The following is a 72089-nucleotide window of genomic DNA, read 5'->3' on the forward strand; positions in this document are numbered from 1 at the left end:
AGACTTGGGCATGTGTAGTTGCTAGCATTTTTTAATTTTGCCACCACCACATCAAGATCCCTTAAATAGGTTCTTGCTGTAGTCCATTGGCGTTGGTTCTCTTCCTTACGTAGTTCCTTATATCCCCATACTTTGGCTGTGTTTTATAGAAATCTTAAAATTTCATCCTCTAAAATTTCTTTCAGATCTCTATATCCAATCTTGCTTGTGCTAACTTGACGAATTTAGTTTCTAAAAGCGGCACATGGTACCTGCTCCTCAGTCATTTGAACCTTATCAAGTATTAGTCCACCATCTCTCCAGCTCGTTGGGTGAGCTTATAGAGTTCTGCTATGCTGACCTCTAGCTCTGCCTTATAGAATTGGATATGGAACTTCTGTTCCATTTCCATCCTTCCATTTCCATCTAATTGATGATTGAGTTACAGGGCTGCGAAGTATACCATTTGAACGTCAGACTTGTGAGAGTGTTCAGGAACAAAATTAACTTTAAGTTGGTGAAGTTCTCATAGTTGGCAATCTTTCACCACATTAGATTGTAAACCTCCCAATGTGCCCCAGTGTCAATTGTGTTCTGTCCCCTGAGAATAGCGTGAAGTTAGGGATCTTGTATCCTTGAGAGTACAAGTTGTCCTTGTCTATGTACTTTAGATATGGCTTTGAGAAGGTGGGGTAGTCAATTAGCCTTAGCCCTAATTTGTAAATATCTTGGATAGCATCCCTCAGGGCCTTCATGTTCACCAGTTGATTCTAAGGCTCATTGTGACGCTTTGGGATCACTGTCGTGCCCCCCGGGCCACTCGTGTCAGGCTCCTGCAAAATAATACAAAGGATTATTCAGAGGATTAGTGTGAGCAAATACTTAAGGGTTAGGAATGTCCCTTATAAGTGGGTGGCCCCAAGGGCTAGTGCCTATATTGATTCTTGCTTATTACCCTTTAAGTGACCCTAAACTTGAACCTGCTTTTATAGGAGTGCTTCTTAATGATGAGGCTATGTTCTTCATGCCGTCATGCAGAGCTTGCACCATGATTTGCTATCGTTCCTTCTCCTTACATTTTGACATTTCCAGGGATAGTGCAAAGAATCTTTAGTTCTCTTTCGGCTGCTTATCCATCTCGTCTTAAATCCCCTGCAGCACTTCTGCCACAAGACCGTTGGATATGATTAGTGGGTTAGCTTGTCCACTTCCTAGCTTTAAGCCAAGGCTTATGCTGCTGCTACCTATCAATATTGACACAATGTGCTCACGATGGTCAGCCGCTTTAGCATTAGGCATTAAGTGTTTTGACCCTGTGTGTGTAGAGGTCCCTTCTGATTCGTGAGAACCAGCACTTGCTTCATCAATCCTTTTGTCTTTTCACGTCCTTGCCATCTTTGTTACACAGGTCCCATTGGGCATGCTAAAAATTGTTCGTGGTGAACAATAAATACCAGGCATGCCAGAGACACTAAGTCTCAATTGATAGTAAAAAAGGTCTCGAGCTCCCTTACCATAATTTACTCGAATGTAAAAAGATACAAGGCTTTGGTAGAACAAGTGTTTGTTTTTATTGAAATGCAAAAAAGTTACAAGTATAAACTGAAAGATTAATTGATAAACTAAAAGGCTAAAAAGTGTAAAATGCGAGTCTTTAGTTGAGTGTTGACTAGTTTCTTCTATGTCTTCATCTTCTATTTATAGTGTTAGAGTGGTGATAGCCTCTTCCTTAAGACCTAGCACGTTTTACCAAAGAATCAAGGATCTCACGAAACTCATGGCATAGTCTTCATTCCATACGCTCTATTTTGGCAATCAACCCATTTCATCGAGATACTTGGACATGAAGTCTGTATATTTTGGCATTACTTGAGATCGTGTCTTTCATGCCAATGGTCCAATGTTTGCAGTTGACAAAATTTTGACATATTTATTTATTGTGGCCTTTATCGTGCATCAGCGCCTGCACCTTTTATTTATGTTGGGTTTGACACTTCAGTTATTCAACCCAACTAGCCTTGTGACCTATTTGAGTGACGTTTCATATTTTAACCCAAACACAATACATAAGATTTTATTTGATTGGACTAATATAATCTTATTAGATAGAGCATAAATATCAGAGTACACCTTATAGCCTTTGCATTCCCACATCAACAATATCTTATTATCTTGCAATGCCACATCAATAATCATACATAGTCTCTATAATTATACAAGAACCTGAAGTTATTGATAATTAGATATTCCCTTGCAATTCAATTGCTTGTGTTATGAAAATGAAATGGTAGAACTTTTTTGGGAGCCCCCTCAAGTATAATGTAGTTACGTGACGTACTTGGCTTCTCTCCCTTAACCTTCCCCTTCATTTTCTCTCCACAAACTTGAAATAACATCTGAATCATTCAGATTTGGTGGGGATTAAATCTAATGGTCCACATTTTATTTTTTATTTATATTTTTATTTTACACTTAGTAAAATAAAAATTAAAATTTTAATAAATTCACTTTATTACCAATCTGGACAATCTAGATTTAATATGTCTAATTCAATTTAATTTTTAAATTTTTTATAATTTTTATAAATTGATCATCCAGATTTACTCTAAAAATTTCATATTTAATATAAATTTTTTATCATTTTTATAAATTTTTATTTTGATAAACATAAAATTAAAACTGAAGACAATCTCCTAGTTGACACTTTCTAAAAAAATTATAAGTTAAAAAATTTAAATATAAACCATTCAAAATAAATCTAGATAATCAATTTTTAAAAATTTAATATTAATTTTTGAACCATTCAAATTAAATATAAATTATTTTCATAGGTGATAAAATAAATTTATTAAAAATTTTAATTTTAAATTTAATAAGTATAAAGTATAAACATAAATAAAAAAAATAAAAACTTTATATTTAAATCATCTAAATTTAATTTATATCAAATTTAAATGATACAAATTGTATTTTAGGTAAGGGGAAATGGAGGGAAAGGTAAGCAGAGGCAAGCCAAGTCCTTAAATGACCAAATGACTAAATTATTATCATCAAATTCTCTCCCGTTCCTCCCCAGCTCCCGTTTATGCAATTTCTCCTGGCGATGTCCCAGCCATGATTCCGATGGCGAGTAAGTTGAGGTCGGCAACGATTGGCGACTCTCACCTTGCCCTCCCTCTTCAACTCTTATTTCAATCGTATACCGCGTGCTCTGAATTCTGAACCTTAAAATCATGGTTTGGGGGTTTGTTTGGTGGGGACAAGAAGGATGAACCCAGCACGAGTGGGGAAAGCGTAACCAATGTTTTGTAGAGTTTTGATGCTCCGTCAATCCTAAATTTTGAATACAAGAGAGCTGGGGTTTGAAGCAATATTTGTGTTTTATGAGTAATCAAATCTTACAGGTTTATTTAATTTTTACGCAATACATGTGTTGGCTTTGGGTTCTTGTTTCTGTCCATCCTTCTCAATTTTGGAATTACAAGAATTTAATTATTGGTAAGAGATGAATTTTCCATCAACAGGGGTCTTGTTTTGTGCATTTTTCGATTACATATGCAAGCAACATAATTGCTCTTTGTGATACTGATTGGTCTTTATTTTGATAAGGTTTGCCTTTGATTAGTTGATTCTATCCACTGATTTTAGCTTGATTAGTCTAGAATGGAACTAGTTTTTATTTTTGTTTATATTATCTGAAGATTTTTCCGTTGTCACTCACGTATATACTATCTATTTGTATTGATTTTTTATGAACGCAATCAGTCTCTACTCTATCATATATTTTGCAACAACTCTTCTCTATCTTTGTGCTTATCGTTTTGATATCATATGATTCTATACAAATATATCTTATATCATGAAATAAACATGTCCATCTTTATTTAAGTGGGGAATTTAGACATGTCTTTTTCCCTCTTTCAACTAATTGTCCCTGGTTGTTTTAGACTCTCTGTTGAAGGGATTTCAATCTAAATGAGGGCCCAAAAGTCATCAAGGAAACCTGGGATAAATCACTTAGAAATTGCCAAATTGGCTGGATTCCTAATGTCATAGACAAGGATTTTGAAGAGTTGAAGGTCTTACTAGATGTGGATAGATATTTGCAACAGAGAGTGCGAAGGCCTATTGGAAAGGATTCTTCCAAGCACACTGTAATTAGTAAAAGGATTTTGTATAAGTTTTGTAAATTGTGTGAACTATAATTTGCAAACTCGACTAATTTTTCCATAGAACTACTTGCACCTAAACTTCAAGTTTGATTCTTCATTTAATTTTTTTTCATAGAACTACTTGCACCATATTATATTCAAGCTACCTGCCTTGTAAGAATATTTGAATAACTTTATTGGTACATGATAGTTAATAGTTTCATTAATGCAGTTCTTGTGGTACACAAGGGAATTATTGGCTTGTTCTACTTCATTTTTGTTTCTTGGTGGTTAAAAGTCTTTGCTTTATTTGTATTGGTATAAGTTTTTTATTCACCAAATATTACTTTGTATCAAGATTGAACTTAATTGTGTTAGGGAAGAATAATGAAGATGGCCTCTTCTTGATGAAGAAGATGGATCATTTGAGGAACTAGAAGAAGATATGTAATTTCTAGGCAAGGATGAGAAAGAGATGTAATTGAGCATGGACCTCTCAAACAAAAGCAAGTTACAAAAGAGAACTTTTACAAGATATAATTTGTTACTCTATAATTGTAGTAGCTTGTAGGGATGAATTGTATATGAAAATAATCTATGAGATGTTATAGCTTGTATTAGATGGAAACTTATGTTTTGTTTCGATATTTTGAGAGTTGGAATTGATAAATTATAATTGTTACAAAACCATATGAGATGTGAAAGTCTGTATTAATTCAATGTTAATAAACTTATTAATCAATTTATAGTTTGTATTCCTCTTCAATATTTTTCCATGCTTAATCTTCAAAGGATGTATATTTTTTCAAAATATTCATTTATATTTTTAGAATATTCATAAGTGTTTTCATGAAAAATAAAAAAAAATTTTAAAATATTCACAGGTGTTTTCAAAACATCTATTGATATTTTCATGAAAAATAATACAATTTTCATAATATGCAAAAGCATATTTGAATATCCTATATGTTTTTGTGAAAAATGAAAAAAAAAATTAAAATATCCATTTATGTTTACATAAAAATGATGATATATTCAAATATTTGTTCACATTTTCAAAATATTTATATGTATTTTCATGAAAAATGAAAAAAATTTTAAAATATCTATTAGCCTTTTTAGAATATCCTTTGATATTTTTATAAAAATGAAAAAATTTTCAAAATATACATTTGTGATATCCTAAAAATGAAACATTGGTGTAATATTCAAACCTTAAGTTTTAAATCATATTTGAATATGAATTTGTGATATCATGAAAAACAATATTGATGCAATATTCAAACTTTAAGTTCTAAGCCATATTTAAATATGCATTTTGAATATCTTGAAAATATAATTTTTTTTTCATTTATTCAAATAACCATTTTGAATATTCTATAAATTTTACACCTAGTATCATGTTTTATGACCATATATAGGTATCTTCAACCATATGCGACTTTTCTTTCATGATATGCAACCACCTTTCAAGGAAATGTAATTTTTTCATTTAGTCAACTATGCATTTGTAATATTTAAATATATGTAAGAAAATTATATTTTATTGAAGAGCAGTCACACATTGTGGAAGAAACATTGTATATACATCTAAAGGTATCCACATGGGATTTTAACATTAGATATTTGAATATAGAAAAGTAACATTTGAATATATGAAAGAAATTTTCATTTCTTTGGAGAGCTGTTGCATATTGTTGAAAAAACATTGCATACACATCAAAAGGTGTCTGTAAGGAATTTTTAACAAAACATATTCGAATATGCAAAAGTGATATTTAAACATGTGGAAGAAACATCACATATTAGAAGAGTAGTCACACATTGTGAAAGAAACATTGCATATGCATCAAAAGGTGTTCTTAAGGAATTTTAATAAGGGATATTCAAATACAAAAAAAATGATGTTTGAATATATGAAAAAAAACATTGCTTATGCTAAAAAGTAGTTGTATATCATGGAAGAAATATCGCATATGCATATAAAGGTGCGCTTGAGGGATTTTGACAAAGAATATTCAAATATACAAAAGTGATATTCAAATATATGGAAGAAATATCACATATGCTTCAAATGTGCTTCAAGGCTCAATAAATTGCCATTGAAGGAACTTGTTTGACATATTGATATCGAAGGATCTTGTAATAAGTATTGACATGAAATTATTTATAGCAAAAGACCTTGAACTTTTGTTTCTGTATTAGCAAGGGCATCTATGTCATTTAACCCTTAACAATTATTGATAGCGAAAGACCTTTTTTGAAATATGTTCGAAGTCCTTCTGAGCAAATTATTTTCTAGTCGGGCTTTTTGTGTATGGCAATTTTCCCTTAATTTTATTGCATATCTAAGACCTATATATTATTTTTGCCATGAATCTTACATCCACCGCTACTGTTTACTATGAATCCTATATAGTCTTTTAAAGTATACAAATTTTATTATTTTTTACATATTATCTAAATTTTTAAAATTTACAAACGAAAATATATATGGAAAAATTTTTTGTCTATGTGTAAATAAATTTTATTAGTTAAATTATGAGTGTAACATCTTAAAGATTAACTCCTTGATTAATTAAGTGAATGAAGGGTAATTAGGGAAATTCAATCATGAATGGGTTTAAAGATTATTAGAGAGGACTAACATTTGGATCAAGTCTAGATTAGGCCATTTGGCTCAATTGGAGACTTAAATTTAGGCAGCCTTCTCTATATCATATGGGAAAGTTAATGTTTTTTTTTATGAATGTAAGGATTTTGAACAAGAATATGTGATATTATTATAATGATTTCTTTGAGATATGTACCATGTTATGAAATAATAAATGTAATAATAAATGCATGCTATGTGTGATAATCATGTGTGTATTATATGATCATGATTGGTGGGAGTTCACCTTTAGAGAGGAGTAGTGATAAATTCATACAGTATGGCCATCATTTGGTAACCGATGGCTAGCCCCTAGTCCTATTGTTTGTCAAGGGAGTTAAATTTAGCTTGTATCCACTTGTTTTCTGAGGAGACTAGCTTAGGGTTAACAACACCCCATAGATTGTACATGAAAAAAATCATGGTCTAAAAGTGAGTATAGTAACCTTTAGCTGGGTAACTCCTTATGATTGACAAGCTTAATATCACAAGACTAGTCTTTCAACCAGCGTGGCACTTAGACACTCTTCATTGAAAGATGTTAAGTAAGCCTGATTTGTAGAAAAGGAAGATGCATGACTAAGTTGAGGAAAGAGAAAGCTTGAAAGCAAAGAATAGTTGAAAGAGTTTGGGAAATGTGAGAGTTGTATTGCTTGAGAACTCAAGGATGTTTACAAATGAAGATCATGAATCATGACATTAGGTTAGTCCATTCATACGGTCATAGCCCTACTTGACTTAATATCCCATAGTTTTAGGAGGTTATGATTATGTATGACATTGAAAAATTGTCACATGATTGTTAAGTTTTTGATTGGATTATGTTTCCCATGATTGAAAAGTATATATGTGAATGGATATAGTTATGTAATTTAAAAATGTGAATATATTGTAAATGCTCACTTTGCATCACTATGATTGATTGACTTACATGTGTATAGATTAAATTACATTGATTATTGAGTAGTTATACTTATAATATCATCCTTATTACCTCAACACTTAAACAAAACCACTATGATAATTAAGGATTGACCCAACTAATTATCATAACATAGTTAAAACAAACTCAACTGCAGTTAAAGTTTTCAATAGTAGAAAAGATAAAAATCAAAATTATTAAATCCATCAGCAAACCAAATATTATAAATCACCTTTAAAACATCAGACAAATAAGGGATTTCAATTTTGGTACTTCAAACCACTTTAAATGAAAACATAAACAAGTTTAAATCAAAGTAATATGCATACAGAAGTATGGAATTCCAATTAATACATAAAAACATTGAAAATTAAGTTGAAACATCAAGGAAACACAAAATAAAGGAATGTGCCATGGCATAAGGACTTGTGTCATGATATGTCCTTTATGTATTATGCATCGCGGCACATTACACAGTGAATGACAGTAGAAGCTTTAGTTTGATAGCTCTAGAGACAAACTTTTGATATGTCCCAAATCTCCATTTGAAGTCCAATTGAGGTATCTAAGTGTCCATATAAAGCTCTTTCAATAAACTAGCTAATCGCACTAGTTTACTTTCCCAACTATTTTATACTAAAAAGTTGGACACCTAAACACAATTAAAACACAATTTCACACTTACCAACAAGTGTGTCCAAAATTTAATCAATGTGCCAAAAGCTTAATTGAACACCTAGATCATACTTAACAAACTCATGACAACTTGTGCAACATACCACAGCATTCATATCACACATATGTCTCATTTTTAGCCCTTAACCCCTTGCTATAAAAAACAATAAGTGGAGGCATTCAATAGAAAATATTAACACAATCTATTGCAATTCTTTATGTAATTCCTATCATACTTGTATAAGTATTTTAGGCCTAAACATATATCACAATTGCATCACATATAACTTAGGCCCCAAAATATAACTAACTTTTACATCACAATAATGGTGCAACTACCAAATCAAAATATGCATCTAGTTGGAATTATCACATTTAATTACACATCTAAATTGAAACAAAAGAGGCCTACAAGAAGAAACCGTGTTCCTAAGCCTTTGGTGCTTTCCCTTTATCTTGTCTTGAGTTAGTGCCTTTAAAATGTTAATGAGAGGGTGGATACAACTATTTAATAACTATGATAGTTTGATAAATGTACATGTAAGTTAATTAATTATAAATATACAAAGTGGGAATTTAACTATATAGAAAACCATATTCACATAGCACAAGCTAACATAGTAAAAAAATTTAGCAACCATGTGACTAATAACAATGATTTTCATGATCAAGGACCTCCTTTATCACTTTCTAATACCCTCAATTGAAACTGTGGGTTATTAAATCAAACAGGTTTCCTTCTATGAGAATGGATTGCCCAAGGTGATTGTGAGGAGTAATCTGGTCAAAAGTCACTACACTCACTCTTCAACCATAGTTTCCTATATTCTCAAATCCTAAGGGTGTTGTTAACCTTAAGCTAGCCTTCTCAGGGAACAAGTAGAGTCAAACTAGGTTCAAGTCTCTCAAAAAATAGTGAGACAATCCTTCAACAAATAGTAGGACAAAGGCTAGCCTTTAGTTACCTAAGGCAATCACACTATGTGGATTTATAACTACTTCTCTCTCTAGGCAAACCCTCTAATTATGATCATGTAATAATACATTCTTACTCACACACCAAGCATGTTAATAATCATTTATTCAGCTCAAAGCATTTTATTACATTCCATAACTCTATCATTTATGCCATAACCATACCGCAACATCATAATCACCTCACATTATCATACTTTTACATAATCACATTTTCATGTCATAAATTCAACAAGGATCATTCTTTCGTATGGATTTCCACATAATTATATAATAATCAAGACTTTTATATTTATTTACATACAACTCATTTAATCACACTTTATAAAAATCACTTCAATTGTCAATTTCAAGCCACACTTGCATCAAAAACTTTTCCAAAGGCATAGCTTATGACATAATAATTAGAAGGAACAAATTTCACAAAAACAAGACAATTGTCTAAAATTCTACAATCAATTAACAATCAAATGCATAACTAGATCTCTCCCTATTACCTCAAAACTTTAAGAGGGAAAATGTTTACCCATTAATACTAACTCACTTCCAAAGCTTTAAACAAGATCCAATGGTGTACAAGATGATTAATTTATAATTGATCATGTCAATCACTATTAACATCATCATTAACATACTTCTAGTTTTCCATTCCAATACTTTAACTACTCAAAATTCTCAACCTCTTTTATTTACTCACACCTATTAGGTATATTAGGTTGCATTAGTTAATTCATCTAATTTCATTACACATAATGGCTACCATTAATGATTGTCAACAACCTTCAAGGAGTTCTAACCCTTATTGCAAATGTTTTCAAGTTTAACTTATGTCTCATGCTTTCACATATTTTGTACTTTTGATGTAAGCTTGTTTTGGCTAGATTTAATATGTTTAAATTATCTAAATTTAGGATCCCATCTATGTTGCTTTTAGGTTTAAAGTTGAATTTGGTTATTTGGATTTTCAAGGAGTTTAAATTACTTGGTTTTGAATTATTCTACATTCTACTATAGGAGTGGGTATTTAAGTTAGCAATTGTTGGTTTTAAACATTTTAACCTTGATAGACCTTTAAATTGGTCTTCTCCTTTTTCCTATGGTTAGTTTCCTTATAATTCTAATTACAAGTATTTGACTATGGTATGATAATTAATGTGGGGTTAATCCTATGTTACCATAAAGGTTTTGATTATGTGTTGGGGTAATAATGATGGCATTAAAATGAGTTCTAAATTCATCCCATATTTTCTTTAGGGGGAATCACACTAAGGGCACTAAAAACACACATAATTGCACTTTGGGGTTGAAAAAGTTTGATATTGCATTGCAGGCCTTGAGGCCTTTATTGGAATTTTTCTTGAGACCAAAAGTATATGTTTTTTCCCTTTATTTGATTTGAATTCAGAAAATCTACGTGAAACCATGCATAACACAACATCTACTATGCACAAAACAATGTTCACGTATGCTTAACTGGAAGTCCATGCCTTTTCAGTATTTCAGTAGTCTAGGCTCAATAAAATAGACAAGTTAGTCAGACCATGCACAATAAAACATCCACTATACACAAGACAATATTCACATATATTCAACTAAAAGTCTATGCCTTTCCAATATTTTAATAGTCGAGACTCAACAACATGGACAAGTTATCCAAACCATGCACAACACAACATTTACTATGCATGGATAAAAATATGATATATCAGTTTCATGTCTGTTCAAAAATTAGAGAAGAGGAAAGAAAGAAAATGAAGAGAACGACTTTAGCTTTATTAGGGCTTTTTGTTGGAGCACATTGGTAATAGATTGAAACTCTCAAACATTTAAGGTAAGTAATTCATGCCCTCTTCTTCTTTTCTCTCCCTCATTTATAAAGATTTATGATAGAGTTTGAGTGTAAAGTTAATTTTTAATTCATAAGAGTTATGAATTTGATTCCATTGAATAAAATGGATATAATGGTAGTTATTTATAATAGATAAACCTTATATTAATGATTTTATTAAGAGTTTGTTGAGTGGATCATTAATGTCCAAAAATTATCATTAAATAAGTAGTTAGGAGAGTTTTATGTCCATTAATGGTAGTTTGAAGATTTATAAATGATAATGTACATTAATGGAGCCTAATGGATCCATTGGATATCAATGGATAGTGATTTATAAGATTGATATAATAGATATGTGGATATTAGTATTGGTAAATCCTTAAGATTGAGATAATGATGGTATCCTTGTGTTGTGAATGTAGTGAGGTTTGATTTGACACCATTTAAGCTTGTGAGAAGCTTTGGAAGTGTTTTGTGTGAGGGGTAACATTTTGATCTCTTAAAGGTTTGAGGTAACTAGGGGAAACCTAATTTTTATAGTTGAATGTTAATTGTGTTTGTGAAATGTGGTTGATGTTTAAATTAATGATGCAAATTGGCAATGTTTTTAACTTGTGAAATGGTTTTGAAAAAGAAAACCTTTATCATACCACCCATTGTGATTGATGAATTTAATTATGGCATGTTATTGTGGGTCAAAATTTGTGATGTGTAATGTGTTGAGAATGTGGAGTATGTGAGTGTGAGTATGTTGGATTATTTGCCATGAATTGGTTATTTGAAATGCATATTATGTGAGAAATGTCATAGCATGATCATTGACAGCAGTTCGCCTAGGAAAAAGAGTAGTTGGTTAAAATTCACGTGGTATTGGCAGTAATTGTTGGAATCAGAAACTTACCTTAGTATCGACCGTTGGAATCAGGAGGTAGCTTATGTCCTATGGTTAATTCAAGAATGTCTTACTTATTCTATGAGGAACTCAAACCTAACTAGTCTCTATTAGTTCATGAGGAGGCTAGATTAAGGATACGACACCCCATGGTTGTTTGTATTGGGAAAAACTAGATTTTCTAAGGGAGCTAACTTTGGCCTGGTAGCTCCTCACAAGTGAAAGGCTAAGTTAGCCCATGAAGGATGTAGCCACGTGATAGCCACCAGTTTTGTGTCAGAGGTAATTAGAGGATATAAGGTTGGCATTTGATCATGCATATAAGTGCAGCCATATAGTTATTAGTATTGTGGTCTAGCGTGTGTTAGGGACGCATGGTTGATATTATTGCGACCCCATGATTTGCATTGTAAATCAATATGAATATATGGGTTTTTAAGCCTGATCATATAATTGTTAGTATAATGAACCGCAGCTAAGTTCATTGTATGTGTTGAAATGCTATATTTTTACCTATTTGCATTTGTTTATAATTGATATGCAACTATATAGATTAGGTAAAACTTGGTTACTGAGTGGTTGTACTCACCCCTCAATTTTCAATATTTTTCAAGGCCTAACTCATCAGATTCGAGTTGGGGGAAACACACAGAGGCATAAGAATGTAGAGTAATCCTTTTTGTATGTCTCTCTTTGTTGTTTTATGTGTAAATGTCAACACAAATGTCAACTAGAATTATACGTCATCAATTTGTATTACTTTCATTAGCTTAGTGTACAACTTGTGTATTTTATGCTATGAGTTAGTAAGTTTGGGTTGTAAACCCGTGAATAAGGCCAAAATACTTGTGTAAGTAGCAATATGTGTATTTTGAAAGATTTGGAATGAAAATGATGATTTTATGCATGAATTTCCTCACCCTTGTGTTTTGTAAAAATTAGGTTTGAGTGGTAATTTTAAAAAATATGTGTTTTTGGTTGGGTATGGTACATTGCATGAATCCGCTAAAATCTATGGAGTGTGGTTGGATGGTCATTGTAGGCTTTTGACACATCAGGTTGAGTTGGGACACCATACTTGTAAAAATTTATGAAAAAAATGGTAAAATGGGTTTTGATGTCTAACTTTTTATAGAAAAAGAATTTAAGTGTGAAACTAGTGCCATTAGCTAGAGCTAGGAGAAAGCTCCATGTAGATATCAAAACCATCTCAATCAGATGCCGGATGGAGATTTAAGACGTGTTAGAAGCTCACTCCCACTACTGTCAAATGACAGCAGCTGTTGTTGTCAAAATCGTGTAATGCATCGTGGTGTATGGTGCCTCACACCATGGCATATGGCATAGAGAAAGACGAGCCAAGGCGCATATGTCACAAGCCACGGCACACGTCACACTTTTTGCACAAAATCTAGTTTTGAATTTTAAAACTCATTGTTTTGGGTTTCATTTGTTTTCCAAGTTTTCGTACTACTTTCAAACTCTGATTTGAGCATATTAAATGTATTTGAGATTGAAAGTATTGAATTTGGGGTCCAATTATATATGATTGGAAAAATTTTCTCTTTTTTACAATTTTACAACTTTAGTAATCCTTAAGGGTTGATACTTTGATTACCTTAATTATGGAGTCAAATATGATTAAGTAAGGGAGACATTATAATGCATAAACAACATCTAATATACACAAGACAATGATCACGTATGCTTGACTGAAAGTCCATACCTTTCCATTATTAATCAAGACAATTACATCAAATATGCATAATTTTATATTGGTACTGGCCTAGCTACTAAAACAAGTACCCATATGAAATTTGACATGATATTTCAAGTCTGATATATACAAAAAGTTAGCAACTATATTCAAAACATCGAACAGTTGCTTTTCTATATACAAAAAAAATATCTGTGATTTACAATTGCCCAAAAAATATTACTTAGGAATGCTTCTATATACATAATTATAATTGCCTATGTATACCAAAAGAGCACAATGTGATTACTTCTCATGTTGGGTTAGGATTCTTGTATGTCTTTGGACACTAATTGGCCTCTCCACATCTTGAACAATGATAAATTTTCTTACTTTAAAATTGAGACTTTGTCTTTCTTATTTGTGGCCTCCTAAAAGGACAACTAGTTAAATGTGGTAGCAAGAACATTTGTGATAAGTTATTTGTCAATGTTGCTGTATCAATAGGCTAGGTATAACAAAATGCACAAGTAGAAAAATAATGTATAACACAATATTCACTATGCATAACACAATGTTTATATATTCTCAACTGAAAGTCCTTGTGATTTTAGTTTATCAGTAGGCTAGGCTTAACAAAATGCTCAATTTAGGCAAACAATATACAATACAATATTTACTATGCACGACACTAGGTTCATATATTCTTAACTAAAAGTGTATGCGATTATAGTTTATTAATAAGCTAAGCTTAACAAAATACTCAAATTATGCAAACAATGTACAACACAATATCCATTATACAAAGCACAAGGTTCATATACTCTCAATTTAAATTTCATGTGATTCTAGTTTATTATTAGGTCAGGCTTAACAAATGCACAACTTAACATTCAACAACAATAACTTAAAGTTAATTTTTACACAACAAATACTCTAACATTTCTTACAAGGAATTTTCTTCATATGGGGGCATATTTTATTCAATTCACATGTCAAAGTCCAATATAAATAAGTTAACCATCATTATTGTACAATAACTAATCCACTCTAAAGCTTTCATAGCTGACTTAATGGTTTAGCAACCTTTAGCTTATATCAGCAGTAAAATTATAATTAAAATTTCAATTTCAACAATATCACAATGCAATTTGTATAGCAAAAAGTCTATCACATATGCACCCTATAAGTTAAAAATCAACTAAGCAGCATCATAATATAATAATTTGAATGCTTTGATTGCATATTCTTAACAGAGAATCTATTGATTTATCATCATATAACAAGGAAGAGGAAGAAGATGAGTAATGGCTAGCATTGTGCAAAATAGGGGAAAATGAGGGAGAGAACCCACAAGAATGCATAACAGGGGAGGAACAAGGAAAAAGAATGAACGAAGAGGAAAATCCCCATTAACACAGTCCTCCTTCGATAGCACCAACAAGTTGTGGCAAGGCTTAGACCTTTAAAGGTGACTTCACCAAACTTTGAAGACGACCTACCTTCTCCTTCGAGTGCAGAAACCTTTGAAGACAACTATTACTCATACCTTTGAGTGTAGTAAGGGTCGCATAGCTTTCTCCATCCCCTTTCTTTTTGTTATTCCTCCAAAGACAACCTTTGAAGATGAAATTAGAAAGCAAAAGGAAGAAGATAGAGAGCTTCGAGGTTTTATGCAAGTTTTGTTTTCAAATCATAAGGGAAAAATTGTATTTCTGATCTTAAGAAAAATTGCAACAAGGACCCCTAGGTCTGTAGTGCAATATTAGAATTTTTCAGGCCTAAAATGCAATAATTTATCTTTTTAAGGCTTTTAGTGTGATTTTCCTTTTCTTTAATGGTATGTCCCACATCCACTTTTCATTACTATAGGTCCCTTAGGTATATTTACTTTTCTTTAAAATTTAAGAAATAATTTCTATTTTGCATTTTGTTACTCTTATACATATTAAAAAATATTAATATTTTTTTAAAATTTCTCACATCCTACAACTCAAAATATAATATATTTTTTTAAATTTCACTGCCTTATGTATTTACATAGGTTGAATGATAACTTGTTTTATTCTTATACAAATTATTTTATGATTTGTTATCTCATGCTAATAACAAATATATGAAAAATTTGTTATTCCAAACTGTGTTATCCTCATGTAAATTTGAATTTAAACATGTTTTATTTTATAATTCTTTATTTCAAAATAAAATTTTGATTTTATAAATAACAACTTGCTTTATTTTAGAATTTTTGTTATCCTTATGCATAGTAAAACACAAATAACATACTCTTATATATTAAGAATATACAGCAAACTGTTTTATTTTTTAAAAAATAACTTAAAAATTTATTGCTCTATGAATTTTAAAGGGTCAATGAGTATTTTAAACCTTAAACTATTCTTCTAGAATGTGTGTTATCCCTAAATTTAAACAATAAAGTATTTTATTTTATAATTTGTCTCTTACCTTTATATTTTATTCCACATTTTATTATTTTTTACATAAAATTAAGAAGGAACAAATTATTTCATTCAAAATTTTTTATCTTGAGTAAATTAAATTTTAAAATAAAAACTCATCACGTCTAAATTTTGCTTCATTGTATGTCTAACACATATCATTTTTAACTAAAAAATCTTAAATTTACATTAATTTTTACTATGAATCTTGCAGATTTTCCAAAATATAAAAATCATATTATTTTTTTATATATTGTCTAAATTTTTAACATTTAAAAGGAAAATCTATGTGGCAAAAATTTTTTTACTTCATGTAAATAAATTTTATTAATTAAATTATAGATCTCGAATTTACCTTGCATTTTTTTTTTTTGGAATGGTTGGTCCCGTCCCATCTTTTTTTAACTATGAATCCCACATCTACAATTTTTTTGGTAAATATTATCAATTATTATTTTTAAAAAAATTTAACTAAAGTAAAAAGAAGTATAATATTCAAATCATGTATTTAAATTTGTTATATAGGGGCATATTTAAAATTTTACAGACATTTATTTCTTTAATTTTTTTTTGTATTGATATTGATGATATTAGTAGAAAGGACTTATAAAAAAAAATTGGAGGAGTATGATTTTCAATGTGTCAGATGATCACAAGAAAACCTACCACTTGAATGTGACATCGACAGGGTTCCTTTTATTTTTTTGATAAAAATATCAATAAAATAAAATAAAGGCAGCTTACATAACATAAGTCTATGGAATCATAAAGTTAAAAAGGGAAAGAAAATAAGATTTGTCTTGGAAAATATTAAAGTAAATAGCACTAAAATTCTCAAGCAATAAACTAACATCAATCACTAAAAACTGGATAGAATGATGTTTTTGCAAGAAAACAATTATAAAGCTTCTTTTTGTAGCACACTAAAGAAAAACCATAGTGATTAGTGAACCTTTGACATGTCTTATGCTTAATCCATATCAATAAGGCTCTAAGATAGACCAAAAAAAAGGAGTTGGATTCAATAGATAAAGAGCATTTTCAAGTAAAGCTCGTGATAGGTTCTAAATTGATATATAAGAAATCATTAGAGCAAACACTACTTCCTCTCTCAACCTTGATAGCCCTGACATTTCAATTTCAAAGTAGAGGTACAGTTGGATGATGATTCCAAACATAATTAAAAAGATTGAAAACACATGATAAACTACTTTTAGTACTTGTAGCATACTAATGACATATGTCAAAAAGATAGTGACATGGACATAGTTCATTATCAAAACATTGTTTTTGCCTTGGTCATGACATATTATAATAATATTACTAATCTTTATCTCATTTTACATAAGAACTAAATTTTAGACCCCTGCAATACGTAGAAACACTATTAATTCAAGCCATTTTTTTAAGTGAGTAAGGTGGAAGTTAAATTTTATTAATTTTTTTAAAAGAACTGACAAAAATAACTATTTTTTTAATTTCTTTAGTGATTGTAATAATAAATTATATTTTTTATTTCTAGTATGATATGAGAAGTTTTTTTAGTTATGATAATATAGAAATAAAAGTACCTGTTTAAAAACTATAAACAATTTATTTTATTTTAAAATTTGTAATTATACTCAAATATATACAATAATTTATTTTGTTCTATACATTAGACCCAAGAAAATTTAAATTTTAAGACATAGATTTTATTTTAGAGTTCCATTCTTTCCCACTATATAAACAACTAGTTTTATTTTATCCATTACAAATATTTTACTTCATGCAAGTTAAAATCTAGATAACAATTTCTTAAATTGTCCACACACTCTATGTATTATAACTTATTTGAATATTAAAATTTAATGTAGAAAGAACACGAATAAAAAATTTTAAAATGATGTCATAAAATCAATTCAAAAATATAATTTATTTTATTAATTTTTTACCAGTTTATATTAAAATATTTAAAAAATATTTTATTGTGAAATTAATTACTCAAAGCATGTTAAAAAAAAAGGGATGAACAATGTTGCATTCTTGTTTAAATTTTTCTGCGAAAATTAAATTAAAAATAAATTAATTTATTTTATAATTTTTATTTATAATTCACACTGAAAATATACATAAAATTTTATTTTTCAATTTTAAAAAATAAAATGTAATATTTACACAATTTTAAAAAAAGTTATAAAAAAGGAGAGAAGGCATACAGTCCAATTCAATAATCCAAGAACAGAAAAAATTTAATAAATATTCCCTTCAATAAGATATTTTTGGAAAAATTAAATATTAAAAATATAAGATATTTTAAATTTTTTAAAAATGTAATCTTTATTTTTTTTAAAGTATCTTTATTGAATAAATATTTTATATTTATTTTAAAATGAAACACTCTATTAAATAAAAATAATATAAAAGGATAAATTTAATTAAAAGATAAATAATTAATATTTTATTAAGTTAAATTTAATTAAAATATCTTATATTTTTTAATAGAAATAATAAAACGAAATCAAATAAAAATGCACGGATCCCGCACAGCCGCACAGACACTTCCCCATGTCAAATCCAGCTACTAACTGAATTAAAAAAAAAAAAAAACAGAAACATTACCAGTGGGCCCCACCACCCGGATATTTAATCAATGTAGTTTTACAGTGACTACGGATGCCATAAAGGAAGATTGTTTGATGGGAGAATGACAAGCAGGTGCCCTTAATTCAAAATAAATTCTAAAGTGTTAAATTTTATAAATTTATAAATTTAGTTATTAATTTTGTAATTTTTTTATAAAAAATTTATAATTTATTTTATAAATTTTAATATAGCTAAAAAATAAATAAATTTTTAAAATTTAACACTTTAAAATTTAATTAATATTAATTAATTCACTTATAATATATATTCCTTTGGTTAAAAAATATAAGGCATTTTTAATTGAATCTCACCTCCAATAAAGTAGTTATCTATTTTCAAACTAATCACTTTTTTCTACATTTATTTCTATCAAATACCCTATAATAAATATAAAGTTATTTATTAACGGTAACAATTTTAGAAAAAAAAAATAATGATTACACCTTGAAAGATTAAAAATATCTTATATTTTTTAACATTTAATTTTTTAAAAAATACTTTATATTTTAAATGAGAGGTGTATGTTATTTTTTATTGTTTTTTTTGTTTGATTCGAAGGATAATCGAAGCACATCCTGTCAATATTAGTTTGGTTGGATATACGTAGGAAGGGAAGTTAAACTTCCCACGATAGAAATTTCTCTCGATTAGTTCTCTAAAATTGTCAACTGTTCACTAAGCTGAACTTAAAGCTTACATTTTTCATATGACTCCAAAACTAACTTGCGGAGAAAAACCTATTAACTTCTACCCCAATATACTTGTTCTAGTATTTTATTTATTAAATGAAAAATAATATACATATATTAAAAGAAAAAACATAACTAGGTTCCTGTACTTTATTTATATTTTACTGTTAGTTCCTATATTTTTTTAATATTTTAGACTCATACACTTTTATTTTTTAATATTTTAAATTCCTCCATAAACAATGTGTTAGGAATCTTAGAGGGATTTAAAATAACAAAAAAACAAAACCATAAAGATTTAAAATATAAAAAAAATATAGGAATTAATAATAAAATGCAAGTAAAGTATTGAGATCAAAATTTATATTAATTTTTATTTTAAAAATTATAACTTCCCGAAAAAGGAAGTAATCAAGCAACTTATATGTCACTGGCCAGAGATATCTTTCTGAGAAGTTAACTTCCAATCAATGAACCCATCTAACAAAGTTGTAGATAGTGAGTGAAGTGATGGAAAATTACATCCGAATTCACAGGGCAACCCAACCAAAATAAAATGCAGCGAAGTAAAAAATTATTTACCAGTCATTTGTAGGAATATCAAATACTAGCATTAAATTTACAACAAATTAGATTAGATTACTTAAGAAATCATGAATAGTTATAATCTGTGTATGATTTAATTTTTATTAGACAAAATAGAGTGATGTTGTTTACATACTTATACTCCCTTGTACTCAAAATTAATAATTAGTAGAAAAATAAAGAAGTTGGGAGGAAACAAAATTGAGAGAGGATGCGTTTGAGGCTGAGAGCTTGTTTGTTTAAAATAAAAAAAAAAGTTTTAGATAGTTTAAACATTTTACAAAAAAGATATTTATTTTGTAGAAATTTTATAAAAAGCAAAAATTATATTATATTTAGTTAAAACATAATCTCTCATATATCATACTCTTATCAGATTATTTACAGAAGCTACTTAAAATAATTTTTTTAAATAATTAAAAATTTATTTTTTTGAATTTTAATTTTTTAAAATTAAAAAATATAATAAAATTTCAAAAATAATAATTTTTTATAAAATCAGTTGCAACAAATGGACCACTTGCCGTTAAATTGATTGGAATAGCTTAGGAAAAAAAAAGTCAAAAACAAGGGTTAGTGGACTTTTAATTTGATAAGTTGGTTTGTAATACTCTCTCTACTCTCTAGTTTACTTTATTGGTCATTTTTTAGAAAAGTAAAGTAATTCATTTTATAAATTATTATATTGATAGTGATATTTTATTTTAAATGAAATATCTAAACTACTTTAAAAAGTAAGAAAGAAAAAAATAAAAATAATATTCTATAATTTATTTATTTTTTGCGAGTTATATTTATAATTTTATTAAAATTTTATTTTTTATATTTTTATAATATTAATATTAATAATATTAATATAAATAATTTATAAATAAAATTAGATGAATATATTAGGAGGCAAAAAGATTGGGGTTCAATTATTGGGTTCGACTATGGTGGAATTTTACTTTTTTGGATGTCCCTCTTTATGCACGTCCTCTTTGCCCTTTACCTCTTGAGAGTCGAGGCTATCATTTGGCTTTTGTCTCCATTTGAGTGCGTTTTGTCTCCATTTTGCCATGATTCACATTGCATACGCATGGGCACGGCTCTTCGATGTCAACTAAATTCAGTGGGCCCCGCTCCTTCCCTTGACCCTCTTCCTTCCCATTTTGTTCTCTCCATTGTCTCTACCCTTTACCATCATCACGTGATCCACCCCTCCCTTGTATTTTTCTGATTTATAATACGCCACTGGAGGATGACAAAGTGCTCCCTAATTAATTAAATTTAAATTCTAAATATTAAATTTTAGGAATTTATCAATTTAACTTTTAATTTAATAATTTCATTATATTATATTTATAATTAGTATTTTAAATTTTAACAAAAAAATAAATCATTTATTCTTCAACAAATAAGTTAAATTTATCACAATTAATTCATAAAATTAAAAGATGAATTTATAAATTTATAAAATTTAACACTTGAGGCTTAACACCTATATTCTTCTATCTCCTCCAAACTTCACCCAAAAACATCAAGTCAACTCTACCCAAAACTAATTCATCTCATCTCACACAGGCATGTTTGAAACTGTGGTCCGTCTCAGTCAGCCTTACATATTGATTCAAAAGTTGGATCAAGTTCAATTGCAGGTTCCCATTTAGGTAAGCTGGTAAATCAGTGAATACATGAAATATGCCTGTTGATAAATAGGTAATAAATACTCCCTCCAAATTTTATTTATAAAATACGTTTTAGAAGGTTAATTAAATTTTATTTAAAAATCACGATATAACTTTTTAAATAATATTTAAAAAATATTTTTAAAATTATTTTGAAAAAATTAATCTTTTAGTCCTCTAACTTTTAAATTACTTATAATTCAATCCCTCAACTATAACTCGCCTATGACTCAATTCCTCAATTTTTGAATCACTTATAAATTAATTTCTTAATTTTTGTTAATTTTTTTCATATTAGTTATATCTCACATTAATGAATAAGAAGAGGGTATTTTAAAATAATATATGAGCATTTTTTTATCCTTCTTATTTGATAAAAATTTTTAAAAAAATTAAAAAATAAGGACCAAGTTATAGGTAAATCAAAAGTTGAGAGACTGAGTTGCAGCAAGTTATAATTAAAGGATTGAATTGCAGCGAGCCATAGTTGAGAGACTGAATTATAAGTGAGTTAAAAGTTGAAGGACTAAAAGATTAATTTTCTCAATTATTTTTTATAAAAAATAATAATATGACATTATTTTTTAAATTTATTATATAAAAATATATTTAAAATTTTATATATTTTTATTTATTTTATTTTAATCAGGATAAAGTTAATCAAATAATTTATAAAAAAACATGGAGGATTACTTCAAGACAAACATGTAAGTAAAATCCAATATTCTCGTTTGGATATTCGAGGACGAGGACGGTTACGATTTGAGAATGTACCCTCACTATCGCACTGTGCTGGCTATCTCTACTTTCCATTCGCCCACAGCTAAAACGAACTGTGAAAATACTTTGAAACCAAAAGAAGCATGCTAAAGCTTCTGTCTCCGTCTCCAGCCCCTCTGCTTTTTCTTCCCTCTTATTCATTCCCTCTCCTCCTGTCGCCCTGCAACCTACATTTCTCTTCCGATCTCTCTTCATCTTCATGTCATTTTCTTCAGGTAATCCTCCCTTCCTCTTCTTTTACTTTCTCCAAATTCCATGTCTTTCTCCATTTCCTCCGGCTTCTGGGTTTCTCCGGTCAAGTTTCTTACTTTATAACCATGTCAAATACTTTGGTCCCAGAACCACGAACCTTTCGCTTCTGTTGCCGTCCGCATCGTTTCATATCCTTTTTGTTATATAGATGGTTTTGTTTTCTTCTTCTTTTTCCAAGCACGTTCTTTTATTTTATTTTATTTTTCCCTGTTGGCCTTTCTGAGATTGAACCTGTGAATTGTGATAACAAAACATTTTGTCTTTCCTCTGTTCAAATTAAGGTGTTTCATGTTCAATTGTTCTTGATCTTATCGTACAAATGGGGGAAACAAGCTCCTTTACCCAGCCTTCCGATACAGAATTGTGACATTTTTCTTCCCCTCTGTGCTCTGTGTCATGTTGGTGTAAACTCTGCTCAATGTTTGCGTCTTTGGATCTGTTTTGCCATCCTTCCAATATCGGACCTGTTAATTGCTTCTACTGTATTGACTCTTGAGTACTTGTAGCCAGGAGGTCTCGAGTTATTCATAACCTGATTCTTCTTTCTTTGTCTTTATCCAGATTTTCATGGCAGAAAGGCTCGTGATTCTTACCTGACATTTTCTGCCTCACTGCTTACACTATTCATGACCTTGCCCTGAATTGAGAGGGGCCGCGTGATATAATTCAATTGTTGAACAAGATGGATGAAAAAAGATTGAATATTGAAGCCCCTCTTCTGTCAGTGAGACGTTCTGCCGCATCGCAGAAAACATCGGACCAAAAACACATTCTTCTGTACCCTAAATCAGACTCGACTATGCATCAACGAACAGAACCTGTTGCTGTTCCCTTCAATTGGGAAAACATCCTCGGAAGATCCAAGTCGAAGGAGCCTCCTGTCACTCCAACTCCAACGTTTAACAAAGAAACAGAAGATGAGAGAAGAGGGTCCAAGGGGAATGATATTGATAATGCTTATTCTGATGCCCTTGATACAATGTCGCCTCCAGAATCCGTCTTAATGAGCTGTGGTGTAAGCGGGATGAGTGGGTTAGAATTAGACAATTCGAATGCGAACAAGTCTGGAACATTTCATACGGATCAGAAAAATAGAGACTTCATGATGAACCGGTTCTTGCCTGCAGCTAAAGCAATGACTTTGCAGGTTCCAGAATTTGCTTCAAGGATGCAATCTGTGGTGATGGAACAGGCTAGAGAAGTTAACAGGTCGTTTCGTGAGCAAAAGAAGCTGCTGCTTAAGAATTATATCTCTGATATTATACAAAGTTCTAACCAGTGTGAAACTGAAGAAGAAAGTGAAGATGATAAACATGACTCTGCAAATGCTTCAGCCAAAGGTTGCGGGCTACTTCCCCAATTACACATTAAGAATTCTCTGTGCTTGCTAAATCCTGTGCCTGGCATGAAATTGAGGAACATAGTTCCCATGTCTTCTTCTGCCTATGAGGTTGCTAAACCAAACAAAGGCTCTCATGTTCGATCTTATAGCCCAGCTCCTGTAGTTAAAAAGGTAACAACGCGCGCAAAATTTGAGACATCCATGTCTAAGTTATTATGTTATATCTATTGTGTCAGATAAATGCATCTTCTAAGTGTCTGACAGACTTTTTCCCTAGTGTTTTGTGTTTCAATACATTTACCCGCAAGGATGCATGATTCTGCAGGCCATTGATGCCATTTATAAGAACAAGTCGAGCTCTGAAGCTGCATCAATGGACATAAGGGAGGTGAGGAAGAAGTGGATGAGTCAATCATGTAGGTTCACTTATAACTCAGGAGAATCGCAGCAGCAAGAAAGGTTGTCTCCATTCCGGCGTTCAAGAGCCGCTGCTGCTGGCGTGTCTCCTTGTCGAAGTAGACCTCAATATCTACTTCGTGGAGCAAAGGTGCTTTCTGATTTTAGAGAAGCTGAGAATATAAGTCGGTCTAACAGATATTTGAATTTCCAGAGCAGAAGTCATGGAATTGGAAACAATCAAGAAAATAATTCAACAGTTGAGAAGACATTGTATATAGATTCTGCAAGTACGGTAAAATTAAAACAGTCATCTTCTTCACATTCATTTTCTCCAGAATCTTGTCCACATGGAAGACAACTTCAAGGTTTGGAAGAAAAGAACATGTTGGATTCAGATATCACCAACAAGCAAATTGTAATAGCTGATGGTTATTCAGAAAATGATGTTGGTGAGTCTGTCTTGTGTCCTCTTCCACCACCGTTACCAAAATCGCCCTCTGAGTCATGGCTCTGGCGCGCCCTGCCTTTAGTTTCAGTAAGGAACCCATTGCACCATTCAAATTTAAGCACTCATTCCCAATCTATAAGCCAGGATTCTCATACAACACCCGGTAATAATACCAAGTGGGAGACAATAGTAAAAACCTCGAAGTTGCATGATGATCATGTGCGCTATTCTCAGGTGTAGTCTCATTTTTCATGTTTGTGTCTTCCCTATTGTCCATGCAGTGAGAAAGATGAAAGCTCACATGTATTTTTTTCCGTACAGGAAATAATAACCACCCACAGATCTCAGCGTTTAAAATCTTAAGAGATGGAACTCTGGCTTGTTCATCATGATTGGTGCGAGCTCATGCGGATTATTCCACATGATACTATAGGTGAGTACACCACTTGGAGTAAATTGATTGTTACTTTATTTCTAGGTATAGTTTGGACTCTTTCCAATCTGTTTTTGATAATCTTGATTTGTGTATTCGCTAGAGAGCAGCCAAAGTCCTATGGTGATTTAAAAAAAAAAAAAAAGCAAAGCTTCTGTCAAGCTGCCAATGGACAAGTGCGAGCGAGCCAGCTAGCTTGTGAACTCTCGTGTTCTATGTATTGTGTTTTTCTTAGTGCTCCTTGATGTCATGCGGAATCTCCAGGCATCAAGCATTTTTATGTGACATTACACAAGTGGCATTGCTTATTTCCTTTTTTCTCAAAACAAAGTTTCTTAATGAAATTTTGGAATCTATGACAATTGATGTGTAAATAAGATTATCAATGATTCAGAATGTTATATGTATGCGTATTCAGCAGCACAGCAAACCAGTGATGTAGTACTGGTATGAAGCATGAAGCAGCTTCAGGGTCTGATATCCGAGCTCCTTTAATTTTAGTCTCTCTATTCAAGGTGCTTTCAATGCTAGATGCTCTGACAAAATTTGAATCCCTTCATTTTTAATGTATGGAAGTCAAGCAATGCCCTGGCCAAGAGGGAAAATGGACGTATACATCACAGGCCAAGGAGAATGGGAGAGACATTCTTTTAAAAAAAAAAAAATTGAAGAAAAAGAGCAGCAGAAAGTTGAACCTGACCTGTTTGTCCTTGTTAAGATGGGTGAAAGCTATGAAGAGTTGATTTGGCAATCACTGACAAAGAAGTCTAGTGGTTTTGTTTTTTTTTTTTTTTTGTTAAGTGGAAAAATTTGGAATCTTGTAAAATAAATAATGAATATATTGCTGTAAATATAGGAAGCAAAAAAAAAAAAACAAACAAAAAAGGATGAAAATGGCGATATGGGAAGACAGAGGGAGGGAAAGGAAATAATGGAGAGGTGGCAATGGCAGTGATAGGGATAAGGTGATGGTGACTGTGATTACAATAACACATGATATGCAAAATGGGAAGCAGTTGCTCGCGGGTAGATATTCATGAATGAGCCGCAAAGTTCTGCTCAGCAAATATCATTAGTTGTTTTCAGTATATTTTATCAGTTTTTCTATTCTATAAATAAGATTAGAGGGTATCTATATTTATGTTTACATAATATAAAATTTTAAGAAAATAATAAGAAGTTACTCTTATGAATATTATGCCGCAACTCAGTCATAAACTAATAATACAAAATATAGACCCACATTCTAATCGAATTATTGAGAAAAATTGTATTTGAGAATTGAGAAGTCTGTCATGCACTTATTTTTTAAAATTTTCATTTGAATATCGATGTGATGAAAGTGGGTGGTGACTGGTGACGGTTAGGAATGCGAGTGGGGGTCCGGACAACAAAATCAACGAGGAAAGGAGTGGGAAAGGACTGAAGGAGGGAACGATTCAGAATATATGACACATAATAATAGAAATAAATGGCGCACACGGACAGGGCTTGATTATAATTATAAATCATAATTATTATAATTTATAATTATGAACTTTATGCTTTGTATAATAGTACTCCTGGGTCCTTTTCATAAGAAGTGTTGGGAAGTATTGTCACTGTTCCATTTATAAGAAACAATTTTTTTATTAAGAGCATTTATTAATTTTTCCTTTTCATCGTCTTTAAAAAATATGTATTAATTAATGAGATTAATTGTTAAAATACACTATTCAATTATTACTGATTTCATCTAATTCTAACTTTATTATTTAATCTTGATGAATTTGTTTTTTATCTCTTGGCAAAAAATAAAATAAAATAAGAGTATGAAATTGATTAATGTGCAATTACCATTTACTTCACGGTTATTTCGTACCCGTGACAATAGCATTATATATACTCTGGTCTTTTTCGTCAAAGTGTGGGCTCGTGTTCATGATTTGATTGTTGTGGTATATATTTGCAAGTATTAAAAGAATACAGATAGAATCATAGAAGTTGGTCCAAAAAATAGAATACAGAAGCTCTAAGAAAGCGAAAGCTCAGTGCTAATTTCTCGGGCTTGGGTGTCTCTGTCGGGATCGGCTTATCTCCACTAGCTTCTCACCATTTTCTCTCCATTTCGCTCAAATGCACCATTTAACTTTGACGAATTTGGTGAAAGAAAACTTTTTATTATTTCACTTCACAAATTTACAAAAGCTAGCTATATATTTATAAGAGTACATTCACATAGTGTAATAAATATTAACCAATAGCCACTTGCTACTAACCACTAGCTAATCTATCTATTAAAGAAATAAATTTATACTTTTTAACTACACATTTTAACACTCCCCCTCAAGTTGGAGAGTTGATGTCATCCATTCTCAACTTTGATGTTAATGTATGAAAATGTTCACTTGATAATCCTTTTGAGTATATCTACCAATTGATCACCTAAAGGTATGTAGGGAGTACAGATTAGACCACTTTCCAACTTCTCTTTCATAAAGTGTCAATCAATTTCAACATACTTGGTTATATCATGTTATACAAGATTATGAGCAATGTTGATAGCTGACTTCTTGTCATAATAAAGTCTCATTGGACCTACCCATTTGATTCTTAAATCTGATAAAATTATCGTCACCCACAACAACTCACAAATTCCAAGTGCCATAGCTTTAAACTCAACTTCAGCACTAGATCTAGATACTATATCCTACTTTTTACTCCTCCAAGTAATGAGATTTGAGCCAAAAAACATACAATATCTTGATGTAGACCTTCTAGAATCCATATCCCCTCCCTGATGTGCATCCGTGTATGCTTCAAGAGTCAATTTTTTCCCTCTCTTAAATAGAATGCCTTTTCTCGGAGTGCCCTTCAAATACTCAAGTATGTGATAAATTGCTTGTAGATGAGGTTCTTTAGGATCATACATAAATTGACTTACCGTGCTCACAGCGTAGGCAATGTTTGGCCTAGTGTGAGCTATATAAATCAATTTCTCAATAAGTCTTTGATAGGATTCCTTATTGAGAGAAGGCTCTGGAGGAGGAGGTTTGCTGGGCTTATGACCTTTGTTCAGGTTGCTAGGACGTTTTCCTTCCTTACAAAGTCTGTGATTTTGTTCAATTAGAGTGTCTATATGAAGGTGCCATGCCTAGAATGCGCCATTTCAATGCCCAAGAAATATTTCAACCTCCCTAAATCTTTCATTTGAAATTATTTCATAAATTAACTTTGCAAAGACTAAATCCTTTCCAAATCACTCCCTGTTACTATGATATCATCAACATAGACAAGTAAAATTGTCACTCCCCCTGAAGAAGAATATTTGATGAACAAAGTGTGATCACGTTGACTCTGTTTAAATCCCATGCCAATCATGGCCTTTGAAAACCTACCAAACCATGCTCTGGGCGATTGTTTCAAGCCGTACAAAGCCTTTTTAAGCCTGCAAATAGTACTAGGAAGAAGATGAGAACCAAACCCAGAAGAAATCTCCATATAAATCGCTTCTTTTAAATTACCATGTAAAAATGCATTCTTCACATCAAATTGCAGCAATTTCTAGTCATAAAGAGTTGCTAAAGATAATAGAATATGGAAAGTATTCATTTTCCCAACAAGGGAAAAAGTTTTTTCATAGTCAATCCTATATGTTTGAGTATATCCTTTGGCAACAAGCCGAGCCTTGTATTTGTCTAAAGAACCATTAGAATTGTATTCGCGAGTGAAGACCCACTTACACCCAACAGGCTTCTTTCCATTTGGCAATGGAACAAGATCCCATGTATTGTTGTTCTCAAGTGCGTCCATCTCAACCTTCATTGCTTTAAGGCCATTCTCATCTACTAATGCCTCAGACACAGACTATGGTATTTTGATAGAATGAAGACTAGTAAGGAAAGCTTTGTGACTGCAAGACAATTTCTCATAGGAAAGAAATGAAGATATCAGATATAAGGCTTTTTTTTTGTATAACTGCAAGTCCCCTTTCTCAAAGCAATAGGTAGATCCAAATCAATCTATTTTGAATTATTTTCATATACATCCTGACTATCAAAAACATCATGAAGACTTGAAGGAATTTCAGTGTTTTTAGGAAGATCAGGAGTTACCTCACAATTTTCATGCACTGGTTTAGGAGTTTGAGCAGGAGCCGTTTTAGATGATTGGACTTGTGTAAGTTGAGATATTCTCTTCTTCTTCAGAGTGAAAACCTATAGTGGATAAGTAGATCCAAGAGTTGATAGAGTTTCCAAGGTCTTTCTAGGTAAGGAACTAAAAGTTCATTAATAGGTGGATCATGATCCTCGTCCTCACCAAGAGGGCTCTCTCTTTCAAGAGGGGTATTGAAATAAGGATTAGATTCAAAAAAAGTGACATTAGCAAACACAAAAAACTTCCTGGAAGGAGGATGATAACACTTATACCCTTTTTAAGTAGAGGAATATCCAACAAACACACATTTAAGAGCTCTAGGGTCAAATTTAGTCCTTTATTAAGAGTGCACATGAACAAAGACCACACATCCGAATATTCCAGGTATACGACTACTTGATGCATTCAAATTAGGGAAAAATTGGGTAAGAACATCAATAGGACTCTTTAAACCAAGGACCGAGGTTGGAAGCCTGTTAATCATGTGTGTAGTAGTTAAAACAACTTATCTCACATTAGTTTGAAACAATAAGACTCTAGTAACATTAAGAAGATGACTATTTTTCCTCTCAACCACCCCATTTTGTTGGGGAGTATTAATATAGGATGATTCATATAGAATTTCATGTGTATCAAAAAATATGGATAATGAATGATTAAAAGAATCTTTTGCATTGACAGACCTAAACCTTTGTATCCCAACTCTAAATTGAGTTTTAATCACTTTTAGGAAAAATAGTACTAACATAAGATTTTTATTTTAACAAATAAATCCATGTGACATGAGTGCAATCATTAATAAAAGACACAAACCATCGAGACCCGATAACATTAAGAACAGTAAAGGGACCCAAAATATCACTATGAATCAGGTTAAAAGGAATAAAAGTTTTTTTTATTGCTCATAGGATATGAAGATCGTTTATATTTTGCAAACTCATAAACATCACAATGAAAGGACTCAACAAGTACATCTTTAAACTAAGAAAGAAACATAATTTTCAAAACATTAAATGAAGGGTGACCCTAACGATGGTGATAAAGCCAAATTTGATCTTTTATAGACTCAACTCTTTTCGACTAAGAAGAGAAGGAAGCCATCAAGCTTTGAATCCTACTACATTCACTAGGCTTATCAAAAAAATAAAGTCCATCTCTTTCTTTTGCAAGTCCAATCATTTGATTCATCTTTTGCTCCTAAAAAAGACAAGAGAGAGAAGAGAATAGGACATAACAATCAGAATCAGTGACAAGTTTCTTTCCATAGAGATAAGATTTGTGCACAATTTAGGAACATGCAAGACATTCTTTAGAAGAAGACTATCACTCAATCTAACATTCCCTTGACTAGCCACAGGAGCTACAGACCCATCACCCTACATGATTTTCCCAGTACTAGGACATAAACTATAAGATACAAAATTCTTGGAGGAATTTGTTAAATAGTTTGAGGCCTATAATCCATAATCTAAGAGTGAAGAAAATCCTTTTTTAAGGCAATAAATGCAGATGAAAATAAGACAAATGAAGGCTGAAAGGAGATACCTAAGAACCTTAAAGAACAGATACCTGTACCAGAATTAAAAGTAGTCGTCTTATTAAATGACCCTAGCATAGACCTTAGTTTCTCAATCTCCCTTTTAAGGTCAGTCTGACTAAAATTCTACCTGGTAGAATTAGTCACAACATTGCCCCCTTTTCATATTTGGAGGCTTGCCATGCAGCTTTTAGCACTTCTCCTTGGTGTGCCACAACTTCTTACAATGAAAGCATCGAATAGGTTCTTTCTTGAAAGAGTCCTCTCATTTCTCATTTTCCACAGAATAAGAAGCAACATTCTTTAAAATCAGGGCAGAGCTTTCCGTAGATGGAGTTTCTATCATCACTCCTTGATGGCCTTTTTCTGCTAATATAATAGTAATGGTCTCATTGAGAGAGGGAACATCTTCTTGACTAAGAATTTAAACTCTTACAGGATCAAATTTTAAATTAAGCCCAGCAAGATACTTAGAAATCCTTTACTTTTCAATGAAGTGTTTAAAGGTAGCTGCATCATCAGGGTCTTTGAAAGTAATACATCGATAGTGATCTAATTCTCACCACAAAATCTTCATAAGGGTAAAGTATTCAGTAATAGATTTACTACCATGTTTGGTACTGGAAATCTTAGTTTGTATCTCATAAATTTGGGCAGCATCATTCATCTTTGAGTAAGTTTAATGTACCACATCCTAAGTCTCCTTAGCCAAGGATAGAAACAAACACGTGCGACTAACTTCAGGAGCCATGATTGCCACACCCAGGACATTACCATTGAGTCAGCTTCATCCCAAGCATCGAACTTGGGTTCTCTTGGCTTAGGATTAGTTCTAAATAAATAACTAAGATTCCCTCAACCTTTTAAAAAAGTAAAAATATATTGAGACCAAGTTAGAAAGTTGGCTCTAGTTAATTGATAAGCAACTGGAACACTTGATAGCTCTTGAAAACCCCAAATAAGGAAGACCCAGTATTGTTAGATGTGTTTTTTTCATCGAACATGACTGAAACAAGGAGAGAAGGAGATTTTGAGTAAAATGGAATTAACCAGAGGCTAAACGAGGAAGAGATGTGCTCTCACGCATCGAAAATACAGCACTAGGCAAATTCAGTCAAGCGGCGCGTGTGGTGGTAGACAACGGTCAAACTTTTAGGTTTGACTGTCGACGACAGGTGGAAACGGTGGTCTGGCGCATGTGGGATAAATGGTCTCTGACAATAGTGGGTCTAACTGTTTAGAACCCTAATGCACGAAAACAACTAAAATCCTAACGCAAAAAATAAACCCAACCTAAAAAATACTCTAAATCTCATATTGGCTCTGATACCATAACAAATTTGGTGAAAGAAAACTCTTATTATTTCACTTTACAAATTTATAGAAGCTAGCTATCTATTTATAAAATTACATCCATATAGTGTAATAAATGTTAACCACTAACTACTAACTACTAACTACAAACTAATCTATCTATTAAAGAAATAAATTTACACTTTTCAATTACACATTTTAACAAACTTATACAAAAATTTGAGCTGTTTGTTTTTTTAATTTTCCAAATGAAATTTAGCCTTTGATTGCAACTTCATTTCAAGTAGCATGTTTCTCCAATAGGGCGAGAAATTCCTTGATTTGCCTCCAAAACCAATAACTTTACAAGTGCTATGTGATCGAGTCAAAATAGTCGAGAAGGGTATTCACTGGTTTTCATCACTTTGCTGCTTGTTTCTTCATTAGCTCTATACACACATACGTGATGCTTCTTTAAGTTATGTATGGTTGCTTCAACTCCGTTTCTAATACTTTATTTAAATGGTGCTACTTTTCATATTTTGCTCATAATATACACTGTGAATCAGAAGATAATAAATAGTTAATTGCATCTACTTATATACAAATAGGACAAACTAAAAGCTATATGACATCAACAGTATGACAATCAAGGGAGGAAAGGTGAGAGACACACGTAAAGCACATGAAGGTTTCAACAGAACTTCTGGCGAGCATGAGTGGGATGTTTAAATTGAAGTATTTTTGGTTAGCTACTGATGTAAATTTAGCAAGATTTAGTGACGTCGTTCCTATAACAGGAACCTTGTTCTAAGACCTCTAATTTAATCCCTACATTTCATAGTACGTTGATATCCAATTAGATAAATAGGAACAGTAGGAATTTATATATGTTGCTTTTGTGTGGCTTAGAATGTACTACTCAAGTATGTGATATTCTTCTTTCTTGTTATGTATATAAACTTCTGTTAGATTATTTTACAGGTTGTAGTGTAATATTTGTGTATAAGATTTATATTTATAATTAATTTAAATTAGGCATTGTCCATTTTTCAAGCTTATATGATGGATATAAATTTGACTCCTAGATGTAATCTTGAATTTGACAACATAGAAGACTCATGGAAATTTTGGCAAGATTATGAAAGGAGAACAGGTTTCGATGTCCGTAAAGACAGATTTAATAAAAGTAAAAAGGATCAATCATATTTATGTTATTTATATGTTTGCAATAAAGAAGGGGTGCAAAAGCTTGACAAACGAGACAAATACACCAAGAATCCTAGACTAGAGACAAGATTAGGTTGCCAAGCAAGAATAAAAGTTGTACAATAAATGAAAAATACAAAATAAGTAAAGTTTTTCTGGATCATAATCATGACTTCTAACCCATTAAAGCTATCCACATGTTTCTATCATTTTATGAACTAACATTGACTCAAGCATTTGAATTAGAAACTACTAAAAAAGTTAGGATTAATCAAAAGTCATCATTTAAGTTGATGAGTGAATATGTAGGAGGAAGAACCAATCTAGGATATATAAGAACTGATGTAAAGAATTATCTTAATTCAAAAAGACAATGGGCTATGTCATATGGTGAAGCTGGATGTATCTTTCATTACTTCGAAGAACAATTAGTGAAAAATTCATCTTTTTTTCATGCTCATTAGATGGACTCAGAGGAGCAAGTTAGAAATGTGTTCTAGGCAGATGCACGAATGTTAATTGACTATGCTTACTTTAAAGAAGTCATTTTACTTGATACAACTTATTGCACAAATCGAGATAATAGACCTCTTGCTATTTTCTCTAGCATTAACTACTATAGAAGAGGGGTAATATTTGAAGCTGCATTGTTGTATGATGAGACCATTGAGTCTTTCAAATGGCTTTTTGAGACTTTTTTGTAGGCATACAAGAATGTGAGACCACAAACTATTTTTATTGATTAGGACGTTGCAATGGCACATGCATTACTAGAAGTAATGCCATAAGTAAAACATGCCTTGTGTACATGGCATATTTTGAGGAATGCAATGAAGTACCACAATAACTCAATAAAGGATGAGTCTTATATTATGTATGATTTCAACCATTGCATGTATCATTATTGGGATGAACAAAATTTGAGAAATTTTGGAAAGAATTATTATCAAGATATAACATGGAAGAAAATGCATGGTTGATATCTATGTATTGGATAAAAGAGAAATGGGCAGCATGTTATATTAAGGGGTCAAGGACTCTTGGTATGAGAAGCACTCAAATTAGTGAAAGTATCAATTCTTGTGTAAAGAGTTGCATACATCCAAAAAATATTATTAATCAATTCTTTCAAAAAGTTCAACAATATATGGAGGATAAGCGTTATATAGAGTTGGAACGTGAATTTGATACAGATGATAAGTTTCCAAAATTGATATTGTTGAATTCATATATGCTTCATCAGCTTTTTGAAGTCTACACTTGATCAATTTTTGATTTGTTCTAGTTCTAGTGTGATTTACGTGTTGCTACATGTATAAAAAAGAGAAAAGAAAGGAAGAAAAATGAAGATGAAGAGAATTGTGCTACTTGTTTGATTATGTGATCACTATGGTTAATAAGATAGGAGTGTATAGTTTGACGTTTGATTCATCAATTGAGACAATTACTTGCAGTTATAAAAAGTTTGAATGAGTAGGCATATTATGTTGTCATGCCTTAAGAGTCTTGTATGATCGTGATGTCAAATTACTTCTAAAAATATATATAACAAAGAGATGGACAAGAGAAGCACGAAGTGGTGTAGTGTATGATTTGAAGGAAAACAAATTGAAGTTGATCCCAAACTAGAAAGGTCAAGATGATATAGGCAATTGTGCCCTATGGTTGTTAGTTAGCCAGTGATTCATCAAAAAGTCTTGAGGCATTCTCTCTTGTTTATGAAGGCATATTGGAACTTACTAAGAGAGTGGATGAGCTTCACACAAAGCAAAAAGATAATGATGGTGATGGGGATAGTAAAGGGAATCATAAAAGTAATTATGTTGATAAAGGTAATGGTAGTGATGGTAAAGCAATTGGATTTAAAAAGAACAATCTTTATAAGCTTCTAAGAAATTTTCATCATTAGTTATTGCCTCTAAAAAAGATTCAAATGTATGCTTTTTATCAATTTCTTTGTTTCTTTCTTTGTTTTTTTGTCCTAAGATGCTTGATAAGTAGTCATTATTTCTTTTACAACTATAGCTTGGTCAAGAATAGCATGATCCAATGATGTTAGATACACTTGAAGAAGATACCTCATCAGCTCAAGTACAACATGATCATATGTTGTTAGATACACCTGAAAAAAGTCAAATGACTTTTACTAATTAATTGATAGTAATCATATATTCCAACTATTTTATTAATATGTAACATGCATATCAAGTCATTTTGTCTCTTTTCCTGAATATAAGCACCATTTGATTGTGATATGACATCACTTGAAGCACTTCAGTTTAGCTAAGCATTTAAAAATGGTAAATAATCAAGTTTCAAGACAAATTGAGTCACTTTGATTGAAATCAATATAACTTTTTACACTTTACAATACAATACAATATTAATTTATACTGTTGAGATACAAATACAAGTTCACATATATAGATCATGCTAAATGAAGTCATCCAACTCTTCTCATTCTAACTACTTCATTTCAACTCCTTTTGTCACAGCTTTTGCTTAGGATACTTGGGCTTTTCTTTTTTAAGCATGATAGCTCTTAGGGTGATTATGTAGCATTTATTATACTTGAGCTACTCTCTTTTTGGTCATGGTAGCTCTTGAGATGATTGTATAGCATTTACTATTCTTAAGCTGCTCTCCTTTTAGTAATGGTAGCTTTTAGGATGATTTTGTAGATGATTTCATAACTCATTAGTTGTTTTCAATTGCTACTCTCTTTTTGCCCTGCAATTATAATATCCACAGTGTAAAGTTACTCTCATTATCCATCAAAATGTGTTAATGCAAATGTGCATATATGAAATCCTAAATAGTCTACATTTGTGTTAATGAGTAAAGGCTGTATAAGTTCAAACCTAACAAATACATCAGAAGAAGGTTTTCAAAAAAGAAGCTAACTCTCATATCAAGTCAAACAAATGGGAATTTGTTTTTTTCCTCTACAACCACCATAGATGAGAGGTTGACAAATTTGTAAAGTTCACAACTATAATGCAATACTAAACAATTTAATGGTTCAAATTATCTCCTATAACATTCAACATGGTAAAAACATCTTGTTGAAATTGAACGCCTTTGCTCTATAATTTGACGTGCATGCACTAAAGACATCACTTTCATAGTTTTTTTCCTTCTATTTATAATTTCACAAATAGTATTTCATGTGCATTTATAGATACTAAATGAATGAATTAGAAATGCCTCTTGTACATTTTCAAAGTGGTAAGCTTTCACAACAAGCAACAATTGATATTATACCATTCATATAGTCCTTACTTAACATGCATATAATAACTATCAGATTGTTAAGCCTATTCCCGTCCAAACTACTCATTTTGAAGTATGGGAAAACTTGTAATAATTAATAATCCAACCTATAATGGTTGCGTTTTTAAGGATATGAAATGATTCTATGATCAATTAATTAACAAGTATGACAATGTATGTATGGAAGATGATAAGGTGAGAAGCTATGTCCTATAAAGAGGAAGAACACAACAACAGGGGGAAGATTGAAAAGAGGTTACAATCATGGTGAAGCCAAGCCAGTTAAATGATAATTGTTCAAGTTCTACTTGTAAAATATTAACATACTAAGGGGCTAAATGTTTAATTTAAGGATGCAAAACAATTTGAGACACCTGTTCAGCAAAAGTATGGGGGGATGGCAGAGAGAAGGAAGAAGAGTAAGGAAGTTAACATAAAACACAATCCAGACACTTGCACCAAGTGTTTACAGTTGCACATAACATAGCTTACCATGAAGTAGAATATAAGCCTGATGTAGAGAAGGTACCAGATCAACCCAGAAAAAGGAAAAATAAATCCTAACTTACCTAAATTAAGGAGGTTGAATAAATATAAAATGCTGGCCAAATAAATAAATATAAAAGAGAGAGAATCCACTAAGGCATGGGTGGTTTAAATGATATTTGCAAGGCAATAATTTTTTTTAACACCAATACTTTCCAACTACATGTATTGTATGAGTCGTAAACCCATAACCTCTATCTAAACCACTCTTAAAGGGCTTAGAATTGAATATGTTACTCTCAAAGAAGGATGAGGAATATATGACACAAGGATTAGCTTATTGTTTTAATATATGTTTTTGTTGACAACTTACTGTATCAAAACTTCAAAATAAAGAAAGAATTAAAGGGGTACAAGTTAGAAGAAGTCACCTAATTTATTTCACCGCACAAATCTCAGACCTAATAGCTTTTATTCAATTATCAACAATGAAGTAAACATTAATATTTTATTTTCTCACAGTGTCCTCAAATCTATCATTCTACATTCATATACTTTTATAATAATTACCACTATCTCAATTATCATTAATAAAATAAACAAACTAGATCACAAAATCTTGAAAAACACAAAACCCTTTTTCTATTTCAATTTTGTTTTCAACCTTTAAAAACTCTTATCAGCCAACAACTTCAATAAACTTGATCTAGAAGCAGCTTTCAGGTGTTTGCATAATTCGAGTCAAACTCGTTACGATACCAACCAATTGATCTCTAAGCTTCCATAATGATGTCAGAAAGACCAGGACCGAGACAAGCATATAAAATTATTTCAAAAATCATGAAATGGAACACATATAGAAGGTATTAAGAAAGAAGACAAAAATACCCTCTTGAACAATTTGTTCATTTTGCAGGTTATTGTGTATGGTGGCAGAGATTTTCCAGTAGAAAGGACAGGCCATATAAAAGAGAAGAAGAAATAATAGAACAATCAAGACAATGTGAAAAGCAATCTTCCATGTACACAATGTTGTGAAATTATTTAGTTTTAGTCTCTTGTTCTTGTTTGATGAAGCTTTGAAAAAACATACAACCTGAAATGAAGTTGCAATTGATGGCTGAGTTTCATTTAGAAAACTGAAAAGGCAAATGGCCTAGATTTTTTTTTCCAAAGTTAAATGCTGCATTTTTACAAAATGAAGAGGGAAGTAAGTAGAGACAAGCCGACCTCATCTCTGCCACCTCCTAGACTTAGCCCCAATTGCAAATTAGACAGCTATTGCTTTTCTTCCTGCACCATTATCACTCCATTCAGCTACATTATATTAATAATGAAAAACCTTATGTGAAACATTGACAGCGAAGGATTTTTCCAATTTTTGTTTTTCTATTAGGAAGCGCATTTATGTCATTTAGCCTTCAGTGATTATTGATAGCAAATGACCTCTTTTTTAAACAAGTCTTAGGTACTGCTTCACAATTAAATTTGTGGTTAGGGATTTTTGGGCTATTATATCTATAAATTATCTTTGAAAAAATTAGTACTAGCTAATAAGGGTGTTCAACTTGTACTCATTCTGACTGATTTAGTTTTGCCTTGATTATATCATGGCGGGTCCCGTCCTAGCTTGAAAACAATCAAGACGGGACGTTGCAAGATGAGATGAGATGAGACACATGATTGCTCTCAAAACACTCAACCCAATCCTAAATATTATATATATTTATTTTAAAAATATGCATTAAATATATTAATATAATTTATGTTTATATTAATTATAATTTTAATACGCGCAATTCTTATTTAAAAATAGAAGTTTTTTTATTGATAATTTTAATGACACAGAGTAATATACTTCCTTACAATATATTAATTATATTAATAAAATTTATTTTTATATTTATCTATTTAATAACTTTTGTTTATATCGTATTTTTTACCTTATTTTTGGAAGAGTCACTAGCTTAACATATTTCAACTAAAAAAAAAGAACAATGACTTGATATTATGTCTAGCTTATCTGTTGTTGTTGCTCTTATATGTCTCAGTATACCTGACTTTAAGTTGTATATTTGTAGTTGTGATTGATATAATTCAATAATTACATTAAATTGTTGTGATTTTTATACTTGTGTCATTTTGGCTTTAAACTTAATAAGTTGTGTTATTTAAAATTTTAATAAATCTTATTATCCAAGCCTTTCTTCTACATTGTCTGCTCTAATAGGATGGCAGGACATCCCAATCTTATCCTGGTCTCATCCTAATTCTCAATGGGGATAGAATGACTTTCGATACAAGAATGAACATGGGACAAAAATTAAGTCGTGATCATTTTTCAAGATGGGGCATCGAATAGGGGCATCTCGATGTTATTTCATCTCATAAAAAACCCTATTAAATAGCTAGGTAGAGCCAAGAAATGGGCGAGCAGGGCCTATATGGATTCAAATTCATAAGCTTGGTTATCCCAAAATCAATAATTTTTTTTAAATTCAATTCTTATTAAAAAGGTTTAAGGCCTAGCCCTTAAGCCCTTTTTATTATTTTTTATTTTTCTTGATATTTTTAAAAATTAAAAATTTTAATTATAATATTTTATATTTTTAAAAATTATAAATTATAATGTTCAAAAATTTAAAATAAATAATAAAAATTTTAATTTTAAATTATAAATATATATTCTAAAATTTAAATTTATTCTGAAAATTAAAAATATTTTATTTTTTACAGATAAAATAAAAATGAGTCTAAACGAGTCACTCGAACTTGGGATCAGTTTTTTGAAAAAAGGTAATTTTTTTTAAATGAATTTAAACCGGTGGCCCGCCCCGTCCTCATTCATGGTTCTGCAGCTTGGTGCCGCTTCATTTACAGTCAAAAATCCTACTTCACAGCTTACCCCAAAAACAAAAAGAAAATCCTACTATACTTGACAACAATTGGGGGGGGGGGGGAGTCCTATAATCTACCAAGCTCATATATATACTCTGGTCTTTTTCGTCAAAGTCTGGCCCGAGTTCGTGATTTGAATGTTGTGGTGTATCTTTGCAAGAATTAAAAGACTATGGATAGAAGTTCTAAGAAAGCGAAAGCTCAGTGCTAATTTCTTGGGCTTGGGTGTCTCTGCCACTTCCCAGACTCAGCCCCAATTGCAAATCAGGTAGCCATTGCTTTTCTTCCCGCACCATCGCTCCATTCAGCTGCATTATGTTCACACCTCATAAAATCAGTAACCCTCCATTTGTTCACAAACAAGCAGACCAAGACCAATGTATTGTTAATTAATTACCTCGATCCGAAACGGGGGTTCATAATCTAGCTTGAGACTGTCACTATCTGGTGTTGAGCTCGCATTAGTGTAATTGGTAGGCGACCCTTTTAACTTCCTTTGATGAGCCTTCATCATCTCCAGTGGAGGCCACCTTTTTTCTTCCGGAAATTGTCTGCGTCTCAGGGGCGTTATCTTGCTGTTCATTAATGGGTCCATCACTTCTTGGTTGACTATTAGTCTTCCTGCAGGTTGATGATTCAAGTTCCACTGTTGCTGCCTGTCACACCCAAGATCATATAAGGGTTTAATTTGCTTTGAACTCTACCTATTTGCATCAAGACAACAACAAGCGTGTACCCCTGAATATATATACGCAGTTTATGTTACGTACCAAGAATCAGTTGCAGGCTTTGTGTGTGGACGTGATAGGGCAAAGGAGGGAGGAAAGAGACTAGTCTGGTGGTCGTGATTGCAATTACTTGCGAGGATGATTCCTCCGTTTCCCATCTTGAAATTATACTGGTGAGGGCTCGCAGACTGATAATGCCATATCTGAGAAATGAGATCACCTTCCGTTTGGCTCCATCTGTGCGTTCGACCTACAACTGTGATGCAACATACAACATAAATTTATCACAACTGTGGCATCTGAATATCTATTGATAACCCTAATCCCATGCCATTCTAATTATTTCCCTGCTACATTCTTTAATGGAGGTTCCCAAGCACATATGTAATTAACTGCTTGTTTCAAGATTGTTAACACATGGTCTTAATTAAATCGAGAAAAAAATTATGAATAGATCTCATGTACAACAGATTTATTTACAAATAAGTTATACTAAATTTAAAAATTATAGTTAAGTTTCTCAAAACTTGAGCATAATTTATTATTGACCTTATTAATTTGGCTTTCAATTGTAACTACAGTTTTGTAATTTGCAAATAAAAATTCATAATTTACAAGTCAAATTTCTTGTTTAATACTTGATATACCATTAGAGTTTCTAAAGAGTTAATATGCCACTGTAAGTGTTATATCAAATATTAAACAAGAACTTTGAATTGTAAATTATAGATTTTTACTTGTATATTATGAAGTTGCAGTAATACAATGGAAAGCCAAATTAACATAGATAGTATTATATTTGTACTCCAACCTTAAATTACAATTAGGTTTCAAAAAACTTGATTGTAATTTTTGAATTTAATTTCGTGATACTTATTTGTAATCTAACCTCATTTAAGAAGGCACCAAAACCCTATATTTTATCCTCTCCTACCATAAGACCCTAAAATAGGAAGATCCAATCTCGTATATACGTTAATTGTAAATTTAGATCATATCTACTCGTTCCAGAGATTACTATTAAAAGAGGCTAATTTTATTTATATAAACTAAATTTAATTTTAACCAATTTCAAATTTTAATTTTTTTTATCAAAACATTACTATATAAAAATGTAACCGTTAAAAAATTATTTTTATATATTCTCTATTGAAATAAAAAAAATATTTCTTAAAATATTAAATTGAAATTGAACAATCCAATTTGAATGTTTCAAATTTCATATTATGGCAGCCTCCACTCATCTTTGGGATGAGCAAGGAAATCAAGGTTTCTACTAATATGGACGTTATAATTTCGTGTCTATGTGTCATAAATCTAGCTATATTAATTATTGTTGAATATATAGCTGATGATCAACATGCTTAATATTGTACCCCTTATATCTATTAACATAAATTTTTGTGTAAATTTATCTCTACAAATTATGAAGTGTATTGATAATTATTGAGACTAAAGATTAAAAAAAAGGATATATATGTATGTATATATATATATTTTATGAAAATTCGGATTTTATAGTACGCGGATTTTTCTAAAAACTATTAAATTTTGAACTGTAGGGAGTGGACTGGTAATTTGGAAGTAATTAGTGAGCAGGGAACCTTGCATGGGATTTTAGGTTAAAATGTACACAAAACAAAAGCGGCAATAGAAGGAAAATGATTTGCTTGGCCCAAAAAGGAAAAGGATCTACAACGATCTCACCTTGCCCGGCCTCGTCAAGTTTCTTGCTTCGGTACATCTGAAGCAAAATTTCATAAACATCGAATCACTCGTGGAAAAGAATTAAAACGCTTGCTTTTCAAATCAAAACAAATTCAAATTATAAAGATTTTTCGGTCGAAACTATCTCAGCAATTTACTTTATGTTTTACCTGCAGGTGACTCTTGACATGAGCAATGCTAAGCCCTCTCACATTCATTAGCTGAAGCACCAACTTGGGTGTAGCTCCTGCACAAATTTATGCAAAAAAAATTTTATTGTTACAGTGAAGGCTTCTTTTTCTCACCTACACAGATAGCGACGATATTTATCTAAAAATCCTTACTTAAATATTTAACTATCATATCAGATTTGTTTGAAGACGATCAAGGATATCGTACTTACTCTCTTGACCACCAAGCCTTTCAACAGCTTGAACAAACGAGAGATGTAGTTCAGGAGTCCATCGAAGGCGAGGCATCTTTGATCTTACATATTGTCTCACACTTCTTCTTTCATTATTCCCTTCCCTGGACGTGCTTCTATCATCAGATGAAGCACCTTCTTCATCCTTTGCTTTCTCATCATCATGCTCCTCAGCCATGATATGAAAGTGATCTGTTTCATCGTACTTGTCCTCTATGCTCGCTTCTTCATTCAAGTCAAAGGATGAGCATGCCTGAGACGAAGATCCCAATGAAGCCACGTCCTCGGCCACCTGTTCCTTAGTACACCTGCCATTCTTCTTGTCTTCGATCCGGTATCCTTCTGATGACGACATTGTCATCATGTATTCTGCAATAATAATGCTGATCGAGAGATTACCCTCAGGGCTCCAGCCTCCTTATAGTTTGCATTTCACTGAAACGCATGCACAGGAGATCGATCATTTTTATAATATAAATGTGTACAGTTAAAAGTTGGCAAATTGTACTGCAAAGTAGACACGCACAGGCTGTAGTTTTTATGTTTAGCATAAAGCACTTATTATTAGTATTGTACCCATGACAATCGTAAGCTTGAATACCTTTTATGTGCATTCAATATTCCTGTACGGGAAATGCTACAAGGAGATGGGGGACATTTATTGAATCCCTATTACATATACGTGTATAATTATATCATTTAACCACACACGCAAGCAGTGGTTGAGTTGTTGAAAGATTCATAACAATTTTAGTATAAAGAATGCAACGCAACTTCTCTAACGACCCTAGTTGGAAGCTTTTTTGCTAAAATTTGGCATCGGCTGAAATATAATATGGCAGATTCAGATCTCTCTCTCTCTACACGTACACGCGCGAGGCATGTACATTTATGTATATATCGTTTGTTCACCCATATGCACAATGATTCATAATTCGAAGATAAGACTATCATTAATCATCAGGAGAGAGATGGTCATTCATCAACATATAAGATCTTGTATATACAATAAGCACGAGCTATACCTATTATTTGTAAGATGTGTGTTAAGGAATGTGAATTACATAGACAAAAGGCAAGCAGATAGAGAATTAAGGAATCAAGAGTCAACAATTTTATTCGTTGTTTCAGTGGACAAATTAATACATGCCTGTACATAAATTAATTAGCCTAGGGAAAAGATATATATATATATATATATATATCAGCTATTATACGCCACCAACTAGGGTAAGTAATGCAATATAATCCAGGCCAGAAAGAAATCGGAGGAAAAAGAGTTTACTTTGTAAGGAAAGATAGATTATATGTGGGAGGTTGTCTGAAGAAAAAAAAAAAAATATATATATATATATATATCAAGTAGCCTGCTAGCTAATTAATTTCAGTATTCCCGTTAAGTTCTTGAAGATCATGAAAGAGAGAATAAAGAAATTTCACGAACCTAGTTAGAAACACACACCTAAAAGGGAGGCGAGGAAGAAGAAGATGAGGAAGAAACCCAGAAACAGACGAAGGAACATGATCTAATCATCGCATGAGCAGCTTCTCCCAAAACAGTAAAGAAATCAAACAACAAAAAGCATCGAATGGCCTTTTGAATCACTCAAGGAGTTGATGCTCGCTCCTTCTTCATTCTTCGCTTCCAAACCTATTGAACGTATGCAGCACGTATCTAATCAAGCTTTCGAAACAAGGAAGGAACGGAGGAGAAAGGGAATCAGAGCGAGGAACTAATATATATACCTGGTTTTGCGGCTTGAATGATTCAAACAAAAACTAGAGTACTCACAAAGTTTTAAGATATTAGAAAGACTTTTTATATATTAGAGAATTAATCAACAATACTATTCGAACAGGCTACTTGTCATCTCTATAAGTAGAAATAAAATCACACGAGGCATACAGATGAAAATGGTCCCTGGATTGTACGGTTGGAGATCATGTGACAACTCCCATACCCTTCATTGACAGTTGTAAAAATCTCTTGCTTCCTCGTGATTATTTTAATTTCTCTTGACCCTCTGCTATGGCTAGAGACTTCTCGCTTTGTCATTGCGGTGTATATGTATATTTCAATTGTCAATTTCACCAAATTAGCTAGTTATAATTAATTTCAACGCATAGTATGTGTCTGTGTATTGTAGGGTCCATTCCCTTGATCAATCTTTCAATTTCTTCTCACCTAAACTCTGACTTTCTTTCCATTTCAAAACCACTATTCTCTTGTCCCCACGTGAAATTTCGCAGCAGCTTTTCTTTTTCCTTCTTTTTATGTGTTTTAATTTCGTAGCCTCTCTTATGTTTGTGTGTAATCGTGACGTCTGACTCTTTTTATCAGTGATTGATTGTAGTCTGTGGGGAGCTGGGGGAGGGTGTTGCATCCGAATAGTCAATCTTGGTGGGATCATCAATAATATATATGTGCATAAAAAAGGACATAATAATTTAGCTTTTGTGGCACATTCAAAAAGCAGCTTCTGTCATTATATATATATACATATATATGGATTTATGTATGTGTGTAATTGATGTGATAAAATAAGTTGGACTTGAAGCAATGCATATAGTGCAGTCAACATAATCTAGGAATATTACTGACCCTTTGCATAAGAACCAGTTATCCGCAGGCAACATTTCACTTTTTAACACAGAAAGTCTCCAAAGTTAAATATTTTTGCTATTAAGAGAATGAAATTTTGGAATATAGAGACCTTATATAATATTTACCTACTTGTTTGACAATTGAACTTTCCCTGCAAAGGTAATAGCTAAAAGGAGACGGGGGGAATCCATGGAGGCGTTGAAATTTTCATCAACTTTGTTGACTTGTGATGTACCGAACCTTTTCTCGAATATCTCACCATATATACATGGTGTTTATAATCAGCTTAACGAAGTCTTTGTCGTAATTCTCAAATAGTATTATTAACACGAGTGATATCTATTCAACCTTAATTAGTTTGTTACAGAAATTATAATATTTCCCAAGCTTAATTTCCCGTTACAAATACAGCTGGATTTGTTCTATTCTGTAACATGCAATTAATGTAATCTATCAGATCATACTGGCGTTTGAATAAAAAGGTTCTCTTTTTGGCGGTGCATTGTGTTGAATATGTTGATCCCCATCTGTTATACTTTGCATACACACACACACACACACACACACACACACACACACACATATATAAATTCAAAAAGCCGGAATTGAAGGAGAATTTATTATTGTTACAAGTTTGCCGATGGGAGTTGGGAAAGGTGGATGAACCGTACCAGAAAATAAAGCAGGAAAATCAAAACAAGAAAAACCTATCTCCTCAGTTCATTATCCTGAATTTGATCTGCAGGGAACAGCATGAATTAAGGAATCAGTTCTCGAATTAGGTTTGGCTAAAACACACCAAACTCCAAAGAATTTGATAATTTTGCGTGACATTTGTCGATCCTAAGAATATCAAAGTTAAGGGTTTGGAAGCTGAGAGAGAAAACTACGTGTAAGAGAGGGAGATAATAGGGCCTGTCATTGAGATTAAGAAATTAATTACAGATGGATAGCTCCAGAATATACATGTAATGTCGGTTTTGTCTCCTTCTGTGGGAGAGAGTTGACATTTCTCAGTTATATTAAGCCCGTGTAGTTAATTAAGAATCTTTAAAAGAATTAGACGTCTTAATCTTGTATAGCATATTTCATTCGTCGATGAAGACGTCCAACCTACCATTCTATATCGATACTTCAGCCATCTACGTACAAATAGAAAATCTGAAAATGCATAACACACGTTGATTAACTATTTTGCATTGACCCATGAGTCTGATATTATCATCAATATGTATTCTATTCAGTTTTAAAATGTGTCAAGGGTTATATAAATATATATCCATCCCCCCTTTACCATTTCGTGCTTGCTGTTAAATGTCGTCGTGCTTTGAGAAAATCAAAGGAAAACTATATATGTTGACTAACAATTAGTTCAACGACAGCGATCTCATGGGTTGATTATCATCACAAACAGATTATTTTCTACTCTTTTGACTTCAATGTATACACATGTAAGATATGATGTAGGCATCGGAATGTACTCAGTGTATATTGAAGCTGGTACTTGGCAATATGAGATGAAATTGTTGAATGAACATGAACTGATGACAAAACAACGTAATTTTTTTTTTTTTTTTGGTTTTTCATAAAAAGGGGATGTTGTTGCCAATTTGCCCTTCTTCTTAATGATCCCATCCCCCTCCCGTGCAGGTGCATTTTATATAATTGCCACAATTATATAGTTTTAATTCAAAATTATACTTAAATATATTGATAATGAAAGAAATGTTAATTGAATATTATAATTTTTAAAATTATGCTTAAAAATTTTAAATATTATAAATTCACTTTTTTCCCTCTCATGACCCTTCTGTATAACACAAGTTACATGCATCCCAAATGGACAGACCAAGGGGGGCTAGCAGATCGTCTTACGGTGAAAGTTAATGGCCTTAGGCCTGGGTGTAGCCCAATGTTCTATTGTCAAAGCCACTAATATTGTTGTGAAACAAGAAGAGAGAGTATTATCAAAAAATTAAAAAAAAAAACAAGAAGAAAAAGAGAAAGAAAAATAAAAGAAGGAACCAGTAAAGATTAGTTAAGTGATAAAAATTTAGCCCATAATTCATAAGATTATAAAATTAAATCTTCTTGTTAATTTAAAGATTTTGTAGATTGCTAGTATATAAATATTTCTATAAATATTCTTTAATTTTTTTTGACCAAAAATGCTCTTTAACTTAAAAGGCATGCTTTGATCCTAAAAAGCTCTCAGCACTCAACTCTCACCCAAATTTTAGTAGTATAAATAAAAACAAAAACAAAAGAGGGAGAGGGAGAAGGAAGGATATAGAAAAACTCAAGATACTTTATTTAGTCAATCAAGTCTGCTTGTATGAGAAACTTAAAATTATTTATAAATTCCTGAAAATATTAAAAAAATAAATTAAATTCTAACCCCAGTGTCAAAAGACAAATAAAGATTACAAAGATAAATATATGAATAAAGGTAATCTTTAAAAAAAATATATCAAAAAAAAATAAATGTAGTCTAAATATAGATATTTTATTTCATTGCAAATAAATAAAAGGTTAAAATGTATAAAACCTCTATAAACTTTGAGACAGGTGTATATAACTCTCTTCATCTTTAAAAGTTTAAAATTAACCACCCTAATTTTTAATTTTGTTTCGCAAAAGCCCCTATTATTAATTATGTTATTTTTTATGAGAGTTAAAATATCATTCAACCAAAAAATAGTATTAAACAAAAATATTATATTGTACAAGTATTTATAATAAATTTTTTATATTTTTTGTACAGCTAAGGCATTGATAATAGCCAAAATAAATATTATTATCATCATATAAAATTTTAAATATTTATTTTTGTATTAATTTTTATATTTTTTTTGTTGTCAATGTTATATAGTTTTCTAATATTAAAAAATAAATTAATCTAACATGGTAATATTTAAATTTTAAATATTTTAGTCATGTATAATACATTGATCTAACAAAAAAAATCAAATAAAAATTTATCTTTTAAAATAATAAAATCATGCAACATTGATAATAAAAAAATATGGATAAAACTAATATAAATATAAATATTTAAAATTTTATATAATGATAATAACTTTTTTTTTAAATCGATGCCTTAACTATCTAAAAAATATAAAAAATTTATTATTAATAGTTACACAATATAATATTTTTGTTTAATAATAATTTTTAGTTGAATGACATTTTATTCCTCATGAAAAAAATAACATGATTAACAATAGGAGATTTTGAAAAACAAAATTAAAAATTAGAGGAGTTAATTTTAAACTTTTAAAAGTGATGGGGTTGTATACAACTATCTTAAAGTTTATGGAGATTTTATGCATTTTAGCATAAATAAAAATGATAATCAAAAGATAATAATAAAAAGAATAATTGAATCCTAATCCTAGTTAATCTAAAAATATTCAAGATATCCTTATTCAAATAAAATTGCCTAAAATATATTATCTTAAAAAGATCATAAATATCTAGAAATAACACTAATAATATATTGCCTCAAATAATAAATAAATTTATCATTTTGAGATTTTAATGTTATTCTTAAACAGAAAGAGGCTGAGTGTAAATAATGATGGCGATCAATTTGACGTAAATTTCGGACTAATGATACACTGTATCCCTGTCCCTAACAATGAGATTTGGAAAGTTTTTTTGGGAAAAATATCATTCAGGTACCATTTATCATAAAAATTCCGAAATATCACTGTATGGTTGAATAATTGATTTGAAAATAATTTTAGATAAAAAAAATTATAATATCCCTATTTTTTCTTTTTAAACTTATCAACTAGCTAAATGGCTTCTTGTTGTATGTGAATAAATGCTTATTAATTAACGAATATCTACTTGTTAAAACATGATATATATTTATCCCTTCTCACAACTAAATTTTTTTAAATTCTTAAACTTGTCGAGTAGTGAATGGCTTCATGTTAAACGTGAACGAGTATTTGTTAATTGTTGAGTAACTACTCTTCAAAACATAATTTATACTTGTCTTTTTTTACGGTCAAATTCTTTTAAGTTTTGAACTTGACAATAGATGAATGATTTTTTATTAAATCAGAATGATTAATTAACTAAGTAGGGATATTCTAGTTTTTTTTATTTAAAATTATTTCCAAATCAGTTTTTCAATCTTATAATAATATTTTAAAATATATTTATTTAATATTAAATATGCTCAGTCTTTGATATTTTCCGAAGTTTTTATGTTCTCTCTCTGCTTCTTGTTGTGCGATGAATAATTTTTTAGTTTAATGGGTAGTTATTTTAAATAATTATTTATGTGACAATTTTATTTTATTTTCGCATTGGATAACATGTTTAGCCCGTGGACTGACTTACTGAGTGGGCTTCAAGTTCAACCTTACACATTCGTACCTGTGATCACTCGAGAGTCATGGGCCAATCTGGCCCATTTTGCAAACACTGGTCTGGCGTTTGAACAACTGGCAATTATACTCACCATGACTTTAAGTCTAACAAAAGAGATTAATCTTTTCTAACATATTGAGTTAACATTCAAATGACTATTAAAAGATGTGCTTATATTTTATATTGAACTGCATCTTAAATAGGATTAAAATATTCATGAGCAATTGAAAAAAAAAAAAAAACTTGCAGTTTGACTTTCACTGTCAGCACCTAAAAAACTTGTGCTTTTGCTATTTTACCAAAATGAATAAACAAGCAAACAAACGATTCAACTTATTTAAATATGTTTGGTTTGATTGACCAAAAAAATTGTCACAGCACCAAGCTTCCATTCTAGTTCTAGAAAATTTCTGTTTCTTGCTAAAATTTCGGGTTCGTGATTCATTATTCGATTATAGAACAGTATTTTCCACGGGGAGGGATTTGTATAAAAGAAAATACTTTCTTTTTTGACGGAAAATTTTGCTTTCACCGCCTAAACCCAGGGTGATGGATTTTTATTTTGAGAAAAATAACATTTAAGTTCCAGAAGTTTGAATTAGTGACTATTTGAAAGACAAAATTTTTAAAAAAATAAATTATAAATGTCAAATTAAATAGTTATAAATAAAAATTCATGTTACAATTTAAGAGTTATATTTAATGCATCAATATATACTTGCAATTGAAATTCTTGAATATGCAATTAAATAAATTAATATTTTTAACTTATTTTTTAAAAAAGTTATTGAAAATATAACTGCCATTAATTTAATTTTCTGAGATCTAATTGTTCTTCTTCATCTTCTTCTTTTTTCTTTACTTTGTATGTTTGGCAGATAAAGAGAGGATGGAATTCTACTTCCCAACAAATAATGATGACAAGGATTAATACTTTTCCAGGGCATCTCCTCCAACAGTCCAACTTTCAGCGCAGCTCACAAGTTCTCTTTGCATCCTAAAATACCCTAAAATTTTAGAGAAATTCGGAGATAGTTTAGAACATTACACCAATCTAAACATGCATTGCTGTTAATTGGATATAATTTTAGGATAAATCATTTCACGATTTTCAAGGAAGAATTAAACATTATCAGAAATTATGACTCGTGTTTTTAACAAGTTATGAACTTTATAATATAATTCAATTCAATATTCTCGACCAATAGAAATTCAATATTACTATTTTAAGATTTTTTTAATTTCAAATTTCGGAAGATAATTTAGCAAATCCTTTTAGATCAAGATGATTTTATGATTATCTACTCATTCTCTTTATATTTACCCTTGTGTTTTAACTTAATTTACATCAAAAAATAGTGACGTGGTTAACTTAAATTAATCCATTTGAGATTCGCAAAAAAAAAAAAAAAATCCGTTAACATTAAACCAACGGTTAGTTCCCAACGACCGACGTGGCCTTTTATGTTGGCAACGCAAGCAGAGATAAATAGGCGCGCGCGCGCGAAATGTGGTCAACGGTTTCAAGCGCAACAAAAGCGCGTCCGACTCTCCGACTTCTTCGGAAGTGGGCCCGTCTCCACCATTCTTTCTGATCCATCCATCCTCGCCGCCGATCACCCTCCTCCACTGACTGGCCGCTGATCATAGTTTTCCTGTGGGGTCCCTCTCACTCTATCGTTCCTCCTGTGGTTAATTCTTTGGGACCCCTCACTTACTAAAAGAAAATTCTAAAAAATTTTAAAAGAAGGAAAAGAAAAAAAGGAAATGAGATGGAAAATTGAACACATCTTCTGGGGCGTAGCTGGTGGGGTGGTGAGAGAGAAACGAAAGGGGGTAAGAGAGAGACAGAAGCTCAGAAACCCAGAGAGAGATTGCCCAGATGATGGTCTAAGAGAGGGTCCTCTCAGATCATCGTGAAAAAAGGCAGCAATTTTAAAGATTCTTTTTATTTTTTGGTACCTCTTGCTGCCTTTTTGTTGACTCTCAATCACCCCCAGCGTGCCGCATTGCATTATCTTCTTCTGTTTGTTCATCCTTGCCCTCCATTGTTAACGTCCCAACACGCGGAGTCATTTTCCTGCATCTTTCTTTTGTCGCTTCTGCATGGTACTTTCACTTTCTTTATCATTCGTTTCCTGTCCCTTTTTCCTTTTTTTTTTCTTTTATTCTGATAACCAGAGACTTTGCTTGGTAATGAGGTTATTCCTTCTTTCTTCTTTGTTATGGCATTATTGGTTGGTTTCTGACACTTCCTTCTTTAGTATCTTTTCCTTCTCTGGTACAAGCTCATTTCATTCGGCTAATTTCTTCCTGTGGGTGAAATTTCAGCTCCAGCCATATTGCGGAGGGCCATTGAAAGGAAGACTTTGAGCGGGTTATGCCTTTGTTGAACAAGCTGTAGACGAAGAAAATAAATATAATCATGAGGGACCCTGATGTGATCTCCGGAACCAGTTGTCTGCATTTCTTTTGCTTTTTGTAAAATAGTTTGTAGTTAGTGAATTGTTTTGCTGGTTGCGAGGTACGGGTAGATTGAAGGGTTATTTGTGTAGGAAAAACCTCGCGATTTTGTATACTTTAACGTCTAGAAAGTTGGCTTCACGAAGCAATGGGTTCTAGATGTGGCTCATATGTATTTTGGAGCAGAATTTATTCTGCTTTAATTTGTCTGTGGGGTATTCGTTCATGTTGGTCCCTTAATGACGAAGGTGATTTTTTGATATAGCCCCTTTTCATTCCTTTTCCTAGTAACATGTAATGGTATTGTCTTTTGACCAATGATTTTCTGGAATGAAAATGCAGTAATGGCTTTGTTAAAGTTTCGGGCGAGAATAGATTATGATCCTCGTGGAGCTTTGGCTAACTGGAAACCAGATGATCTTGATCCTTGTGACTGGTTGGGTGTTCAATGTGTTGACAATACAGTGCAAATGCTGTGAGTCCCGTTTGTTTTCGCTTAAGATTTCCGGCGAGGCACAGATATTTTTTAAGGAATATAAATACTCGTAACAGTGCATATGGGTTTAGTAAAGATTCCTTTTGACTGGCCTCCAACAAAATTCAGTGTTGAGTTTTCTGTGGAACTAAGTTTTCGCCTTCCTCTTTCTTCTTTTAGGAACTTAAGTGAGCTATCTTTGGAAGGTACACTGGCTCCTGAGCTTGGGAAATTAAGTAACTTGAAATATCTGTAAGGATTCGACAAATGTTTTCATGCCTCCATTTCTAAAGTTTTGATAGTTGAATCTATGTCAAAAAAAAAATTTTAGCTTTTCAATTCCGTAGTCGTGAATGTCCTGTATTTCCTTTCATCCAAAAGAAACTTCAGGTTAATTTCTTCCATGCTGTAGTTTATTATATTAGCTTGCTAACGATTGGTCCCAATAAACACATTTCATTTTATTCTATTCTAGCCTTTTGCCATTTTGCCTATCCTTTCCCATCTTTATAATGTAGTTTTTAAGCTTGCATAGTGGCAGTTTTTTCCTTCAATCGTGCAAAAATTTAAGCAATTACTATTTTTGAATCAAAGGAATACAGTTAGTTTGAAACTTTCCATTAGCTTGTTTATTTTGTTAGTGTTAGAAGGATGTGTATGTGAACACTTTTGAAGTCCATCATCTGATTTATTTTGCTGGACATGAAAATATGTAGTTCGTCTATTTGATTAGTTTAATCTTTTTGATGTATTAACAGCATATCTCCTTATTTTGTGATTGACGTCTTCAGACAAAGATTAAAATGATATTTCACTTTCCAATAGAGGAATCATAAAATTAGCATTTTCTTTCCTCTTACCTTTTTCCTGATTAGCTTCCTCTGTTTTTCTGAAAGTGTATTATGCAAGAATAAGTTTTCTGGCACCATTCCTAAAGAATTTGGAGAGCTAACTAAGCTGGAGTTGTTGGATTTGAGGGACAATTGCTTGACTGGAAGTGTTGCAGCGGAAATTGGCAGGATGCTGTTCCTAAAAGACTTGTAAGCTTAGTCTTTTTGGCAGGATGTTGTTCCTAAAACTAAAACACCATATTTAAAAGCATTTTTATCCTTAATAAAACTATATGTTACCATAGGAACCTTTTTGGCAGCAACATTGAAGTCAATGTTCCTCAAGATCTTGGGAAGCATGAATTACTATCTAAACGACAATTGATTGATAATCATACGTCTCATGAGATAGCTGAAATTGGTTGCATGAATAGAAAAATTGGACACTGGTAAGTGGATCTTTATTTTTATTTTTTTAATTAACTGACATTGTGACCTTTACTGTTTGCTTTGTCCTCCAAAGACATTGAGACATAAGGACTCTGTTCTCACAGATCTGGCAGCACATAATGTGCCTGTAAAGAAAAGATGTTTAAGAGTCAGGGATATGTTTAATTAACGGAGGAAAAATATTTTTGCTCAATAAAAAGGAAAGATCTGTAAGAGTCATAGGAATGGGTTCAAATGTGAACACAATCAGTTTGGGCTCACATATCATCATAATTGATCAATCCATATTTTGCATAGTATTTGGGATAATTTGATAGTTATTTGGGAGTTAATTGCATGTATTGAGTTAAATTAGGAGGTTAAAGTGTAAGTGTTGAAAACTAACAAAGCGGTTGTTGAGAGAAGAATTGATTAGTTGGTGCTTAAATATAGGCGCTTTTGGACATGACTTCGGCATCGAGGGAGTTTATTAATTGTGTAGGGAACTTAAGCACGGAAATCAAGATTTTTTTTTTTATACAAAAAAGTTTAGGTGAGTTGGAAAACTTGGAAGATGGTCTTTTTCCATCTAAGCCCTTTCTGTTGTATCTGGATTTCTACTCTTGCATCCTTAATAGATGGTCTTTTGTCCCATTGGTGCTTCTATAGAAAACAAAATTCAAGCAGGAAATGTTTGATGGAAAATCAAAATATTAATTAATCTTTAATATGTTAGTTATTGATAAAAATTCAAACTATTAATCTTGATCCATCTAAACTTAGACAAAAACTTGGAAAGATATGGGCTTAAGGTTTTGCCATGTCCTTTACAGAACAGTAGCCTCAACTGTGAAATAATTTAATTTATTCTTATATGAGGAGTTGCAAGTTGATAACTGTGACATAGTTATGTTGAGCAGTCAATATAAAATTTCGATTGATATTAGACTCTTCTGGAGTTTCATCCATTGGAATTTATGATTACACCTAGTTTGTTTCTTCCTATACGGTTTACATATGGTTTTGAATTAGCATTTTCTGGAGCTTATGATGCATGACTTTGGCAGTGTGCGGCAGAGCAATTTCAAACTATGGAACATGAGACAATCACTTGTCATTCCAATTAAAGGAGCAATTACAAAATGCCTCAATTCCTTGGCGCTGCCATTGTGCGTACATTACTCTGTTCCCATTAAGTATCTAAAGAAGTATACATGTTTTGTTCTTTCATTGTCCTCTAACTACTAAAACTTTCCACTCAACTTTCAAGGTTCAAGCTACAGAACTACCATAATAACTACGAAGATAACTGCTTTGACAATCAGCCTAGTGAGTGGAATATTCAAATATGAACTTTGGTCTATTGAGTGATAGAAATTTATAATTCTTATTGACAATAAAAATGTTCCTTGCAATATTTATGTTCAGGTGAGTCAGCAATTGCTCAAAATCTACTTGACAAATTTAAACGTCGTAAATTACTTGATCAGTCCAGTAACCTCGTAGCTGCCCCTTTTAGTGGTGGGTCTGCTAAACAGATCATTAGTCTCCCATCCACACTGAGTAGCGGAGCTTTTCCGGCTACATTAAATACCAGTGGGAATCATAATCAGTCACCCACACCATTGCCTTCACCTGCTTCTTCTGGAAATGAAAAAAACAGACAACCTTCAGCTGAAGATAATGCTTCTGGAGATGCTTGGAAGTACATAATTATTATATTAGGTGTGCTTTTGTTGGTCATTGTTGCTGTTGCCGTATTTTGCCTGTGGAATAAGAGAGCAGTAAAAGCAATTAGGCCATGGAAGACAGGGTTAAGCGGACAGTTACAGAAAGCTTTTGTGACAGGTAATTGATTTTTTTGGTCGCCGTGACAGGTCATTTTCTTAAGTTGAACTTGCGATTGAATGATTTCATCTAATTTTTTGAGCTTGTCACCTTGTCCAACTGTTCACAAATTATTCAAAATTTAAAACCAAATGATTGTCATTTGTGATGTATTTCACCACATTTTTTGAAGTTGTGTGAGGGTGGTCAGGGAATCTCAAATAAAAAATGTTTATGGGTCTCTTGTCATGGGAATTTACTTATTTTGAAAATTGACTAAATAAACTAATTAATTTTGATAAGAAATTATAACATCTTCGCATGATGTAAATCAATTTTAAAACTACCGCTATAGAGCTCCTTGATCTGCAATGATCACCTATTGCGAAAGTACATATTTCTAGTAGGTACTCGTTCAATTTGTACAAATCCAACATAACACAGAATTTGGCTCTCTGCATTTCATGATGTTGATATTTTTACTGTTCTATTATCACATCTAATCCCCAATTTCAGTAATGAGCACAGTCATTGGCTTTCAATTAATTTGAACTGTGGATTTTCTCATGTTAGAAAGCAGACATCACTGTGCAATAGGGTGACAATTGACTTTACCATTTTTTTCATATCAAATCTAGGAGTCCCGAAGCTAAATCGAGCAGAGTTGGAGGTAGCCTGTGAGGATTTCAGCAATATTGTTACAAGCTTGCCTCATTGCACCGTATACAAGGGAACTCTGTCCAGTGGAGTAGAGATTGCAGTTGCATCAGCTATGATCACTTCTGCACAAGACTGGTCGAAGAATATGGAGATTGCCTACCGAAAAATGGTTTGTTTCTTCTGAAGTCAATGGAAAGGAAGATTCAATAATAAGTCCTAATTTAATTGAGAACATGGATCTCAATTCTCAATCTCCTCTGTGTGCTAATTTTCTCTTTATACTGTATAGATTGACACCATGTCTCGGGTAAATCATAAGAATTTTATTAATCTTATTGGCTACTGTGAGGAAGAAGAGCCATTTACTCGGATGATGGTGACTGAGTATGCTCCTAATGGATCCCTATTTGAGCATTTGCATGGTAATATTCTTTCTTTTAGTCATTGGTTAGCATAGAGCACATTTGAGTATATTTTCATTCTTTTACTGAATGGCAAAAATTTGTGGACGGTTGGGGAAAAAATTAGTTGAGGGGCTTGAACACCTAGATTGGAATTCAAGAATGAGGGTTATTATGGGCGTGGCTTATTGTCTTCAGTACATGCACCATGACCTGAATCCATCAGTAGCTCATAGCAACCTCGATTCACATTCAGTCTTGTTAACAGATGATTTTGCTGCGAAGGTAAACCTATTTATATCTCCCTCTTTCTGTTTATAGGAATGCACTTTTTCTTTCCTTGAGAAATTTAGAATTCATAGCTCTTTCCTCTATTTTAAAAATGAGCACATCTTTCCTTTAGACCAAAAGATACTGCATTTATCCATCCTATACACTTTGACCAAAATACTTTTATATCTATTATTCTTATGATATGACAACTATATTTTCCCACTACTTGACAGATAATGCAATTGTTCTTCCAAGTACTTTTGTCCTATTTTAGTTTTAAGAGATGGCTGTATATTCCAACAAAAAGGAGAATATTGTGTAATTTTGAAATTTTGTTTGGAAAGGGACAGTAATTTTCCCGATTACTTCCATTATATGTTGAATCCTAAGTAATTATGTTTTTTATATTCAATTTTTCCTTCAGATTGCACAGGTCATTTTTGCCTCGTCATTGGAAGATAAATCAATTTCAAAGAATTCCGAATTGACATTCAATGCTGATCCCGAAACTGATGTATATTGCTTTGGAAAATTGTTATTCGAAATCATTTCTGGGAAATTGCCAGACTGTGAAGAACAAAAACAACTTGAGAAATTGGTAAGCTTCAAATACATCAATTGGTCATTTTCTTTTCCTTCCCATTGTTCCTCTTTACACTTATATCAGATCTACTTTCTAGTTAAAATCTGAACCTTCATTTACCATATCGTCTCTATAATGAATAATTCTCTTTAACTCCACAGGCTGGTGAATTTTCAAATGGTAAGAGAAGCATCAGTAATATGATCGATCCTTCCCTTGAATCCTTCAGAGAGAAAGAACTTGATGTGGTTTGTGAGGTGATCCATGAATGCACCCAACCTAATCCGAGTTCGCGACCCACAATGAAGGACATAACTTCCAAATTAAGGAATGTTATTGGCATGTCACCTGACCAAGCAGCCCCAAGACTTTCTCCACTCTGGTGGGCTGAACTAGAGATCTTATCAGAAGAGGCAACATAACTTCTGTCTCAATCATTCACTGTATAGTAAATTCAATTGAGCAGAGTCCAGCCCATCTTCCAGTTAGTGGTCATCAATATATACGTGCGACCAAAATCTTATCGTCCTTGTTCGTTTACAAGTCCTTATGGTTCATAAAATAGCTATTCATGTTGTAATGAAGGTGTGTTACGATGTTTTCAATGCGGGGTGGTTTAAAATGTTTTTTTTTTCGTTATTTAAGTTGGAAATGTAAAAAAAATAATAATCTAACTAAAAATTTTAAATAGGTCTGTCGGTGAAACTGATACTTGTTTTATGATTATCAAGCTGCTTGTCGCATCCCCTGTCAGTGAAACTCATACTTGTTTTATGATTATCAAGCTACTTGTCGCATCCCCTGTCAGTGAAACTGATACTTGTTTTATGATTATCAAGCTACTTGTCGCATCCCCAAAACGCACACAAGAAAAGACCGGCATGTGTTCAGATATTAGATTATTTGATCAAAATACAGCATGTTTTTAATAAATAAGATTACTTCCAGTTCCAGAATCTAATCCATTAGACGATAGTGATCTTATGAATGAAAACTATTCAATGTCTGATGCCCCCAGAGGAACAGGATTGTCCCAAAAATGGGGGACCTAAAATCTATTTTCTTACGTGTTTGTATCTTACAGAGATGAGAATTATAATGACATCGTGTCTCCTCAGTAACGTCAACATGCATGCATTCGTCATTTTTTTGTGCAAATCCTTTAAACGTCGGATGGTTTTGAATCTTATGGTGCAACAGCTTGACAGAGACTTCCACGCTGGTCAATATTCAACCCACCTGCTTTCTGTTCTATTAAGTCACAGAGCCAGTATTTGGTTTGATATAGATTGAGAACCTGGCATGGAGATTCATTCTTTCTTCTTTTTCTAGCTAACAGCGATTCTGCACACTTACGGCTTTATCCAATCACTGATTATTACTTAGCATCATCCAAGTTTTGATTTCATTGAAATTTTAATTAGAATAGACTGTTTCCTGATGTACGATATTCCTGCCTTTTTAGTGTAGCTTCTAATTATTATTTCTATTTTGAGTATTTATATCGCTAACTGATAAAAAACCAGCAAAATCAGATCGAGAGAAATTAATTAGCTGAAACAAGCTAAAGCCTCCAGATTTACAATTGATTTGCAAGTGCATAAGGATCACTTTTCCTGGATATTCAGTTTGGGTGGAGCCATGTCGGTGTTGATCCCACATTGCCTGAGACGAAGATACAGAGAAAGGGTTGCGGCCAAGAACTGCACACACTGCAATGGCGTCAGAATATCCAATATCCCCTTCAGTGTCTTGAGCCTCACGCAATCCGCGGCCTTCATCACCTTCTCCAGCCCACCCATAACCCCCTTCAAGGCAACCTCCACCAGCCCGTCAGCCACGCTGTCACGGCAGCGGCGGCTCGACAGTTTCACCAGCTCTGCCATTTTCGGTCAGCTATGGCCACCTGCAGCCTCTCCGTCTCTCTCTCTACCTTCTCCTCCTCCACGCATATCTTCATCCTCAGCTCCTCTATCCTCCTCCGCTGCTCCTCCGTCACGGCGGCCAACGCGGTGCTGGGCTTCCTGATCAAAGAGCCGAGGAGGCGGAAGGCGGAGGAGGGCTTCCATCCGGTGAGCCAGGAGGAGTAAGCATTCTCCAAAGGAGTGAACCAGGTAGGGGAGAAGAAGGGGAGAACGTCGTGGCGAGCGGAGGACCATTTGAGAGTGTAGTATTCCTTGAGGAGGGTGGTGACTGTGGAGACCAAAGCTTGCAGGTCTTGGTCGCTCTTCTGCACCTGCTGGACGTCCACCTGCCGAAGATGATGAAGGATGTCTTGAAGCTTGAGAAGCCAGTTACAGTAGAAGTCAGAGAATCCATGGTCGACGTCGTCCTGCGTTTTCATGCTGTGTGAAACAGATGCAATGAGTTTGTGTTTGTCTAATAATTATGAAAAGAGATTTAAGATTAGGGTATGAAGAGGGAAGAGGCGAGGTGTGATGAAGGAGAGAGACCAGATGGAGAGAGGAGGAGAGGCCACGCTATGAATGAGTGTGGATTCCGCGCGGCAGTTGTCTTTCTTCTGCTTTCACTTTCAGACTAATCACACACTCATGCATATATATATATGACTTTATAATATATGGTAAAAATATTGAGATATTTTCAATGGATGCATGCATTCCATATTTCGCTCTTAATTCCTTACTCTGAACTAGTCTGATGGTTGATATACCAGGTGGTTTAAGATTATGATTTGAGAGGGAGGAGAGTGATGATGAACACACACACACACAAAATATAGGCAGGCATGAACAAAATCGAATAAAATTAAAAATTGAATCAAATCAAAACAAATTTTATCCATTTAATTCGGTTTATTTAATTTCAATTTAGCTTTTTTTTAACAAAAATTTTGGTTGAGTGGTAATTTGAAAATTCTTAAATCAAATAAATCAAATCGATCAAATTATATATATTTCTCTTTTCATAATTTTAAAAATGTGAATTATGGGTGAGCAGTAGTAGCATTTTTTTTGTTTAATATGATGTTCTAATTTTTTATTTTTATAATTTAGTTTTTAATGTAATAGTGTTAAGTTTTATTAATTTTTTCATAAATTATGGTGTAAGATTGTTATTTTTTTGTTGGGCCTTCAACCTCAAGAAAAAAAATTAGATAGAAGAATATAGAAATAATTAGATTTCATAAACTCTAATCAAAATCTATGAACCGAATAGATTGATCGAATCAAACAATTATAATTTGATTTGATTTTAGGATCATGTATTTTGATTTGATTCAATCCAAATTTTAATATAATTTGGTCGATCAATTTTAGAGAAATTGATACTGAACTGACCAAATGCTCACCCCCTAAATATAGGTATAAACAACATTGTAAATACAAATTTGGCTTAATTGGGATGTATTATATATACTATATTTAGCATGAAAAGATGGGTATATATGGATGGGTCATTTTATTTTTAGAGATGTCTTGCCGCTCAATTCTGAGATCAACTTTTATTCACTTCCATTCTGAATTCATTTACAACTTAACTGTTAACTTTTAGAAAGTACTTTGGACATTTTTTAAAAGTTAAAAATTATTTGGAAATAAAAAATGTGATGAAAATACTTTTATTAATGTATTTGGAGAAAGTTATTGAATGTGAATTTACTCAATTTGATTTCCCTTAAACTTTGAAATGTGCTTTTCAAATGTGATCTATTAATTTTTAATATAACCATGCTACCCTTTTTTTATATAAAAAAATTACAGGTAATTTTTTGACAAATCACATTTATAAATAACCAAACACACACTTATTATATACAAATGTGGGTTAAAATATGAACTTGCCAATTTTCTTATTTGGTAGATTTAAAATTGTAAATGGGAGTTAAGCTGTATCTACTTTTATAAATATTAATAATACCCTTATTATGTTTTAATTTTTTCCAATATTAAACTATACATTTTTTATTCTTATTATTTAAAATATTAAATTTTATGTTATTTTAAATTTTTTATATTTTTTAAATATTTCTAGTATATTATATTTATATAACAAAAATTATCAATTATCAAAAATTAATATTCTTTTTTACCATTACATATTTAAAAGTATATCTCAAAAGTAAGAATTATAATTAATTTAAATAATTTTTCATTTATCAAACTTACTTTTAAAAAAATATATTTAAATATAAATTTTGTTACACCAATTAATTTTTATTAAAATGGTTTATGTTAAATAAATTTTTAATAAATTAAAAACTACACACAAACTATGTTTCCTTGCTTTCCTCGATTCCACATCCACATAGATGTCTGTGTTGAATTATGTCGATCGTGAAACGTATGTACAGATTGTATGACCAACATACGAGGCAGGTGCTGGCGGCGTAAATAAACAAGAGAATTACTCTCTCTCTCTCTCTCTCTCTCTCTCTCTCTATATATATATAATTCCTGTTTGAATGGTGGAAATGATTTTGATGAGAATAAAAATAAATATAGAACTGAATATGAAGTTTTAAAATATGTTTGGTTTATTTATGAAATTGAGATATTATTTTTATTATTATTAATCTTAAAAACATGAAAAGACTAAAATACTCCCATCTCAAAAAAATATGCCCCATCATAGTTCAAAAATTTCATCATCCAAAAAAAAAAGCTCCTACCCAGATTCAAGAAGGAACCACCATGAAGCACCTTCACTGGACTTTCGCGGGAAAAGAAGAAGAAGATCGAAAGATGTTACTGTGCTAAAGAAGCTCAAGCTCTAGCTCGAAGAAGATTGTTGCTGGAACCATGTTGTTGGCTTTATCATCCTTTTTCTTCGATCGCATAGGTAGCCTTAATCATCGCCACTGCCCTGAAAAAGAAGACCTACTATTAGCAGTAGAGATCGTGAAATTGCTGGAGGTCACTGGTTCATCCTTACGATTTGTAGAGAAGGCCGCCGTCATTCAATTCGATGGATGAGAAGACAAAGAGACAGGTGAAATCAATGAGGGAGGAGGTCGTCAATGTTGGTGAAGGGAACAGCACGAGCAATGGTGGTTGAGGAGCAGAGGTCAGAGATCGAACGTCGAAGGTCAGTCTTCATTATGCTGAGTCACTGTTGTTCAAGAGAAGGTGAGAATGGAAGAGAGAGAGGAAGGGTAAAAAATAAAAAAAGGGATCTAGAATTACAAAACTGAGTTTTTTTAATGGAACTCAAATCCATCAAAATATATGGAAATGATTTCCATGTGGAAGCCAAATCCAACCTCATTTTAACAAACCAAACATAAAAAAATTTCAATTTCAATTCCATATCCATTTCCACCCTCTCAATTCCATCATACCAAATGAGCCCTAAATTTTTCATAAGTTGCTGACGTTCTAATGAGGGAGAATCGCACTATAGATCCTAAGATAATAAAAAATTTCGCTTCAAATCCAATACATTTTGATATTGCAATGCAAGTCCAAGGGCCCTTGTTGTACTTTTTTTAAGATTAAATTACAATTTTGCACTTTATGTGATTTGAAAACTTAGATTATGTAAACACAATATCCATAAGGCACAACACGATATTCATGGATGCACAATACGATGTCTTTATGTGTCTAGTTGATTTGTAGGTTAAAATATACATCATATAGAGCACGTATAACACAATGTTTATGGATGCATAAGAAAATATTCATGAATTCTCAACACAATGTCCATGCATGTCTAATTGATCTATAAGTTAATTAAAATAAAGTCACGTAAAGCATGTATAACACAATGTCTATAAATACACAATACAATGTTTATAGATACAAAGCACAATATTCATGAATTCTCAATACAATATTCATGTGCATTCACGTATAGATATTTAGTTGAGAATGCAAGAATATTGTGTTGTATATTGTATGCATCATTCATACATTTTATTAAATCTGCTAATCAATTAAATATCTATGGATGTGTTGTGTATTATATATATTATATTGTGCATGATTTAAATTTTCAAATCATATAAAATAAAATTATATTTTTGCCTCTGAAAAAATTATAATAATACTTTTGAGCCTGCAGTGCAGTTTTTTACTCTTTTGAAACCTGCAACGTAAATCTCCCTTCTAATAATCAAGAGAGTTAGAGTACACCCTTTGCTTGTAGTGTAGAGGTACAAGTAACAAATGTCCACATTGCGGTGCTGAGTTTTTGTGACGTGTCTCTTTTCCACTACTTGTATTCGGCGTGGATTCCTGACTTGAAGGACAGTACAGCTAGCAAAAGGCGGACACCATATTCAACTCAAGATATAAATGCTTTCAGAAAAAAATAAATAAATGGTTAATATTCCAAGTCGCCATTTCTGATTTATCAACAAACTCAGCTAATTATTTGAGCTGTGATGATTTGGATGTTGTTTCTTATATTAAAATATAAATGGAGTACAAATGAGCGTAATTATATATTCTCCAAATTACATTGGAAGGTTTTGAAGGGGCGGTCCAGATGGATGCATAAAAAAGCTAATTAAAAATGATGAAATCCCTCCTTTTCTTGAATTAAAAATTATTAATTTTATAAAAAAATGAAAAAAAATCATTAAAATACTTTCCCTTCTTTTTATTATAATTTCATATTTCACCCCTTACTTCCCTTCTCTTTCATTGAACCAAACAAACAAAAGAAAAAAAGAATGACACGCCAAATACTCCTTCTTGTTTTATTTATAGAGCATAGAAAGGAGGATTTTTTTAATTTTATTTATAAGTCATATCATTAAATTTTTATCATAAATTTTTTTTATTGTCCTCTCTTAAATGTTAGAAGAGAAAATATATTATTGAAGTATGTGTATTTAATAGGAGTAAAGTTAAAACTTACTAAATTTTAAGATATAATTAATGAGTTTTTAAGATTTTTTTTTTGATATTGGTAAAACATATTAAAATTAAAGTGACTTATAAATGAGATCAGAGGAGTACCAAACTATGAAAGTATCAAATAAGTATGCATATATACATAGTCACATCATATTCACACATATAACTATATATATTCAATAGAATTTGATAAGCCAGTTACATTATAACTCGAAATTTTACAAAAAAAAAAAATAATTTCTTAAGAAACCGATTAATGCACTGAAAAATTCAACTAAACACGAATTACATTAAAGAGTTGTGTTACAAAAGGCTGTGTGATTGGACTTACTTATATCTTAAAGCTTTCTACTCAAAAATAAACAAACCAGATTCTTTCCAGGCCATGGACCCTTATCATTCATACGACCATGCGTTTTCCCTCGCTCTAAATAAATATCGTTATTACATTCTAGTAAATATTTCATTCCAAGAAGGATCTGGTTAGTTAGTTCTCCTGCTTAACCTTAAAACTTGAGAAAGCCCAAAAATACGTCAATGTTCTTAATTAGTTAAGAGGTTCTCTCTCTCTATATACAGTATATTATTTTAATTTGGGTTTTGGCCATTAATTGGGAGTCTGGCGCCACCACAAACCATCCTGAAAAAAGCATGGATTTTTTTCCCCCAATGTGACGGAGTTTCAATGACGCGGATGCAAATGTCACTCACTTTGTCAAGGATTTGTGAGAAGGTCAGGATGCAAGAGAGCCTCTCATATTTTCATTATATAATTTGCAGACAAACGCATACGTATGTGGATGAAAATGCACCAACCCATATAGACATCGTATTTTGACACATTGCTGTGCATGCAACACTTGGCTTCCATCAATTGACACGTCGCTCTTTCCTTCTTTTTGGATTTGGAAACAAAAAGGGCATTGGTAGAAAAGTTTAGATTTGTTTAATCTGTCATATTATTTGGGCGAAGTGTCGACCCAAAAATTGTAAAGAGAAAGGAAAATTAAAATGATAGACTTAAGTGAAGACAAGGTTCAGCTTATTATCAAAAGGATTCATACCGTGCACATGCTCAGCGTGACCTTTAAGACTCAAAATGATTAAGTATGGAAGACCATTAAGTGGATATGAGATCATTATCTGATGTGCTATGAATCTCGTGGGGCTATGTTGAGTATCATGAATATTTTGCACATGGGCTTTGGATTCTTCAAGCACGATAGTTTTAGATGAATGATTATAAAAAAGAGCTCAACTAGCAACATAAAGAAAGGACAACACCAGTTTACACCAGAAACTATTTTAGATTCATTTTTTGAAATTATTTTACCGTGTATGATCCATATTTAAACTTAGATTTATTTTTAATTCACGAGAGTTGTTGATAGGAGACACAGAAACAGAATCATGCTAGTTTAGAGATAGAATCCTGAGTCACAACAAAAACTCAAGAATAAAAAAAAGGGACGAAATTTATGACGAAAATAAAGAAAGAAAGGAAATAAACAATGGGATAATAATCAAGGATAAAATCTCCTAGAGCACTTACCTCTAGGAATCTCAACCTTTGAAGACACCACAAGAGTTGATACGCTTAATCACGTCTATTTCTTGCAAGGGATGCCACCACAAAGCACTAAAACTCACAAAAGTTATAAACTTTAAAATAAATAATTTCATTCAACTTCTCTTAGGGAGCATGCCTAATATATATAGGCTCATAGAGAATACTATTTCTTAAATTTAAAATCCTAATTTCCTAATACTAAAAGGAGAAATAATATAGAATAATGAAAAAATATTCAGTTACATAATTTAGGAGATGTGATCCTAAATTTATGGGATTACAAAATTTAGAAATTAATAATATAATTAATTTTAATTTCTGACTAGACTCAAAATAGAAAACTAAGACTAATCTTGCTCTTTAAATAAGAGAGTCAAATCAAAGGACCATTAAAATAGGAAATAATTTAGGAGACAATCAAGGAATCATAGAAGATTTAAATCGTGCCACCCTTGACTTCTTCATTAGAGTTTCATGCCTCTTTACTTGTAAGAGACTCAACTTGTAGTCTTCCGTGTATTGGGTTAAGGTTTGTATCTCTTGGGCTTGACTCTTCATGGATTTGGATTGTAAGCACATTATACATGTATTGATGCTCTCCTTTGAGCTTGAGAGGAGTGCCTCAATGCTCTTCAAGCTCTTGGACTTCTTGCACAAGACTAAATAAGACTTTCTTTATGGCTTTAGTTCGGGATCTTGACATTGGACCTCCAATATGTTATAATGGGTCTTTAGGTATGTTGGATTGAAAGTATTGGGTTTCTTGCTTCTTGCCTTAGGCTCTTTCCATGTCACCATCTTCATGATTACCATCTTCAAGTTTCATTACCATTAATGCCATGTCATCCGTGTCATGGGTCCATCAATTGTAATCACTGCAACTTTGTATTTCATTTTCTATTAATCAAAAACCTATTGCACCAATCTCTTCTTAGCATTCGGATGAATTGAGATAAGGGAGCTTAGGGACTTTATAATTATCTTTGAAACTCCACGCCTCTAACCAGCCTGATTTTGTTATTCCAACATTCAACATACATGGTTTTATGTTCCTTGCAGAATACCCTATGACAGTTTGGTTGACGTTCGTCATTTTCTCTGTACCAATAGCAATCTATATATATTACCATCTCAGAACCAAAATCGGTTCCGTAAGGCGACTGATCACTGATTTGTTGCTTAAAATAGGAGGATAAAAGCTGGTACCAATGAGACTCGTGAATCAGATGTTAACATTTTAACGTTTGAGTGTATACTTCTTGGGAATACCGTGACATGTTATGACTCCCAATATTTTATAAATTTTCACTTGCAATTTTATTCAAAAAGGAATCATTTAGTTAAGGTGCTTTTGTTGATGAACTGGGTGCATGTTTAAAGGAGATTGAGGAAAATTAGATTTTAATAATATTCAAAATAGAGGAGTATTGGGCCAAATTTCTGCACTAATTCATGTGTTTATGATTTCAAAAATAAACCAAGATAAAGGCCCAAGTTCAAGAGAGTAAATTTGAAAATGAATCATGCACCGTTTTTAATTTGTTATTGGTATTATACAAATATTATGTATTTTTTACACCATGAACTTTATTTTATATATTAATCACGACCGTCCGTTCTTAAATCCTACCTAGCTCTGTCGTTAGCCAAATCCAAACTGTAAATTCCAATTTATACATGTGATTACAAAACAAATTCGGTTAATGGTACCTTAGCACTTGCCAACTGGATATAATCTGCATGCATATCTGTCATTTTCAGGTTTAATTTTTTTTTAAAATGAAGAGCTAGTTTGATTCCTTACAAGCACTACTGGTGATCCAATTATTAGTGGGGTTAGAATTATTTGGCATATAATATTAGGCCCATTCGTTCAATAATATTATTAAAAATAATTATTAATTAGATGTTTATTATTTACTTCACTTTAAACGTAGTTAGCATATTCTTCGAATAGTGCACAAGCCAAAAAGAAAAAAACAAAAGGGCCTACTCGAAGATAGATGAGCAGTTTATATTCTCGTGATACCCACAGGAATCTGAATTCTGTCAATCTCTCCTACACTACTTTAGCAACACCTAAAAGAAAATCCCCGGAAGAATTTTAGTAAATTCCGGAATATCCCTGAATTGCATGAGAAATGAATCCAGCAACTGCTACAGCCTCTTATTATTTACCATATTTAGAAAGGGGAATGATAATGTCTGACTGAATCTGCTTAAATTTCCATGGGCGTGAAGATTTCTTGAAAATAGAACAAAATCTTAATTTTGTCTCCGCCATATTTGGGAATATTTTTCGGATCTTGAGTTTTTAGCAGGATATGAAGGAAGTTATGCCCCAAACTAGAAAGAGAATCGGCCAAAAGCTTTGATCTTTCATAGCACAAGAAATGGAATAACCCCTTCTGATGAGTATGTGTTCCAGAAAGTAGCTTCCAAGGCCTTTGTGATGGAATAACCCTCCCAATTCGCTTCTTCTGCGACGACATACCCAGGGAGGAAATGCTAATCTGGAGAACAATGGCTTAGCTTTTGTTTTTCTACTAAATCTTGAAGCCCATTTCACTGATCTTGCTGAAGCTGAAAGAATGGAAAAGCAGGGCAAAATTTTGATGCAGAAATATGAGCTTGGCCGTTTGCTAGGCCAAGGCACATTCGCGAAGGTGTACCATGCAAGGAACCTGAAAACTGGGCAACCTGTTGCCATGAAGGTCATCGATAAAGAGAAGATTATCAAAGTTGGCATGAACGATCAAATCAAGCGAGAAATCTCTGTGATGGGCATGGTGAAGCATCCCAACATTGTGCAGCTTTACGAGGTGCTGGCAAGCAAGACCAAGATTTATTTCGCCATGGAGTACGTGAAAGGTGGAGAGCTTCTGGCCAAAGTTCTCAAAGGGAAACTGAAGGAAGACTTAGCCAGAAAGTACTTTCAGCAGCTGATTGGGGCCGTGGATTTCTGCCATAGCAGAGGAGTGTATCACCGTGACCTGAAACTAGAGAATCTTCTGCTGGACGAAAATGGGGACATTAAAGTTTCAGACTTTGGACTCAGTGCGTTGTGGGAATCCAGAAAGACTGATGGACTTCTACACACCATGTGTGGGACTCCAGCTTATGTAGCCCCTGAAGTGATCAATAAGAAAGGCTATGATGGTGCCAAGGCAGATATTTGGTCCTGCGGGGTCATTCTTTTTGTTCTTCTTGCTGGGTTTCTTCCTTTCCAAGACAAGAATTTAATCTCAATGTACATGAAGATTAGCAGAGCAGAGTTTACGTGTCCACTATGGTTCTCGCCTGAGGCCAGAAAGCTTCTCTCCAGAATCCTTGATCCAAACCCAAGAACAAGATTGTCTATCTCCAGTATAAAGAAAACACCATGGCTCAGAAAGGAATATAACCAGATCGAAGCACCTCGGTTACTATTATCTCCTTTTAGCGGCTGCCAAGTTGAATCTGCCTTTGATTCATCAACTTTAGATGATGGCTTAGTGCCCAAAAACGAAGCAGAAAGATCCATGAAACCACCTAGTTTCAATGCATTTGACATCATATCTCTGTCTTCAGGATTTGACCTTTCTCCTCTGTTTGAGAAAAACAATATTTCAACACACAAGGATAGATTCACCACCACAAGAGAAGCCTCCACGATTGTGTCAAAACTGGAGGAGATAGCTCAGGTGGATAGCAAATTCAAGGTCTTGAAGAAGAATGGTACAGTGACATTACAGGGTAGCAAGGTAGGGAGAAAGGGACAACTTGGGATAGATGCAGAGATTTTTGAAGTTACATCTTCGTTTCACATTGTGGAGGTGAAGAAAACAGCAGGAGACACATTGGAATATATACAATTCAGAGACCAAAACTTAAAACCTTCTCTCAAGGATATAGGGTGGGAATGGCGAGGAAGCGAGCATGATGGATAGTGTTTATCTAAATGATTGCCTTTCAAGTTTCCGCAAAGTTGTTTAAGTCAACCAGCATCTCCTAGTTTGAATAGTGAAGATAAATCTCTGCAACAAGGAACAGAGGATTGATAAAAATCTACTGTCATCATACTCTTTTTGGTCAAAGAATTTGGTTTGATCAATTTTACCAGGAGATTTTTGCAGCTTTTCTTTGATTTGAAGTAATACGGAACACACTGTATAGGTGATCAATGCTTCAGCTTTCAGCTTTGCTAAGTTTGTAAGTTTTGACTAAAGGGGTTTAGGTCCAATGAAAGGGCTACTTTCTTATAGTGCATCGAATCAAAATTTAAATTCTTATAAAAAGAGATTGGCTAATCGCTTACCTCTCAAAATAGTTATTAGAATTAACATTATATGTAGTAAAAGGTTAACTTGAGTCATCTCACTAATAAGTGGCTAATGTTTAATCTTGAGGTTAACTAGTGAAATAAGTCATCTAAGTGTTTAAAATTAGTTTCTATAGAACTACCAAACAGAGAACTAAATTATAGTCTAAAGTATGTGAGTTAGAAATTTCCTTTAGAGAGTTGGAACCCTAGATTGATTGATGTTGGAATCCTTATCTCCTTGATATTAAGTAATTTCTATCCTCTTGACTAAATTATATTAGCATAAGACAACTATCCCAAGTCAATTAACCTAACTAATTCAATTCCCTCAGTCTAAGATTAAAATCCTTAATTCTTTCCCTAATTGATGCAAGTATTAGCCAAGTGAGACAATTAAATTACCCTCCCAATGCCATGACCGAGCAAAAAAATATGAGCAACTACAAGACTATATAAAACTACTCAAATACAAACATCAATCTCACAAGATTATGTAACATCAATGCAAGCCATTCACTAAATAAAAAACAAAATTATATGCATAATCATCAAGTGGCTAAATTAAACCAAGAACAAATGAGAGAGGATTCAATGTCACAAGCATCTTCTTTTTACACAAAGACTAAATTCAAATTAGAATTATAAGGTTATGATAATAAAATCCTTAACTAAGGTGTCTAATTATCAAGTTAAAGGAGAAGAGTTAGGACATAAGAAAAACTTAACCATGAAGCTCATGATTCATCTTTCATCTTCTTCTCTCTAAGATTCCTCCAAAGTGCGTAGCCTCAAATTTTTATGATCTTCTTGATCTTCATGAGGTGCCAAATTCTACAACCATTGAAATGAGAATTTGAATTTTTACAACTTGATAAAAATGGAAGGGGATAGACGAAATAATGGAGAGTAGAAGATTGATTGTGTTTTATGGTGATTTGAATGAGAATTGGTGGAGAAATAAGGGTTGAAGATGAAGAATAATAGAAGAACAAGTAAGAGAAAAGGATAGAAAATGAGAGAATAAAGTGAATAAATAATTTGATCTCCTTTTTCAAGTGAAATGGCGTGCTGATTGAATAGCTTTAGCTCTCTAAGTAATTAAAATAAAATGAAAATATAAGTAGATTCAAGTCATATGAAAGACGCTTGCAAGGTGATATGTTCTTATTGACTTGTAGATAATTTTAAGGTATGTAAACTTAATCCTATACATCATCAACAATTTAATTAGATGTACTCCACCGAATTATAGTTTTTTTCATCCAATATGATCAGTTATTTACTCCTTGAAGCCTTGGCACACTTACCCAAT

At 32.1% G+C, this 72089-nt stretch overlaps 4 protein-coding genes, 1 long non-coding RNA gene and 1 pseudogene across 11 annotated transcripts; 4 read left to right on the top strand and 2 right to left on the bottom strand.

Annotated features, from left to right (window-relative positions):
• Positions 1-3004: 3004 nt before the first annotated feature.
• LOC129307278 (uncharacterized) lies at positions 3005-4876 on the top strand. Its single transcript, XR_008592329.1, has 2 exons — positions 3005-3477; positions 4509-4876. It is a non-coding gene; the product is annotated as an uncharacterized LOC129307278 (long non-coding RNA).
• Positions 4877-22605: 17729 nt separating this feature from the next.
• LOC129306552 (uncharacterized) lies at positions 22606-25860 on the top strand. Of its 2 annotated transcripts, none has more exons than XM_054947214.1 (5): positions 22606-22794; positions 23393-24344; positions 24499-25254; positions 25342-25453; positions 25557-25860. In XM_054947214.1, exons 2-4 carry the CDS (start codon positions 23514-23516, stop codon positions 25381-25383), a joined length of 1629 nt encoding a protein of 542 aa, XP_054803189.1. In that variant the 5' UTR covers positions 22606-22794; positions 23393-23513; the 3' UTR covers positions 25384-25453; positions 25557-25860. The 2 variants fall into 2 exon arrangements, with proteins under 2 accessions (XP_054803189.1, XP_054803190.1); XM_054947215.1 differs by having other exon boundaries at positions 25564-25860.
• A 14309-nt stretch (positions 25861-40169) lies between these two features.
• Positions 40170-45148, bottom strand: LOC129307103 (transcription factor NIGT1-like). Of its 4 annotated transcripts, none has more exons than XM_054947970.1 (8): positions 44892-45148; positions 44590-44796; positions 43125-43580; positions 42892-42968; positions 42722-42758; positions 41057-41270; positions 40684-40942; positions 40170-40594 (listed from the first exon to the last, which is right to left on the bottom strand). In XM_054947970.1, exons 3-8 carry the CDS (start codon positions 43507-43509, stop codon positions 40472-40474), a joined length of 1095 nt encoding a protein of 364 aa, XP_054803945.1. In that variant the 5' UTR covers positions 43510-43580; positions 44590-44796; positions 44892-45148; the 3' UTR covers positions 40170-40471. The 4 variants fall into 4 exon arrangements, with proteins under 4 accessions (XP_054803945.1, XP_054803943.1, XP_054803946.1 ...); XM_054947968.1 differs by having other exon boundaries at positions 44608-44796; positions 44892-45147; XM_054947971.1 differs by lacking the exon at positions 44590-44796.
• A 6802-nt stretch (positions 45149-51950) lies between these two features.
• LOC129306657 (protein MALE DISCOVERER 1-like) lies at positions 51951-58682 on the top strand. Of its 3 annotated transcripts, none has more exons than XM_054947354.1 (14): positions 51951-52245; positions 52468-52847; positions 52942-53074; positions 53255-53326; positions 53971-54114; positions 54225-54353; positions 55401-55502; positions 55604-55662; positions 55762-56181; positions 56799-56989; positions 57110-57242; positions 57349-57506; positions 57919-58092; positions 58239-58682. In XM_054947354.1, the coding sequence occupies exons 2-14, from the start codon at positions 52748-52750 to the stop codon at positions 58497-58499; spliced, it is 2076 nt and encodes a 691-aa protein (XP_054803329.1). In that variant the 5' UTR covers positions 51951-52245; positions 52468-52747; the 3' UTR covers positions 58500-58682. The 3 variants fall into 3 exon arrangements, with proteins under 3 accessions (XP_054803329.1, XP_054803328.1, XP_054803330.1); XM_054947353.1 differs by having other exon boundaries at positions 51952-52245; positions 54210-54353; XM_054947355.1 differs by lacking the exon at positions 53255-53326 and having other exon boundaries at positions 51952-52245; positions 54210-54353.
• A 1002-nt stretch (positions 58683-59684) lies between these two features.
• Positions 59685-60548, bottom strand: LOC129305462 (protein DOG1-like 4; annotated as a pseudogene).
• Positions 60549-68575: 8027 nt separating this feature from the next.
• LOC129305224 (CBL-interacting serine/threonine-protein kinase 20-like) lies at positions 68576-70717 on the top strand. The gene has a single exon (XM_054945211.1). It carries the CDS (start codon positions 69066-69068, stop codon positions 70401-70403), a length of 1338 nt encoding a protein of 445 aa, XP_054801186.1. The 5' UTR covers positions 68576-69065; the 3' UTR covers positions 70404-70717.
• The last annotated feature ends 1372 nt before the right edge of the window (positions 70718-72089 follow it).

This window comes from Prosopis cineraria, unplaced genomic scaffold (assembly GCF_029017545.1).
Source record: "Prosopis cineraria cultivar Desert tree isolate PC_DT_omini unplaced genomic scaffold, ASM2901754v1 PC3, whole genome shotgun sequence".
Classification (NCBI taxonomy): domain Eukaryota; kingdom Viridiplantae; phylum Streptophyta; class Magnoliopsida; order Fabales; family Fabaceae; genus Prosopis; species Prosopis cineraria.

Excerpts from the sequence above, each read along its gene's own strand:
- LOC129305224 (XM_054945211.1), top strand. The coding sequence starts at position 69,066 with ATGGAAAAGCAGGGCAAAATTTTGATGCAGAAATATGAGCTTGGCCGT.
- LOC129306657 (XM_054947353.1), top strand. The coding sequence starts at position 52,748 with ATGGGTTCTAGATGTGGCTCATATGTATTTTGGAGCAGAATTTATTCT. Across the intron at positions 52,848-52,941 it reads TTGGTCCCTTAATGACGAAG|TAATGGCTTTGTTAAAGTTT; the intron begins GTGATTTTTTGA and ends ATGAAAATGCAG. Across the intron at positions 58,093-58,238 it reads AAAAACAACTTGAGAAATTG|GCTGGTGAATTTTCAAATGG; the intron begins GTAAGCTTCAAA and ends TTAACTCCACAG.
- LOC129307103 (XM_054947971.1), bottom strand. The coding sequence starts at position 43,509 with ATGATGACAATGTCGTCATCAGAAGGATACCGGATCGAAGACAAGAAG. Across the intron at positions 42,969-43,124 it reads AAGGCTTGGTGGTCAAGAGA|GAGCTACACCCAAGTTGGTG; the intron begins GTAAGTACGATA and ends AAATTTGTGCAG. Across the intron at positions 40,595-40,683 it reads AACCCCCGTTTCGGATCGAG|CTGAATGGAGCGATGGTGCG; the intron begins GTAATTAATTAA and ends AACATAATGCAG.
- LOC129306552 (XM_054947214.1), top strand. The coding sequence starts at position 23,514 with ATGGATGAAAAAAGATTGAATATTGAAGCCCCTCTTCTGTCAGTGAGA. Across the intron at positions 24,345-24,498 it reads CAGCTCCTGTAGTTAAAAAG|GCCATTGATGCCATTTATAA; the intron begins GTAACAACGCGC and ends ATGATTCTGCAG. Across the intron at positions 25,255-25,341 it reads ATCATGTGCGCTATTCTCAG|GAAATAATAACCACCCACAG; the intron begins GTGTAGTCTCAT and ends TTTTCCGTACAG.